The sequence below is a fragment of the Marmota flaviventris genome, unplaced genomic scaffold (assembly GCF_047511675.1).
Source record: "Marmota flaviventris isolate mMarFla1 unplaced genomic scaffold, mMarFla1.hap1 Scaffold_55, whole genome shotgun sequence".
Lineage (NCBI taxonomy): Eukaryota > Metazoa > Chordata > Mammalia > Rodentia > Sciuridae > Marmota > Marmota flaviventris.
In genome coordinates, this window is record NW_027288355.1 from 966,409 (window position 1) to 1,038,497 (window position 72,089).

General features: G+C 37.8%; 1 pseudogene; it reads right to left on the reverse strand.

The window, feature by feature from the left end:
- Positions 1-6,410: 6,410 nt before the first annotated feature.
- On the reverse strand, positions 6,411-56,425 carry LOC139704379 (growth factor receptor-bound protein 14-like; annotated as a pseudogene).
- Between the last annotated feature and the right edge of the window lie 15,664 nt (positions 56,426-72,089).

The following is a 72,089-nucleotide window of genomic DNA, read 5'->3' on the forward strand; positions in this document are numbered from 1 at the left end:
GAATCAATCTAATAAAAGTGGTGAAAGACCTTTACAATGAAAACTACAGAACACTAAAGAAAAAAAAAATTAAAGACCTTAGAAGATGGGAAGATCTCCCATGCTCCTAGAAAAGCAGAATTAGTATCTTCAAAACGTCCATACTACAAAAAGCACTATACAAATTTAATGCAATTCCTGTTAAAATTCCAATGATGTTCTTCATAGTAATAGAAAAAACAATCATGAAATTCATTTGAGAAACTAAGACATCCAAATAGCCAAAGCAATCCTTAGCAAGAAGAGTGAAGCAAGAGGCATCACAATACCAGACCTTAAACTATACTACAGAACAATAGTAACAAGAACAGCATGGTGTTGGCACCAAAAGAGATGTGTAGACCAATCATACAGAATAGAAGACACAGAGACAAACCCACATAATACAGTTATCTCATACTAGACAAAGATGCAAAAAAACAAATGGTGCTGGGAAAACTGGAAATCCACATGTAACAAAATGAAATACAACCCCTATCTCGCACTCTGTACAAAACTTAATTCAAAGTGTATCAAAGACTTAGGCACTAGAACAGAGACCTCTGCCTAACAGAAGAAAAAATAGGCCCAGATCTTCACCATATCCTCTTAAGAACTGACTTCCTTCACAAGACTCCTAAAGCACAAGAAGTAGAATCAAGAATCAATAAACAGGATGGGTTCAAACTAAAAACTTCCTCACAGCAAAGGAAACTATCAATATGAATAGAGCCTACAGACTGGGAAAAAATCTTTACCAAGGAACTTCAGATAGAGCATTAATCTCTAGGAAAAAAATCTTAACACCAAAAATGAAAAATAAAAATAAAATATAACCCAATCAATAAATGGGCTAAGGGATTGAACAGACACTTCACAGAAGAAAAAAATACAACTGATTAACAAATATATGAAAAAATGTCCAACATCTCTAGCAATTAGAGAAATACAAATCAAAACTACACTGAGATTTCATCTCACTCCATTCAGAATGGCAATCATCAAGAATACAAGCAACAATAAATGTTGGTGAGGAAGTAGGGAAAAAATACACTCATACACTGCTGTTGGGACTGTAAATTGGTGCATCCAGTATGGAAATCAGTATGGAGATTCCTCAGAAAACTTGAAATGGAGCCACCATTTGACCCAGCTATCCCACTCCTTGGTTTATATCCAAAGGACTTAAAATCAGCATACTACAGTGATGCAGCCACATCAATGTTTATAGTAGCTCACATTAGCTAAGCTATAAAAACAACCTAGGTGCCCTTCAACAGATGAATGGATAAGGAAAGGTGGCGTATATATGCAATGGAGTATTACTCAGCCTTACAGAAGAATGGAATTACAGCATTTGCAGGTAAATGGATGGAGCTAGAGAATATCATGCTAAGTGAAATAAGTCAATCCCTAAAAAACAAGGTTGAATATTTTTTTTTTCTGATATGAGAATGCTAATTCACAATGAGGGCAGGGAGAGTAGTGGTACGTTGCACTAGGCAGAGAGATGTGAAGGGACAGGAGGGGTAATGGGGGTTGGAAGCATAGTATAATAAATCAGACATTATTACCCTATATGCATACATGACTACACGACCAGTGTAGTCATGTATAACAAGAAGAATCAGAAGTTATAAATTTATGCATGATGTGTAAAAATGCATTATACTGTCATTTATAACTAATAAGAACAAATAAAAAATAAGACTTTAAAAAATCAGAGGAGGTCACATTCACATAAAAGTTTGCTAATTCCTCCAAGATGAACCAATCACTTAGAAAGTGTTCTTTCAGCTTCCCTACACTGTCCAGGCAATTACTCTAAAGAAAGTCTTCAACCTTCTCTACTTCCCATCATATCAACCACTATATTTAGACAGAGGAAGTAAGACAATATATAAGAATACCAAATCATACTTTTATCCTTTTAACCACAGGTAAAAAAACAAAAGCATGGCCATCTGTGGGATCTAGTATAGGTAGGCACACTTTGATTGTCTACTCAGTCCCACAAATGGATGGCAGGACCCTGTTGCAGTGCTCATGGGCACTTTCATCAAAGCAGACTCATCAAAATGACTGAAACAAGGACAGAGGCACAACATGGAAAGTACAGTGTATTGCTCCTGCAGGAAGGGTAGATGAGAGGTAGCATAAAAACTGCACTGCCTGGAAAGAATAATATTGCAAGGTGGAGGACCTAAACATACAATTATTAATGCAATAATAATATACATTAGAATTCTAGACAATGTGCTGAGTGTTTTATTTGAATGATTTCATTTAATTGCCAAGACAACTTCAAAAGTGGTGGTGATGATGGAAATAGTAATGCTTAGTGGTGGGGGTAGTCCCCTCTAGGGGAAAAAAAAACCCAAAACACTCCACGACTAGACTATGAAGCTACTCAGAATGGGCTAGAATTCAAATCTATAAAGTGTGATAGCAGAGCTATCATCTCAACCTGGTTCCTGGTACCTTGTGTATTGTGTGGCTCTGAATTAGAAGGTGGTAAATTATTTATACTTACAAAGGATATTGGCATGGCAAAAAAACTAAACACTTGATACTCCAACTGAGAAACAAATATTTATGACAGTGAGAAATTCATTTGGGGGATTTCTGCTATAAGCTTTTAGGTCATTATTGTGATGTGCTCTGCCAAAAGGTTGGACTTTCTTTAGGCCATCACTAAAATCATTTTTAATAATGTATAATAAAATCCCTCTAATTTGTGACCTGAGGAATATGCAGTTAGAGACATTCTAAGCAGTACCCCAATTATGAGCATTCCTAAAGGTCCCAGAAGGTCTAAGTGTGAGATCCAAGACTGGCACAAGGTGACACACTCTACAAGAGATAAACATGGAGGTTTGGCTGTGGGAATGTTCAGTGAATGTTACAATATCCCTACATTTCAAAAAACTACTCTGTGCCCCATTAGTATTATGAGTAACACTGTGAATCACCCACCTATTCCCAAATTAATATAGGACAGAAAATTGTAAGACGTATATGGACAAGAGTCAATACAACCAGAAGTAGACACAGCAAGGCACAGCACAGCAGGGTTTCCACCACATTGATAGTTATGTCTCTATATAGTTCATGTGCTTTGAAATTCTATCTACTTTACTTTACATATTTAAAAATATTCTAGCAAAGGGGTCCATAGGCTTTACTAGACCACCAAATGGAACAAAGGCACCACAAGCATGATAACTCCTGGCAATGGAATAGCTTTAAATCAGTAAAGCCAGCTTGGAATGCCAAGCTGTAACCTTTGCCAATGACAATCATTCCCCCTTAGGGTAATTAGGATCCAGGGAACAGTCTGATCTGCCGACCAGAATACAACCACCACAAGTAGAGTTATCCTTGTTGGTATTCAAAAGACAGAGACCACATGAATTAATTGATGCTGAACACCCTGAAACAGTAAAATAAAAGTCTACTCATATAAATCAGTACTTTCCTAATATAGGTGTAACAACTAATTATTCCAAATTAAAGCACCCTAATAATTTTAGTCTTGTTGGATTAGTTCTTCCAAATATTTCAAAATAATTGCCTATTCCTTCAATATATGGAAATAAAAAAGAACATCAAGGATTGGATGGCTGCAGCATTCCCTTCTTTCTGAGAGAGTGAGGCATGCTAACACCCACATATGAACAGAAATAGAAGAAAACCAAGCTAATCTGTCATCATTCCCATCCTGACTGGGGCAAAATAATATAATATGGCTAAATCACAATGTAAAGGATTCCAAAGGTAATTTACATGTTCTGGGGAATGCATTTCAACACTGGAGTGCCTGTGAATGTGTCTGGCATTCTCAGATTTAACGTCATAATAAATTTACACACACATACACACACACAGCCACACAGAGGCAAGTAGCCCTTTTTAAAATAAATTAAGAAAACAATACTTTCCCTCTGTGTTATGGTTTAGATATTAGGTGTCTCCCAAAGGCTCATGTGTGAAACAATGCAAGAAATTTAGAGTGAAATGATTGGGTTATGAGAGTCTTCAACTAATCTACTGCATCAATCCACTGACAGGGATTATCCATAGTCAGGTAAGTGTGGTTGGAGGAGGTGGGTACCTGGGGATGAGCCTTTAGGGTTTATATTTTATCCCTGGTGAGGAGAGCTTGCTCTCTCTCTGCTTCCTGGTGGCCATGGCTTTCCTCCACCACCCACTTCTGCCATGGTGTTGTGCCTCATCTCAGATACCAAAGAATGGAGTCAGTTGTCTATGGAATGAGACCTCTGAAACTGTGAGCCCCCAAATCAACTTTTCCTCCTCTAATTGCTCTTGTCAGGTCTGTTGGTTGCAGCAGTAAAAAAGCTGACTAAAACACTCCATGACCATTTCCTCAGTAATTTTGACTTTTGATTTAAAATTAAAGTAAGGAATTTCATATAAAATCTGAGCTCCCCAATAGTAACTTTAGATTAGCAATGAAGTTAGAAACACAAATAACAAATACAAGCACAAATTGATCAAATTATAAGAATTAAGTATTTAAAATATTACATTTTATGATATTTGTTTGAAATGGAGATATCATGAGAAAGTGCATTCAAATTCATAACACAGTGTGTTTCTATAAATTGGAAATAAATCAGAAATACCCAGGCCCATGATGAAAGTTTGAAAGGGGCAAGTGTGATTATCTCCCACTATTCCACCAGCAAGTCCTGTGTCTTTCAGGGTTTGTGGACACCTGACCAGTAATTTATTTATTTACTTTTAATTTTTTATTAGTTATTGGTGGACCTTTTTCATTTATTTTTTTATATGTGGTGATGAGAATCGAACCCAGTGCCTTACACATGCTAGGCAAGCAGTTTACCACTGAACCACAATCCCAGCCCCATGACCAATAATTTATAATAGTAGATTAATGTTCTAAGTTTTATTGCTTTAGGAGTTAGATTTGCACTGAGAAGTAAAGTGAATATTAAAAATCCAATAAGTAATTCTTTTTCAATAATATTGATTTTATTCACATTTCATGAATGCGTTCTATGCTTTGTTAACAAATATGTATAGTTTTTAATCTAAAAGTGAATTATGGAGTTTTGAAATATTGACTAAAAAAAGCTATCTTTCCAACAAGCTTGTTACAAGGCTCAGTTAGAGGGGATGGGCAATATTTTGTATAATATTGAGGTTTACTTGATGTTTTGTTTCTCCTCTTTTTTTAAAGAACAATGATTATTCTTCCCACCAAACTGGGAACAAGAATCATAGAACAACAACAACAAAAACAACAACATCAAAACCCAGCCAAACAAACAAAACTAAAAAGTAAAAACATCCCAGATTGTCTTGGAGTGGTAACAGGCAGATTACTGTCTCAAGTATTCAAAATCTTTGGCTTCCATATTGATGTTGCCATGCTAAAAAAACTAAAAGGGGCACAAAGAGAAGAACAGAGATTTACCTATTAGGATCCTCATAGGTCTTGAATCTTTCTTTCTACCTATTTTAATTGGTTTACTGACTTATTAATGAAAGGATCTAATGAATGTTCTAAAAAGCATGAGTTAAACATGAAATATTAAGGTGACAATGTTATGTTATCATAGTTTATATATCATAAAGTGTGTGCAAACTATCAAATTTTTTAAAAGAATTTGATCATTTTCTTAAAAATAGATAATCTCAGCCAATTATTAAGAAGTGTAAAAAGTGCAATTAACAATGTGCCACTAATATGTTCAATACTAGTATAGATTTTATGGTACAATTGATAATTCAATGACTTTAATGAAAGTTTTCTAGAAAAAAAAAAAAAAACAATTTACTTCAAAAAATTTTAAGCTGCTACCACATAGTATGATTTTATCCTTTGGCTATAATAAAGCCAGAGAACATACAATTCAAAATTGTTTTTAGTTTTATTAACAAGTCATGCATACTTTCTTTTAATTAAAAACTAAAGATTTTTCATGCTTCTTAATATTAAAAAAGTAGTATAACTGGAATTCAGTTTGCAAAATAGTCATTCTGAAACCTGATTTCTTCTTCATATTTGGTGTTTGAGAATTCTAGGGCTGTCATATTTTAAAAAGGAGCAGATAAATGTTTGAAGTATTCATATTTGAAGAAAATACAGTAATATATGAAACCACAAAAGAACGCTCCAAATCATTTTTTCTTAAGGTTTAATTTCAACTTACAAATTTTAAATGACGATTGTAATGCCAATCCAAGTTTTTGCTTGTTTGCAAAGCACGAAATATTTTTTATAACTTTCAGGTGAAATATTCCTTTCACCACAGTATTTTTACCCTTATTTATGCTCTCTTTTTAATATTTTTCCCCCTTGAGTCTTTTCTCTTGAACAGTTTAACATGTAATTTCTGGTTCAGCTATAGCGCAATCCTAGAACAATAATGTTTCAACTTGCAAGGAAGAACACCCTTCTTGAGTTGGTAGAACTCCACCAGCTGGATTAGATCCATAAATCTAGTGTGGCCATCATCTAGCATGCGGAACATTTCACCATCATCTTCCACCTGCAATAGGAAAAGCAACAAGCTGGTAAATAGGGTAAAGAATCCAGAAGGATGATGGTTGTTCCACTGCAAGCTATGTCTTCATGCCAAAATTGACAAGTTTATAAAACTAAGGATTGTGCAGAGAACAGCATGGCATGCCCACTTCTTTAATTTCACTTACATTTAAAAGAAGTATCATCTGATCCTTGGATAAGAAACATGCCTCCACTTTCTCTGCATCTAATTCTCCCAGAGTTCTGTTTAGTTAGGATAGTTTAACAATTTTGAGTCAATGAACAGAAAGAAATCTGTACTATTCAGTGTAAAAGTAGACAGGAGATTTTAATGCCTCTGTGTACAGAAATTAATTTCTGTTTCTAAACATTGTCTACTTAATGCCTCAGTATATTAAAAATGACTATTCATATAATTTTTATCAGCAAATTCATTCTGAAGCAATAATATATTATGCTAATGGAATGTCAGTTGACTTTTTTTGTTTGGTGGTGAAGTCTTCTAGCATTAAACGCTCATAATTGCTGGGGACACTGATCAAATAATCAAAAAAGCAGGGTTGGTACTCTCTATGGCCTTTGAATGATTTCAAAAAGAGGCAATTCAAAGGAAAGCATTAGTAAGTTAAATAAGACCTTCCTGAAAGTAGTTTGAATCTGTTTTACTCTGCCTGATTCCAATATGCATGTCACATATGTACATATGTGCACATGCTGACACACATCAGCAGAAGTGAAAAAAAAACCCAAAGCAAGTTGTGCCAGACAAAAACAGAGTCACAGATATTTTAAAAATGTTCCCAGGATTATTTAAATGTCCTCCAATCTCACAGTTCCTGTGTTTCTATACAAATAATTTAAAACAAATGAACAAAAACTAGCAACAATAATAGCAAAAAATGTCTTTGAGAGAAAAGAAGAGAAAGGGTTTTAAAATAATGTTTTTTTTTTTAAGGAATGGATAGAACTCAGAAAAAAGAATCTTTAGTGGCCTTTTAAAAATAGGTGGCATTGGGTCTATACAATATTGCTAAATCATATTTCATGGAAAAAAGATAAATTTAATTTTTACAATTCCTGTATTTCTTATATTAATTCAGGCTCATAAAACCATTTCTGCCAAACTTAACTCTGGTCAAAGCACAAGCTCCCACATTATATTTAATAAAAGGAACAACAGAAAAACAAAGTTTCCAAAAGCTTATGCATTAAGATCATATCTAATATACAAATGTGAAATCACAAATTACTTAGTGGTATAATTTGAAAGTGCTTTATTTTTTGTCCATGACTCATTGACAGGACAAAATTTTGGGGTTACTCTGACTACCCCTTACCAAGAAAACTCTAAAAAGAGAGAGGAAGAATTTCAATATGTTTCTACATTTACTCACAGATTTCATAGAAACATAGCATGTAACAAAAACAGGATATGTACTCATAAAAGCTGTAGCTGGGATCTCCTTAACTGTGTATTCAGTGGGTATGATTATTCAACTTGGTGAATGATATGTTACAACATAATCTCATACTACAAAACTGTCATCAGTGCTAATGAAGATAAAAGGTTTTTTTTGAAGATAAAAGGTTCTTTCTCCAGTTGTTTAAACTGACAACAGTTTCATTTCTCATCCAATACTCAATAAAATGTTCTCATTGTACTGCATTTGGGAAGGAACCTGGCAGTATTAAAGTATCTGAAACTGAGTAATGTGAGAAGAAAATCCTTCAGATTATAAATCTCTCATAAAATATTTTATGCTTTTCTTGTGTACTCCATGGTATCCCATTAAAAGATAACACAAAAAAATAATCAAAAAGTACTCTTTTAATGGATTCATATTTTTAAGCTGTTAATATTTAGAGAAAAAGCAATAGGGATGTAAACAGAAATAAAAGCAAACATTGAAAACATCAGAAAAAAATTTCTACTTAATATACCCTGCATTATACCTAAAAAGAATTACAATGTATAGGATAATGTCATAATGTAAATCATATTTTAGAATCATATTAATTACTTGTTCAAATTGAAACATTGTTACCCAAAAAGAAGGTTAGTTTTTTTTTCCTCTCATGAATTAATATCTAAAATGCTAGAATTGGCACAGAATGGATAACATTAGTGCTCCTAGTCAAGAACAAAGAATACTATTCTTTTCTCTGTTAATTTATATATAAATACTAAGCACACTCTGTGTACTGGGTATTATACAGATATTGCTAGAATTCAATGATAGCCACTCTTACAGAACAAAGTCATTTCTGTGTTATGATAAGCCAAAATTAAAAACACTTGGTGTGCACTGAATAAATTATTATTATTTACTGTCAAAATCCAATCCAAATCCAAAATCCAAACCCAAATTCTACTCAACACTAAAAGTATCAAATTTACCCATCCACAAGTCCTTGTTGAATAATCAATCGCTGAGCTTCATCTCTGGAAATCTTGTGGTGAAACCATGGCTGGGACCAATGGATGGCTGAAGAAATAAAATGAATGAATACAAAGGTTTGCTTGCAGTGATGCAATTTCACTACATATATGTCCCCCATCACTTAGTAACCACATGTCACCAAAGTCATGTCAAGCTGCCCATCAGCTCAGTGACCATGGCTAGGAGCAGACATACCCATGTTTGTGGCAGAGGTTTGTGAGGAGGCAGTGGGTCTACCGTGACTTCCCAGGTGCAAACATCCTTTTTTCTGAGCAAGGAATGGGGGTGAAACAAACTCAAATTAAAAATTCTTTCAAGAAAGTGAAATCATGAGTATCCTCCAAGCGAGTCCTTCTTCAACTGCAACTGAAAGAGCTTTGGTGGGATTTTCTATAACTCTGCTTTTCTGACCTGAGAAGTCCATTGCTACCAGGGAGTTCTCAGATATACTTCTCTGGAAAAAAAAATTTTTGAAAAACAAAACAAAACCAGAAAACACTTGCAAGTCATGAAAATCTTCAAAAGTAATCGTTTACTGTTTTGCTGGCAATATGCTTCAATTTGAGACTGGGATTCCCAAAGTGGCTATCAGGAAATTAAAAAGTTAAAAGTACATATTCACTATAAAATGATGCTATGGAGAACTTTGCTAAATAAGTTCAATGGCTATTTGTTAGGATAAATGAATTAAGTGCTGAGTAATGTGATGAAAATCTTTGAAAGCATGTCTTTCCCCTAAAACAAACCTCGTTTTCACATTGTCTCCTAATATGGCAAAACTCCAACTGAGGAAGAAATAACCCTTCCTACTGGCTATAAGGAACTACCACTTCTGAACTCATCTCTGTATTAAACTTTATGTCAAATACACAAACATTGAAGCCACAATTTTATGATTCAAAATATGTAAAATCTGTAACTTAGATTGATACATATCTTCTTAGAAATAGTACTCATATTTTATAAAGGAGCAAATTGGAGTATGTGTTTTGAAAGCTTATCATGTCAAGTTTCATTTTATTTGGAAAATGAAATTTAGCAGAATAATAATACATAATATTAGATTTCATATTAAAATTTTTATGATGGGGCTGGGGCTATGGCTCAACAGTAGCGCACTTGCTTGGCTTGTGTGAGGCACTGGGTTTGATTCTCAGCACCACATACAAATAAATAAAGGTCTGTTAACAACTATTTTTTTTTTAAATTATGATGTAATATATAAACACTTTTTCTTTTTTGAAGAGATGGGTGGCCAAGTTAGAGCTGCAAAAACAATTCTGAATGACAGAAGCACAGACATGGAAAGAAGACATATTTAAAAAAATGTAATCAAAACAATGATAAAGTCAGTGTTTTTGCTAATTACTTCTTATATTCATGGTCTCTAATGGGAAAGTAAAACATATAAATCCTGGATCTTATTTTTATTTTCCTTTTTCTGGCGTCCTATTTTGCAATCATCTTTCAAGAAACAGGCATGCTATCCCACAATGAGTCATGAGTACTAAAAAAAGAGAAAATTGCCAAATGCTCTAGTCAAGAGTCTCACATGTCTTATACACTAGGAACATAACTTAAAACTAAGCAAAATAAAAAAAAACTGAATGGAAGTGTGTGTGTGTGTATCACTTATTCTTCAATAATTACTAAAAGAACAAAACCCAAAGTGAAATTACACTGGTAAATTATGAGCCAACCTGCATCTGGAGACTTGTGGCTTTCACACACACACTCTCTTTCTACATTTGGAAAAGATACTATAGTCAAATGTGGGCTTCAAATAAAACCTTATCCTCAAGAAAAAAAAAATTAGGTTCCTTTATTACTGCCTTACCCATCCCATTTTTAAGCATCATTTTCTCTTCAAACCATGTGATAATGGCCGACAATCTTATTATGGTCCATCTATATTTCTAGAGATCTGGCATGCAATCTTCCATTTGTTACAGGAGCCTTTATAACTGACAGCTGCTCTTTCCAGACAGATACTGTCTCAGTAATCTCTATTTGCTGTCACACCTTAGTTTGCCCTTCTCACCCCATGATCTTCCATGCTGGGCCTTGAACCAGTTGGATATACTTTTGCTTTCCCAACATTAATGGAAAGTGTCTGCCTGTCCAAATCAGAGTAACAAACCTGGATCCTAATGATAGATTTATTCTTATAACATCTTTAACTTCACATGCCAAGATGGGTTCTATAATGAGAAGTTCCTGATAACATAAAAATACTGTGAGGAAAAAAAAAATAAACAAGCTGTTGTTCTCTCCCTACCCAATACAGGGGACCAGATGTACAATAAGATCCCATGTTCCATAATTATTTGGCAAACAGAGAATACAAGACAATTAAAGAAATTTTCCATTTGCTACAATAACTACACTAAGAGGAAATAGGAGTGTAGTAAATGTTGTCTATTGAATGGCAGGTGGTGGATGAAAAAATAATAGTTTACCTTTGGTGGACAAAGAAATGGAAGTAAAGCAAAGTCTGACAAACCCAAAAGGTCATTTTCAGCTCAATTTCTTTCACATAGGAAAGCAATGCTGGTAAAATTCAGAATTGGCTGTATTTCTCAAATATTTGTTCCTTTTTCTATCTCTTCTTAGGGGATGAACAGGGTAGGCCGTAGCAAAATGAGCCATGATTTTAATTGCATAGCCTTTCTCTCTAAGAAGGGAAGCCTGCGTGTATCCTGGATTACCCAGGCCAGACTCTGAGACTGCTTGTATCCACTTTTAGTGAGGTTTACATGTAAAATGGTTTTTACACAATATAACTGCATGGCAACTAGCCATGCTTTCTCTGTCACTCTATTTGAAGGATGTTGATAAACCTGCAGCTCAGAATGACTGAACAAGAGGGCAAAGAATTCCTCCAGACACCATTCTCTCATCTGCTTCATACAGTGGACACCCCAGATGAGTCAGGAGATTATGCAACTACCCCCTTCCTTTACACTGCAGGACACCAGAGATCCAACTAAGATCACACACCTTATGGTAAAAATAGCAACCAATATGTCCCATCTAGGGTTATTTCAAGTACCACATAGTGGGAGGTAAAGGAAAGAAACTTCAGCTTAGCAAGTCTAGCCCAGGGTCAAAAGTAAAGACTAAAAAGAACTGAGCAGATATTTTCTCCCGATCTCCTCACTCCAGCCAGGAACATATTAAGAGACACTCCTTTAAATGAATTCCTCCTTTACCCTAAAATGAACCAAATCTATCTGGTTTCCTAAAATATCTGCTGATGATTCTCATTTCAAAAGTTGATATGAGTGGCTGTCACATGGTATTATGGGTAGGTGCTCCCTTTGGTATGAGAACTGTTGTTTTGTTTCTCTTCTCAAAACATGGACAAGTTTAAAAGAGAATACTGTTACTTGAGAAAGGTAACTAAATTATTCTAACTTTTCTATGTAACTCACTGAAAACAGTTCCTGAGTAGAAAGCAGCAGAGACAGGTGAGGGGCACCAGCACTATTCAGGTCACTGATCCCTCTGTAATCATCTAGAAAAGTGGGTCTCTCCATACACACAAAAGTAAACACAAATACCTCCCCAAACATCTAGGTCTCCTTCACAGACATTAAAAATAGCATAGATACAGTTCTCAGGTGCTACCTTCTATGATCACAACTCCTGTGTAAAACAAGCCCTTACTACAAGGCATTGGGACCTCTTGCCCCTATCACACCTGATTCCAGTCAGATTCACTCAAGGAGCAGTTCTTTTTACAGATGGGGTTGAATAAGCAAAGACGGGCTAAACAAACTCAGATATGCCGTGATCAACAACAGAATGACTTTCAGTGGGAAAAAGTAAGAATAATATCACACTTGTATTCTAACAAAAGTAATGAAAATGGAAAGGACTTTATTTATAACAATTTTTTTCCTATGATTAAAAGGACACTAAATAATAATTGCTTCTAAAGGTTTGGCTGCTATTAATACATCCATGCTAATAACTCTAGATTCTAAAAGAAAATTTGGAGGGATTTAGGAAAGGATTAAGATAATAAAATTCATTATTTTTAATATACAGATGGACTGAAAGATAAGAGTAAGCTGACAAACTAGAAAATATTCACCTTAAAGTGATTTCTATTATAAAAATCATTACATTCCTTAGTTTCTTATTTTAGGGCTTAAAAGTAATATGATACAAAGATGAAAAGTTATTCTTCCATAATTTAAAGCAACATAACTACAAAATAGGGGCTCTTTTTCTATATCATCTATTGTGCTTCATAATCAACATAATTTCATGCCACATTCCTGGAACTGAGCATTTCACCTGGCTCATTACATGTGGGTAAATGTACCTTCCTTGGTCACAGTCAGGAAGAACACATTATTAGCCTAAGTGGAAACACAGTTTTCAGAAATCTGCATTAACTTATCTGTAACACAGGCACATACATCTGGATTTCTAGTATACTCAATATTAAGGAGTGCAGCAAGAATTGCAGAACATAAACTTTAAGTTCAGAAATAAATTTCTGTGATAAAGCACAGGAAATTAAAATTAAGTGCTAAAGAAGGTAAAAGATGTTCCTGTGTGTGTCTGCAAATAAATATCCAAGTTACATTTGGTAAAATTCTGAGAAGCACTGCATAGTTCATGTAATGCATAACCTATATTTTGACTTTTAGTTTTTGCATTTCCTGGAAAGCAGTCTGCTTTTTAAGGACCTGGAACTTAAAAAAATTACTGTTAGAAAGCCAGAAAGTAAAAACATACACATGCGTATATTACAGTTTTTAAAATTTGAAATCATTGGCATCTCTATAATAGGCTACAACAACCTCAGAATCAGTATTAAAATAAATAAGCAAACCCACAATCAAAGAAAATTAATTAAAAAACACACAATGCCAAGGAAAATGTTCTACAAATTATCTTATTAAGAATCTAATCCTCAAATGATGTAATGACATAGAATATACATTCCTTCAAATATTTAAAATATTTTACGAACATATAACATTATGTATTATAATTGAATATTTCATATATGTCCTATGATTTTTATCACAGACCATACACATATGCTATCCAAGTATAAAAAGTTCAATATAACATCATACATACAAAGTATAACTTTACTTGACCAAAAGGAAATGGTAAATATATTGTAGTATATATTTGTAATGTAATACCAAATTAACATAATATAAATATAAAATAAAATATAGGTTCAAAAAATCGATCCTTACTATGGGTGATATACTCTGAGAACTGCAGCCACTTCTGCCTTGATATGGAGGCATGAAATTCTGGTACAGCTTCATGCCATACTGTAAAATAAACAAACAAAAACACAATGTTACAACTTTTACTTTACTACACTGGTAATTCAATTAAAATATTATTTCATTAATCATATGTTATCAGTATAAAAAAATAATTTTATGATTTTCCTTCAAACAGACAAGTAAAGCAACCAAAATTTGACAGAAAATCTTTTAATGCCCTTCAACAATACATTTAAAAAAGATATGTTTTTTAATTTGTTTGTTTTACTGAGGCTCCCAAATTAAGGTCTTGCTCACTAGTATTACTTTATACTGGTATTACTTTATACTGAGACTTACGTTTCTACTTACATACTTACATAATTTGCAGCAAAATCCTTTGGATTGGTACCTTGTCTCGTGAAAAGAAAGCTCACTTGGGAAAGGTGTCATGCTGTACATTCCAAAGATTTAAAAAACCTCACATATGTCCTAAGCAACACTGTAAAATTCACTCTCATTCTGATGATTGATGAATTAATTTGTCTCTTTGGTAAAACTATAAATTGGGGCCTATCTGGAAAATTCTTGGCTCTATATCATTCTTGGTTAAATATTCTTATAACCAAGAATAATTATTCTCATAATACTTTTGGGCTTAACATTCAGAAAACCAAAATACTGAGGAGTCCAGCTGATTTCAGAGTTTCAAAATACAATGTAGAAGATTAGAAATGTGGGGTCTTCACTTTTAGGAGGCAGCATCTGACAGACTGAGCCATCTGGCCATAATGGGAAAGTAGGAGGTCTGGATTCTAACGGGATTATTAGTTTGAGAAAAATTAAGACTGCTAACTGCCATGAGCAAACTTGTCCTGAAGGAATCCTCATCTGAATCTGGAAACTACTCCTTTAGATTTAAGCTATTTTGTTGAGGGGGGGGGGGAGCAATTATATTGGCAGCTTTGAATTTTTTATGATTTTAAATTATTTATATTTATACATATTTATTTACATTTTGGCTACACTCCACAATTCTTTCCATTTCATGAAGATATAATGAACTTCATGTTAGGTCTCAGCAGCCCTGTTCCATCTACTGCTTCCAGCTTTGTAATGTTGGCATTTGGCAGGGTGGTCATTGTGTTCTATCTCCTCAAGGCCCCAGAAGCACCTGAGCCAGCAGGTGCTGGGTCTCAAATGGGCCTGACAGTGGAAGTGTATATGGAAGGTGTGGAGGATGACTTTGAAGAAGAATGTGCTGCTGTTGATTCCATGTTGGCCCTGATGAACCATCCTTATCACCTGGAGGAGAATGACCATCTCCATGCCTGCCTCCAGGGGCTGCCAGAGTCCAAATGATAGGTAAGATGGCAATTCAGTGGCAGGTCTAAAAGGCCCCCCCTAAAGGTGCCAGCCCTTAGGTTCTTCAAAACCCCAATCAGGCCACAACACTGCTTCCGGGGTCAAGCTCTAGCCTAAGCACCACCACTTAGCTCAAGGTTTCCCGGTGGGTTTGCCTGCCCATGCCACTCTTCTGGCACCTCCCTTTGACCCACCTGGGCCAGCCTCTATTGACCTGCATCCCCTCTGGCACCAGGTATGGGTCTGTGACCCACATATCTGTCTACACAGCTTCTGAGCAACACCTACTCTGCCCAGTACTTGAGTGTCCACCTTAAATGGGATTCCTTCATGTACCCACACAGGTGCACAGACACACACACTCACAGACATGCATGAGCGCGCGCAAACACACACACACACAAAGAGTACTGTATAGAAAATATTGAATGACACCATGAAATCAAATCTTACCCATACGATAAATTTTATATAAATAGTTCAACAGTGCTATTTCTCTACTAGTTCCATAAAACCAATTCTAGCAAAGTGGATATATTTGGTAATTAGGCAAATAAACAAAAAAAATGGGGGGAGGGGATCAAGAGAATCATTATTTCAAGATTTTGCTTCTAACATGAATACAAACCCACACTCATTTAAAATTCTGTGTGCTGACTTCTTTATCCAATTATTTCCCAACTTTAAAAAATTATTTAATTCAAGGTTTGAAGGACATTAATGGGACCTAACGAAATTCACTTTAAATCAACTCTAACCCTACAATAACTTTAAAAAGAAGACAGAAGAGCTTAATTCCTAGTCAAGTTCATTATGAAGTATAGATAATAACCTCAAACCAACACTTTAACAAGGAACATGAGGATTGGCCACCTTCTTCATTGAAAAACCTGCTACCTACTAATAAGATGGTTATCTTCCTAGATGTATTGTTCCTGACACCTGCAGTGTTAGGTAGGTACCTAGGTGCCATTGAAGACCTTTAGTAGGCATTTAACTCTTGTCAAGGGTAGTCATGGGCCAACTTTAACATTTCTCAATGAAATACCACAACAGAGAAGCCGTCTGAGTTCTAACTGAAGGGAGAGAAAGAGAGAATATGTAACTGGGACATTCTATGTGAGCAATCCACTTTTCTAAGTCTTTGATGTTCTACAATTCTATATGTAACTAGAATTTCTCCAAAGAGAGGCCGGATCTGTTAATATTCAAATGTAAGACAGACTGGTTTCTCATTGGCTACAGGTTAAAGGTACTCCTGGATGTTCGCCTCCTTTTCTGGCATCATCTGGAAAAGTTTTGTCATTGAAATAAACAAGGAACGCTGATATGATAGGTAGAATAACCATCCCAGAAAGATGTCCACATCCTAATCCCTGGAACCTGTGAATATGTTAGGCTACATGGCAAAAGGAAACTGAGGTTGCTAGCCAGCTGAATGTGGGATGAGGATTATCCTGGCTTCTCCACGTGCACCCAATGCAATCACCAGGAACTTATAAGTGGAAGGGAAAGGCAGAAGGGACAGAGCTAGAGAGTTGGTAGCAAGAGAAGGACTTGGTGTGATACTACTGTCTTTGAAAGTGGAGGAATAGCCACCAGCCAAGGTATATGTGTGGCCTCACAAGGCTGGAAAAAACAAGGGAAGTGGTTTCTCCCCTGAAGACTCCAAAGGGCAAGCAGCCCTGCCAAGCCTTGACTGTGACCCATTCTGGACTTGAACTAAAAGAGTACAGGATAGCTGGGAGGAGTGTCACATGCCTACAATCCCAGTAACTAGGAAGGCTGAGACAGGAGGATCACAAGTTTGAGGCCAGCCTGAGCAACTTAGCAAAACACTTGACCAAAATAAAATATAAAAATGTGGGGGTATAGCTTAGTGGTAGATTGCCAAGTTCATTCCCCAATACTGTCAAAAAGAAAAAAAAAAGAATATAGGATAATAAGTTTGTGTTATTTTAAGTCTCTAAATTGGGGGTAATTTACTATACCAGACTTGAAAGGGTCTTTGAGAATAATCAGATGAGGGGAAAAAGCAGGAAGTGAACAATCTTCCAGAAACTAAACATCGCCAAGATGGAAGAATTAAAGGAAATTTTTGGCATATTTCATTGATTCTTGCACTTGCATTTCAAAATACAATATTTGTCTCTTCAAAGATGGCACAAAGCCAGACGTTATGTGGAAAGTAAATGGTATCCATGACTCTGAGATGAAAATGATTCAGGAAAGCCAGACTTGGAACAGGAAGAAGTTTTACAGATATCTTGACTAATTTATTTCATTTATCATTTCATATATACATATACACATACACATATAGCAATGTCTACATATTTAGACATATGTACATGTATATATAAGTAAGTCTGTGCATGCAAAAGTGAAATATGGCAAATTTCTAGCTAAGTCTAAATAAGTCTATAATAACTATTTAAATAAAAGTAAAACAAATGGCAAAAGTGATGTGAAAGTCACCTGTCATAATTATATTGTCATTATTTTTTTTTTATTTTTTTGTAATATCACAAAGTGTATCCTTGTAAAATCAATGGAACCTGAGATTCTCTGAGATACTGCTTAATGGGTACATTTTGTGGTGATGAAAATGTTTTGGAATTAGATAGAAGTGATGGTTGCACACTTTGAATGCACTAAATGTCAATGAAATGTTCACATTAAAAATAGTTTGATTAATTTTTAATATCAGAATTTTACCTCAACTTAAAATTTTTAAAAATAAAAAATAAAAATTCCCTCCAAAGCTAGTCTGATCACTTATCTGATTATGATTGTTCTATCCTTCTTTACCCTGATCTCTCTCTTACACAGGATGCTAGTAATGTTTTGAAGAGCTACCAAGTGGCGAATATGGAAATGGCAGCAGAAAAACTTCTAGGTCCAAAGTGGACCTAGTAAATACATAAGCTGAGAACTCGATTATGAAGTGAAGTGTACACTCTTCAGCCTAATGAAAGGGCAGAACCCAGGGATTCTACAAGACTCCATTTCTCTGATGTTAACTTCTAAATATATCAAAAAGCTAGTTTTAGGACACACTCACTGTTAATAATCTAAATCTTTATGTGATAATAAGTGAATCATATATGTTATGCATAGAATATGAAATCTATAAGTTAATAAATTATATTAGTGATCAGGCATAAATTATAAAAAATATCTGGGTAAATGCTGAAACTTCTAATTTAAACAAAGGATTAAGAAAAATAGTAATTTGTATATTTTGTCAACTTTGGCAGTAAATGATACTAAATAAAGTATACAGACATAATCTTTGTATTTTACTTTTTCAAAAACAAACAAAAAAAATCATGATTTTTACCCAATTGTGATTATCAAAGTAGTGTCTTTATAAGGAAATGAGTGATTACTTTTATAACTGTAAAGTTGTGTAAATTTACTGGCATGTAAGTTTCAAAATAAATTAAATAAACATGTGCTTTCAATACATTCTGAAAGAAATCAGTTCTATATCTCTTTTCTACATGTATCTGCCTTTAGAAGGTTCTTACTCATTTCCAAATGCTCATCAACAAATTATGCTTATGGAAGTTGTAATTTCCATTTAACACCCAAGTGGATGATTTAAAAATATGCTCATAGGAAAATCATACAATTTTTTTGATGTTCTACTAGAAGTAAGTTGTAATTATTAAGCTAGAATGTAATTTATAAAACACCTAAATGGAACATAAAACAATCGCATGAAACATATCCAGGCAGACACATTTTAAACACACTTCACACTGAATTGTAAGCAATGTTGTATAAACGTAGACTAAGTTGTATAATGAGAGACATCCATTCAGTTATACTGGCTATGGATATAATACTCTTGGAAAAATAAAAAATAAAAATCAGAGAATTTCTGGAAATGGAATATTACTTCATAAACAAAAGATAAAATATTAGCCCATTCCACTTTACTCCACAAATGTTTATCTTTTAGATTAAAAAATACATGCATTTGGTGGTGGCTATTTTTCTTCTTTCTCGTGTAGCCACAAAGATTCATATTAGGATTCACTCTTCTTTGCATTTTCAACTACAGATATTTTCAAACTTTTATGATACTCACAGCATTTAATAGAAATTCATGCCTCCAGTGAGATTACCTTAAGCAATCTAATCGTGGTCACCCAGCACATCCTACTCTGCTCTTCTTCTGCACAGAGCATTTTCAGGTCTCGGGGCCCTCCTGCTTTGTTAGGCTAGAAGGGCCACAGCACATTGTTTATCGTTAATGCACATCTTGAAGGTAACACCTATTGAAATAAAAGCCACTAAAATTATCCTATATGTAAGAGAAAGCTGTCTCTTTATTAAAAGAAATTAAAAGAAACTCAAGCTTACCTAAAAGGCTGAGGCTTGCTTTATTGATCTATCAAAATATTAAGCCTGTACCTTAAAGCAGAATCCATAGTTAGTTTGTGCTCCTTGTTTTTTTTTTTCTTTTTTTTTTTTTTTGCCCACCAGTGACACATAAATATCACTAATTCCAAATTCACTGAAAAACTGCAAATGCCATGGTTCCTTAAAAAATACATACGAGTGTTGAAATGGGTACATGTTTTGCAATATTTCTTTTTGTATGTTTATAATGTTAAATAATGTATTCCTTGGGCAAACATTACCTAAATACAATTTCAATATAATATGACAAAAAGAAAAGAAATTAAAAAAAAAAAAAAACCTATGTCACTACACCCTTAAATAATCAGGAACTTGATACAGTTTTATTAAAATTGACAAGCGACAATTTCTTTATAATGTAACACACGCATATGTGTGGGCATACACACACACATTCTATTTTAAACTCTCTATTCTCTTTATTCATCATTTCCAGAATTCAGAGAGAGAATATAGGAAACAATGACTTTTGAACACGTTTTCCTAATCCAGGTTTCAAATTATGGTATCTCCATAAAGGGAAGAAGTTTGGTTTGAGCTTCTGTAGCAGTTAGGAAAAAGGTAAAGGGGACAATGTGTCCTGCTTCATTAGACTACAGCCATGCCTCATAGTTGTGTACTATGTAATACACCACAGGAAACAACCAGAAGGGTTGTGTGACTATCTTACTTTACAAGAAGGAAGCTCGTATGGCTGAGCTCAGGGAAATTATCTGGCAGTGGACTGTGTCTGATTTTCAAGGCAAAGTGGAAACATGAACAGCTATTTCTTCTCTGAGAAATCTCTGAGAGTTAAAGCTGGTCATGGGAAATTACTGGGTCATATTATTCTGTGATAGGTTAATAACTTGGAGAAGTACTTAATTCTGAGGTTCAATGTGCAATCAAAATTGGACAAAATGCATCTGTTCTCTAAAACTTTGCCATTAGCAGTATGGTCTCAGACCAGGAAAATCTTTATCCTCTAGGATTTTTTTGAAAATGCAAATTATCAGGCCCCACCCCAGACCTAGTGAATCAATATCTGCATTTTAACAAGATCTCACTGATACCATATGCACTAAATTTTAGTAGCAGTGTGTGTGTGGGCATGTGCACACACACACACACAGAATAAGAGAGAAAATATTCAGCAATATTAGCAACTCCTATTAACACCCAATCTTTAGTACCAAAAAGAAAGAAAAAAAGGTGGAGGTGCAGGGAGAAAATTAAAGGTATAATCTATGTTGGACCTCAAAACCTTCAGCCTTGGATAAAGAGAAAGGAGTAAACTCGGGGTGGGTAAAAATGAACAACATATGTGGTACAGAAATAAGAGCATCCAGATATCCTCAAAGATATATAGAAACTACTTTGAAATAAAACTGAACAATTTTTAAACATATCATGATAAATCTTTAGAATACAAAAAATGTCACCACCTCCTGATATCAGGTAATAAAATCATAAATATAACAAAGTAAAAAGTCTGTTTTAATTTACAGCTAATAATCTTACATAACATATCACAGATACTTAATTTACCTTTGATGTTTGTTCCTTTAGTAGAAAAATATAAACCAGATCTTCTTAGAAGGATGTAAATTTTTTCCAGGACTTCTTTCCCTGTTTTTCTGCATGTAAGAAGCCATGGATTTCAGGATATGTGCTTGAACTTAGAAACATCTGAAAGAAAAATTAGACTCTCCCCTAATATTATGGAAACAATGATTTTGTAGCCTTTTACCAATCAAATGTAAGTATGAAAAACTAAACAATATCAATATCAAATATCAAAATTATAAACTAGTTGATTGTCTATTTGTAAAGCTGGACATCATTTATAGGGTGAAGTCCTATACTTCTCATCCTTTCCCATGTTTTTTTTTTTGTGTGTGTGAGAGTTGACAGGTTTACCTATTGATTTCCTTGTGTTATAACATAGAAGACCACAATCCTGACTTCAATTATTAAAGACAAGAAGTTGAGCCAACTTCACTTTGCTGATGAGAATATACAACCTCTTATCTTCCATAGTTCTGTCATGGGGCATTATGACAGGCTGGGTTTTCTCCAAAGAGGACTGCAACCATATTTCCCATCCCACATGTCCTTCTGCAATTGCATCTTGGCTTTAAACCATGAAAAGGCAGAGTTTGTTTCTCCATCCACCCTGAATCAGTGTAAGCCTATCACTGCTTGGACCAAAATAAAATTGTAGAAGTAATCCTTTGCCAGTTCTAGATATGTCCTAGCCTGATGGCTTTCAAACCAACTTGACTTCTGCAAGTCAGATGCCACACAGGAAATGTGATTATCTGGACACCCCCATGGGTGAGAAGCCCAGTGAAACTGGAAAAGCTCTGGAGGACGAAACGCCACACAGAAGGAGAAAGAGAGGACAGGAGTTGAGTGTCACAGCATGTGTGGTAAAAGGGACAACTTAGAAGGGGACCTTGAATTTTCTCTAACCACTGAGTCAAAGTGCTTCAGAGATGAAGCAAACTCTTCTTAAATCCCTGCTCCTCAAAATGGTTGCCAAAATGCAGGTGGGTCCTTTAAACCATTAAGGTTTGGAAGACTATGTTATACAGTTGTAATTAACTGAGATGGGGACACACATTGTCAGCGAAAGGAGAATGGAAGGGAGTCACTCTGTGTGCATGGCCATGCTCAGTGTCCTTAATAAGACACTGGAAGTGCATTAGTGTCTCATTAAAAGAAGAAAATAGAAATCCCTATGAATAAACAAATGGAAGAACTGAAAGTAAGAGAAATTATTAACTACAACAATGTACTTTATTTTTAAAGACTATTCATGGAAATGCCAATAGTACATACCTACATTTTTTAAAGTAATTTACTAAAGTTTTTTAAATTTAATGAGCGACAGATATTAATTAATTGACATGTAAAACAGGTAAGTAGGTTTTTTATTTTGAGTGCTTTCCAAGTTATTAAACCAAACCAATTAAATTTTAAAAAGAGAGTCATGGAAGTCAAACTAGAAAAAGAAGAAACATTTTAAAAAGTGGAAACATTGCCTCAGTGGAGAGAAGAGGTCAGGGGCACATGCAGGACTATCTAATTCCAAAGTCTACAATTTTTCTTGTTTTTATAATTTAGCATTAAAGCAATATAATTATGTTAGAGGAGGGTTTGGGAAAGGAGATAGAAGAAAACCTCCACCAACCACTGAGTCACAATACAATGGTGAAGCCTACAGGGAGCTGAGAGTTGGGAGTCCTGAAGTTGTCATTTACCCTAACATTCAGATGGCGGGGGGGGGGGGGGTGGCTGTGAAACCCAGCGGCATAGAAGCAGCCTTCAGAAAAACATCTGGGGATTAATCATATTTCTAAAATATTCTGAAGTATGAAAATAAAGCATGCCCATATTGAAAAGCCCACAGGAAACAAATCTATGGTAGATATGCCTGATTCATATATTAAAATCATATTGTATTGGAAATATTAAAAGTTATCTTTATGAAATACCAGAGAATACTGAGTGAGTTCAGGAATGCCTAGAGCTTAGCTTCAATCCTCATGAAGACATAGCTCAACATTAACCTGTGAAAAACAACTGCAGAGCTTCTGATACCAAATCTACTAATCTATCAAAATGAAAATAAACTGTTCATTTATTGTAATGACAATATCTTAGGAAAATGCCCCCCCAAAATAACTGCTAGTTTGGAAGAAATGAATCTAACAGACACAAAAGTAAGGAGATTTTTAATTAGATAACCAGCATTCATGATTCAGCTAAGAATATCTTACAATTCTATGCCAGTATTTCTGTCACAGCTATTAGAGATGTTGGTATATGAAACAAATATATCTGTATATCCCTCCATTAATTTAATTGCTAAGTATTTTATCACAAATAGAATTGAAGGTGTTTATTATGAATGCTAATACTATGTATCTATTGATAAAATGTCTTCAATTTACTGAGAATTTTGATTTTTTAAAAGAATAACATAACCTATACACACATCACAAAGCAAAACTCTAAAGTTTCCTTTCATAGTGCACATTTTTGAATGTTTAAAATCCTTTGACAACTGGCCAGAACTGGGAAGAAAAATATTTTTAGGGGGATGAATTGATTTAGGGCATTCTTTACCCAGCTTTATGTTTGGTTGGTTCTTTGTTTGTTTGTTTGGTTGGTTGGTTAACTTTTTGCCCCCCACCCCCCCAAAAAAAATTAAACATTCAAGTCAACATGTCAAAATATGAGCATGCCTAAAATTTTCCCATTGTTATGTGATTTCTTACGTATTTTAATGGAAATATAAATTTACCTGTAAAATTTGTGTTGGGGATATTTCACCAGTGGTTTCAGTTGCAAAAGACACCATATGCTCTGGAAAAAAATACTGACAAAAAATAAAGGATAAATTATCGCTAAACCTATGCTAGAAAAGTTTGAATTATGACCAGTATAGAAATCTAAAGCAGAAGATCCTTAAGCCAATGTATCTAAAATCCACATTAAGTGCTTCTGAAAATGCTGGTCCTTGGACTGTACCCTCAGGCATCTTCCGAGGTAGAGTTGGGCCCAGATGACAATGATGCAGAGAGATGCTCTGACCTGGAGTCATAGGACACTGCCCTCAAGTTGACAATGAGCTTGTTCCCACATCTCTTCCCCAAATCCTCCAACTACTCTACCAGGTACAAAAAGACTACTGACCCATTTTACAAAATCAAGGCTCACAGAAGTCAAGGGCAAAGGCTGTACCCAGGTTCACAGTCAAGAACATAGAGAAACCAGGACTCGGTGTGGAAACTAGAAGTCCAATTCTTTCCACCTACTGTTTTTCCAAACTTGTTTAATAATAAAATTCACCCATGGCAGTTGTTTAAAATAGAAATTCCCAGACCTTATTCCTGGAGTTTCTGATTCTGTAGGTCTGGCCAGGTCTTGGAGTCTGTGTTTTTAATAAGTACTGGGACTCCCTTAGGTAAATTTTATGATCATACAAGTTAGGAAAAATATATTCTACTATATTTCCTCTATGACAGGGTTTTTCAACAGCAGATCAACTAACATTTTGTCTAATAATCCTGTGTTGTGGGGCTGTCCTGAGCCTTAGAGGATGTTCAGCAGAATTCGAACTTTGCCCACTTTGGCACTGCTCCTGCTGATCCCCACCCCACTCCTAGTCCTACAACCAAAACTGTATCCAGATATTGTCAGATCACCCAGTTGAACCATTGGCTCCAACTATACAAAGTGAATGTCTCGTCTTATTTAAATTACAAAGAACAATAATGATAATAATAATAATAATAATAATAATAATAATAATAATAATAATAATAAAAAAACAGAAATGAGCACTAAACCATATTTCTTTAAATACAACTTTTAAATTTTAGCTTTTAATAAAGATTTGCAACAAGAAAATGCTTTCCCTTCAAATCTATTTAATTTTTGTTAGAACTCTTATTTTCTTTGTCAAAGATCATCCCATTATGTTTCTATTAATAGGTTAAAATAAAAGAGAATGTAAGAGGTCTTTCAGGGTTTGAAAATATTTATTATGGTTTGTATCATATATTTTTCATAAAGGATCATTTCAATCCAATTATCCAAAACTTCGTGTAAAAATATGCTACTGCTGCAGAGACAAAAACAATTTAAACTAATGAGCCCAGAGGCTATTCTGACTTCTCTATATCCCTAGTCTTCATTAGAATGTGCCATACATTTATTTTCTTTTAAAGAGAATTATAATGAAAGTAGTATTTGCTATATAATATGCTACCCTTTATCTCATTTCTATTTAGCTCAAAAATTATGTCACTAAAAACAAAATAATTTGAAGCATCAAGATTCATGTCAATCTTAAATTTCTGGCTAAGCTACACATTCCCAATGATTACCAATCTATTTTTGTTTTAGAGAGTTTCTTACTTAAGTTTCCAAAATATTGTGAAAAAAAAACTTAAACTACATTTTGGAATAGATTTGAGGATCTATAATAATTTATCTCAAAGTCAAATGTACAGTTGCTTTGTCTAGTTTTCCTCTAAGGCAAGAAAAAAAAAAAAGCAATAATGCCTCCAAAGTAGGTTTACCTATATTTTTAAGTTAAATGACTAAATGCATCTCAATTGAGATTCTGCAAGTAAGGCTAAAGAAATGTTTTATATGTGTCTGAACTTCTTGTATCATGGTGACTAATCATTGTTAGAATAAGAAATGTGAGTATAATTTTAAAGGGCCAGAATCACTAAATGGAACTATATTTTATTGATAGTGACCATATTCTTCATGTAAAATTTAACTGACTCATTTAATTTTCATTGACTGTTAATGGAGATTTCACTTACCATTGGGTTTTTAGAGAATTCATATTTGGCATATTTTTTTTTCTAAAGTACAGCTTATTTTCTTCTTCCATTCCCCAATTAGACAGCACTTCAATCACCAGCTCATGGTCTTCTAATGTTCTTTCTGTGAAGAATGCTTCAGTGAATATGTTAACAGAAAAACAGACACACACACAAATAACTGTACAATCGTTTATAATAGATTTTGTATACATGTCTCATATGCATAGAAAATTTCAACTCAATTCCTAAATATCCAGATTGATAAAAATTTCTCATCAATTTTGAATTAGTAATTCAATTTTTATACCAAAGCAGTCATCTGAAAAGAAAAATTACATATCACAATGTACATTTTGCTAATTCTCAATTTCCTTTTATTGCTATGCAAATTATGATATAAATTTAATAACAAATCTGCATTAAGATACAAGAGCTATTCTTCCTCCAACTCATCATGGTGCCAAAATTAAAATATTTGTTTCAGGGTTGAACAATTCACCTCATTAAGGGATGAAGATTTCTTTAAAATTTTTATTGTTGGTTGTTCAAAACATTACATAGTTCTTGATATATCATATTTCACACTTTGATTCAAGTGGGTTATGAACTCCCATTATTACCCCGTATACAGATTGCAGACTCACATCAGTTACACATCCATTGATTTACATATTGCCATACTAGTGTCTGTTGTAGTCTACTGCCTTTCCTATCCTCTACTATCCCCCTTCCCCTCCCCTCCCCTTCCCTCCCCTCCCCTCTTCTCTCTCTACCCCCTCTACTGTCATTCATTTCTCCCCCTTGTATTATTTTTCCCTTTCCCCTCACTTCCTCTTGTATGTTATTTTGTATAACCCTGAGGGTATCCTTCCATTTCCATGCATTTTCCCTTCTCTCTCCCTTTCCCTCCCACCTCTCATCCCTGTTTAATGTTAATCTTCTTCTCATGCTCTTCCTCCCTACTCTGTTCTTAGTTACTCTCCTTATATCAAAGAAGACATTTGGCATTTGATTTTTAGGGATTGGCTAGCTTCACTTAGCATAATCTGGTCTAATGCCACCCATTTCCCTGCAAATTCTATGATTTTGTCATTTTTTAATGCAGAGTAATACTCCATTGTGTATAAATGCCACATTTTTTTATCCATTCATCTATTGAAGGGCATCTAGGTTGGTTCCACAGTTTTGCTATTGTGAATTGTGCTGCTATGAACATCGATGTAGCAGTGTCCCTGTAGCATGCTCTTTTTAGGTCTTTAGGGAATAGACCGAGAAGGGGAATAGCTGGGTCAAATGGTGGTTCCATTCCCAGCTTTCCAAGAAATCTCCATACTGCTTTCCATATTGGCTGCACCAATTTGCAGTCCCAACAGCAATGTACAAGTGTACCCTTTTCGTTTTTTTTTTTTAATATATGTGAACATGTAAATGTCTTTATTCATTATTATTTATGCATGTAAAAATATATGTTTATGAAGTACACATATATGGATGTCTTTACACTTGTATATATTTCTTAATTTGGTCCACCAAAATACCTAAACAAGATATCACAGCAGCAATAAAAAAAAAAAAAAAAAATCTCAACTGAAGTGTACCCTTTTCCCCACATCCTCGCCAGCACTTGTTGTTGTTTGACTTCATAAAGGCTGCCAATCTTACTGGAGTGAGATGGTATCTTAGGGTGGTTTTGATTTGCATTTCTCTGACTGCTAGAGATGGTGAGCATTTTTTCATGTACTTGTTGATTGATTGTATGTCCTCCTCTGAGAAGTGTCTGTTCAGGTCCTTATCCCATTTGTTGATTGGGTTATTTGTTTTCTTATTGTTTAATTTTTTGAGTTCTTTGTATACTCTGGATATTAGGGCTCTATCTGAAGTGTGAGGAGTAAAGATTTGTTCCCAGGATGTGGGCTCCCTATTTACCTCTCTTATTGTATCTTTTGCTGAGAAAAAACTTTTTAGTTTGAGTAAGTCCCATTTGTTGATTCTAGTTATTAACTCTTGTGCTATGGGTGTCCTATAGAGGAATTTGGAACCCGACCCCACAATATGTAGATCGTAGAAAACTTTTTCTTTTATCAGACGGCGTGTCTCTGATTTGATATCAAGCTCCTTGATCCATTTTGATTTAACTTTTGTGCATGGCGAGAGAAAGGGATTCAGTTTCATTTTGTTGCATATGGATTTCCAGTTTTCCCAGCACCATTTGTTGAAGATGCTATCCTTCCTCCATTTCATGCTTTTAGCCTCTTTATCAAATATAAGATAGTTGTAGTTTTGTGGATTGGTTTCTGTGTCCTCTATTCTGTACCATTGGTCCACCTGCCTGTTTTGGTACCAGTAACATGCTGTTTTTGTTACTATTGCTCTGTAGTATAGTTTGAGGTGTGGTATCGCTATACCGCCTGATTCACAATTCCTGCTTAGAGTTGTTTTTGCTATTCTGGGTCTTTTATTTTTCCATATGAATTTCATGATTGCTTTCTCTATTTCTACAAGAAATGCCGTTGGGATTTTGATTGGCATTGCATTAAACCTATAGAGAACTTTTGGTAATATCGCCATTTTGATGATGTTAGTTCTGCCTATCCATGAGCAGGGTATATTTTTCCATCTTCTAAGATCTTCTTCTATTTCTCTCTTTAGGGTTCTGTAGTTTTCATTGTATAAGTCTTTCACCTCTTTTGTTAGGTTGATTCCCAAGTATTTTATTTTTGGGGGGGATATTGTGAATGGAGTGGCTGTCCTCATTTCCATTTCAGAGGATTTGTCACTGATATACAGGAATGCCTTTGATTTATGCGTGTTGATTTTATATCCTGCCACTTTGCTGAATTCATTTATTAGCTCTAATAGTTTCTTTGTAGACCCTTTTGGGTCTGCTAGGTATATAATCATGTTATCTGCAATAGTGATAATTTAAGTTCTTCTTTTCCTATTTTTATGCCTTTGATTTCTTTCATTTGTCTAATTGCTCTGGCCAGTGTTTCGAGAACTACGTTGAACAGAAGTGGTGAGAGAGGGCATCCCTGTCTTGTTCCAGATTTTAGAGGGAATGCCTTCAATTTTTCTCCATTCAGAATGATGCTGGCCTGAGGCTTAGCATAGATTGCTTTTGCAATATTGAGGTATGTTCCTGTTATCCCTAGTTTTTCTAGAGTTTTGAACATAAAGGGATGCTGTACTTTGTCGAATGCTTTTTCTTCATCTATCGAGATGATCATATGGTTCTTATTTTTAAGTCTATTGATGTGGTAAATAACATTTATTGATTTCCATATATTGAACAAGCCTTGCATCCCAGGGATGAATCCTACTTGATCATGGTGCACAATTTTTTTGATATGTTTTTGTATATTATTTGCCAGAATTTTATTGAAGATTTTTGCATCTAGGTTCATTAGAGAAATTGGTCTGTAGTTTTCTTTCTTTGAAGTGTCTTTGTCTGGTTTAGGAATCAGGGTGATGTTGGCCTCGTAGAATGAATTTGGAAGTTCTCCCTCTTTTTCTATTTCCTGAAATGGCTTGAAAAGTATTGGTATTAGTTCCTCTTTAAAGGTTTTGTAAAACTCTGCTGTATACCCATCCGGTCCTGGGCTTTTCTTAGTTCGTAGTCTTTTGATGGTTTCTTATATTTCTTCCATTGATATTGGTCTGTTTAGGTTGTCTATATCCTCCTGACTCAATCTGGGCAGATCATATGACTTAAGAAATTTATCGATGCCTTCACTATCTTCTATTTTATTGGAGTATGAGGATTCAAAATAATTTCTGATTATCTTCTGTATTTCTGAAGTGTCCGTTGTGATATTGCCTTTTTCATCCCATATGCTAGTAATTTGAGTTCTCTCTCTTCTTCTCTTCGTTAACATGGCTAAGGGTCTGTTGATCTTATTTATTTTTTCAAAGAACCAACTTTTAGTTTTATCAACTTTCTCAATTGTTTCTTTTGTTTCAATTTCATTAATTTCAACTCTGATTTTAATTATTTCTTGCTTTCTACTTCTTTTGCTGTTGTTTTGTTCTTCTTTTTCTAGGATTTTGAGATGAAGTATGAGATCATTTATTTGTTGTTTTTTTCTTTTTTTAAGGAATGGACTCCAAGCAATGAATTTTCTTCTTAGAACTGCTTTCAATGTGTCCCATAGATTCCGATATGTTGTGTCTGTGTTTTCATTTATCTCTAAGAATTTTTTAATTTCCTCCTTGATGTCTTCTATAACCCATTGATCATTCAGTAACCTATTGTTCATTCTCCAAGTGATGCATGATTTTTCCTTCCTTCTTTTATCATTGATTTTCAGTTTCATTCCATTATGATCAGATAAGATGCATGGTATTATCTCTACTCCTTTATATTGTCTAAGAGTTGACCTGTGACATAATATATGATCTATTTTTGAGAAGGATCCATGTGCTGCTGAGAAAAACGTGAAACTGCTTGATGTTGGGTGGTATATTCTATATATGTCGATTAAGTCTAGGTTATTAATTGTGTTATTGAGTTCTATAGTTTCCTTATTCAACTTTTGTTTGGAAGATCTGTCCAGTGGTGAGAGAGGTGTGTTGAAGTCTCCCATGATTATTGTATGGTAGTCTATTAGACCCTTGAACTTGAGAAGAGTTTGTTTGCTGAACATAGCTGCACCATTGTTTGGGGCATATATATTTATGATTGTTATGTCTTGTTGGTCTATTGTTCCCTTGAGCAGTATGTAGTGTCCCTCTTTATCCCTTTTGATTAACTTTGGCTTGAAATCTATTTTATTTTATATGAGTATGGACACTTCTGCTTGTTTCCAAAGTCCATATGAGTGATATGATTTTCCCCAACCTTTCACCTTCAGTCCATGTGTGTCTTTTCCTATCAAATGCGTCTCCTGTAGGCAGCATATTGTTGGGTCATGTTTTGTGATCCATTCTACTAGCCTGTGTCTCTTAATTGGTGAGTTTAAGCCATTAACATTTAGGGTTATTATTGAGATATGGGTTGTTCTTCCAGCCATATTTGTTTATTTATGTTACTAAACATGGTTTGTTTTCCTCTTTGATTATTTCCCCCCCTTTACTGTCCTACCTCCCACTGTTGGTTTTCATTATTATTTTCCATTTCCTCTTCCTGTAATGTTTTGCCAAGGATTTTTTTGAGAGATGGTTTTCTAGCTGCAAATTCTTTTAACTTTTGTTTATCATGGAAGGTTTTAATTTCATCTTCCATCCTGAAGCTTAATTTTGCTGGATACACAATTCTTGGTTGGAACCCATTTTCTTTCAGTGTTTGAAATATGTTATTCCAGGATCTTCTAGCTTTCAGAGTCTGGGCTGAGAGATCAGCTGTTATCCTGATTGGTTTACCCCTAAATGTAATCTGCTTCCTTTCTCTTGTAGCTTTTAAAATTCTCTCCTTATTCTGTATGTTGGGCATCTTCATTATAATGTGTCTAGGTGTGGATCTCTTATGATTTTGCACATTCGGCGTCCTGTAGGCTTCTAGGATTTGGGATTCTGTCTCATTCTTCAAGTCTGGGAAGTTTTCTCGTATTATTTCATTGAATAGATTGCTCATTCCTTTGGTTTGGACCTCTATACCTTCCTGTATCCCAATGACTCTGAAGTTTGGTCTCTTTATGTTATCCCATATTTCTTGGATGTTCTTCTCATGGTTTCTTAACAGTCTTGCTGAGCTGTCTATGTTCTTTTCAAGTTGAAATACTTTGTCTTCATTGTCTGATGTTCTATCTTCTCAGTGTTCTACTCTGCTGGTTGTATTCTCAATTGAGTTTTTAAGTTGGTTTATTGCTTCCTGCATTTCTAGGATTTCTGTTTGTTTGTTTTTTATAACCTCTATCTCCCTGTATAGTTGATCCTTTGCTTCCTGGATTTGTTTATTTAATTCATTGTCGAAGTGATCTTTCATTGTCTCATTTTGCTGTCTCATGTCTTCCTTGATACTCCAGATCATCTGAAGCATGTATATCCTGAATTCTTTATCTGACATTCCATCTGTTGCAGATATTACCTCTTCTAACGTTGAGTTGACCTGCATTGCTTTTGGTCCTTTCTTTCCTTGTCTCTTCATACTGTTCGTGTTTCTTTCTGCTTGGTGAAACTGTTGTGTTATTGAATTTTCCCCCTATATATTTATATTGCACTTGTATAGTTGCAAAGTCTCCCTCGCAGGCGCGGGCGGCGGCTCTGCCCCTCCTCCAATTGGGGCAATGTGCCTACCACGCCGGCAGGCCGCTGGGCCAGTTCTGCTGGTTGGTAGCAGGTCCGCCTACCTTGCAGGTGCGGGCGGCGGCTCTGCCCCTCTGTGGGCTGCTGGGCCTGTTCTGTCGGCGGTCGCAGTTCTGCCTACTTTGCAGGTGCGGGCAGTGGCTCTGCCCCTCTGAAGGCTGCTGGGCCTGTTCTGTCGGTGGTCACAATTCTGCCTACCTTGTAGGTGTGGGGGTGAGGGGGCGGCTCTGCCCCTCAGCAGGCTGCTGGGCCTGTTCTGCTGGTGGTCACAGTTCCGCCTATCTTTCAGGAGCGGGGGGAGGGGGCGGCTCTGCCCCTCAGCAGGCCTCTGGGCCTGTTCTGCCTGTGGGTCACAGGTCCACCTACCTTGCAGGTGTGGTTGGCAGCTCTGCCCCTCCGTGGGCCACTGGGCCTGTTCTGGCGGTGGTCACAGTTCTGCCTAACTTGCAGGCCTGGGGCCAATGTCATTTTTTCAAAAAAAATGTCCTTTCCTTTTGAAATTAGTGGAAATGGGGGTTAAGAAAATTTCCTATGGTGTATAATCTCCTGTTATCAAGTATTCCTAAAAGTGTGGAGTATTCCAGGTATGGTGGCACACACCTGTGATCCCAGCAGCTCAGAAGGCTGAGACAGGAGAATCATGAGTTCAAAGCCAGGCTCAGGAAAAATGAGGCTCTAAGCAACTCAGTGAGACCCTGTCTCTAAACAAAATATAAAATCAGCCTGAGGATTTGGTCGAGTGCCCCTGAGTTCATTCCCCAGTACCCCCTCACCAAAAATATTAAATAAATTAAAAATGAAAACTATAAAGAAGTTTAATCATGAGGACAGTATGAAACAGTAATATAGAGTGAAAACTGTTATAAACAATTCTGTAAAATCATCCATTAACATGCATGAAAATATACCAGGAAATGCACCCAAATTTCAGTAGTGACGATTCTGAATGATGAGCTTATTAGTGACTTCTTTTTCTTTATGTTTTTCTCCAGTAAAAAGTCCCATTCTTTCCTACAATGAATAGTTGCTTCTATTTAATAATCAGAAAATGCAGAATTTTTATGAAAATACAAATTCTGACAAAGCTTCCCATCTCCTACCTGTTTAATTACAAAAGCGAGTTCATAGGTTGTAAGTAAACAGTGAAAAAAAGAAAGGTTATTCCCATCAAAGAACCCCTGGGGCAGAGCTGGGGCAGGCAGTGGCCATGCCTGTGATCCCAGCTGCATGAGGCTGAGGCAGGAGGGTGGCAAGTTCAAGGCCAGCCTGGGAGACTCAGGGAGATCCTGTCTCAAAGTAAAATAAAAAGGGCTGGGGGTGTAGCTCTGAGGTAGACCACTTGCCCAGCACATACAAAGCCCAGGGGCCAACCCCCAAGACCCCCAAAAAGAGTTGAGAGGGTCTGTATAAGTCTATAACCAGCAATCAATGAACAATGAATGGAACCTTTCTGTACCTAGAGTTTACCATCAGTTTCATGAATTTCCTGTAAAATCACAACATAAAAGTACCCCCCGAAATCTAAATTGGCCACAAATGTTCAATTCAGAGAATTAAGCCTTCTCAGATGGTTGGAGCATGTGCCAAGCAGCTCGCCCACCCCCCATACACTGCAAGCACTCAGGTATCAGTACATTATCCATAATGATAAAGAAAGCCCAAATCCTTTCTTAAAGGCAATGTTATCTCAAGTATAAATTCCTTGATGTACAAATACTGGTCTGCCTCACATAGAGTGGACGAGAATGGACCACTCAGCCAGTCACCAACAACCAAGTTGCTCTTTCCTGGTAGGTTTAGGTTCAGCCCCAGTCCCTCAAAGTGAGGCTCTGGGATCAGCAGCATCAGGGTCACAAGGGAGCTCAGAGACAGGCAGGATCCACGCCCCAGCCTAGGCCTCCTGAATCCAGATCTTTTAACATGGCCTGGGAGCTATAGGACCTGATGGGCAAGGTCCCAGGCTGGTGCACTTGGGGGGCTGTCAGGTGGACGGACGGTGACGTGCCAATGCTGCACCTGGGCACCAGGCACACACTTCTTGGTCACTCCCTCAGGGATGCCAGATACAGCTCAATGCACCTCATTAATTCTTAGCCTGACCACTGCTTCTTTGGACAGGGAGAAGCATCCACTTTCTGTCATGCCTGGTCTCTCTCATACATGATCCAAACAAATCCTCGCCTAGTCCTGGCCTAGATGCCTCGGGCCATGCCTCAAACACCTCCTAGCTGGTCTTGACAGCCACCTGGCCACATCCAACTCTGGGGCTCCCTGCTCCCATGGGGACAAAGGTCAGCCCCATGTCACAGGCTGGGGTGCAGTGGACACAGGGAGAAGGTCAGGATGCAAGGTCCAGGGGCCTGTATTTTGTGTCATAGATTTAGGAATACACAGGTGTGGCCACACACTCGGGGGGTGTGACTAAATAAACCACAGAAAGCACGCTCTCAGGGAGGAAGGCCCAGATCCTTCATAACATGTGCCCAACAACCCATGGGCATCTGTCCCCACCCAACAAGCAGCAGTGCAGCCTGCTGGGGCCTGGCCGGGCTGAGAACATGAAGATGAATGCTGACAGGACAGGCCCCCCAGGGATGCTGCCTGGGAGGGAGAGGAGGAAGTAAACAATGACAAGGTGGTGCTGGCCCAGGGGACTGAGGGACACAGACTACAGAAACTGGTCCAGGCAGGGGAGGAGTTGGCATGGCACGGGTGCAGACTGAGCATCCTCAGCCAAGCCAAGAGTCGCCCTGTGGGAGCAGGGAGGAGGGGCTGTGTTGCAAGTGCAGAGAAGGCTGTGAATAGCCAGAGATTAGTGGACAGGTATCCCAGGTCAGCATGAGGCAGGAGGGCCAAGGGGCTGGAATGTGCTCAGAGCTGGAGGAGGAACATCACGGTGCTATCAGCATGTGTCAGGACCAGAATTTTCCCTCTAGAAAGCTAGTACTCAGTGGGGGGCAAAATGGGAGGAGAGAGCCTGGCCATTTTCTGCTATTTTCCAAATATTCTTTAAATACATGCCTCCCCTCACTTTTTATTTTTTAACTGAGTTGCCAACTCATTTGTGATTGAAGATGTATCTGAAACTGACATCTGTCAATCAGAATGGACGTCCTGAGCTCCCAGGGCTGTTCTGCAGGTGTTCATTAGGATCTTCTCGCTTAAATTTTTAATGTGAAAAATGTAAATCACAACCTTTTCCAAATGCGAAGGTGCTGATATCATTAGTCATCAGGGAGATGCAAATTTAACCCATAATGAGATACCACCACACACCCACCAGAGTGGCTAAAATTAAAGACTGACAATACCAAATGCTGACAACAGTGTGGGATGGGATGCGTGTTCCCAGGGGTTGGGGATATAAAATGGGACAACACACTGGAAAACTGACAGTTTCTATTAAAGTTCAGCATGTGCCTCACTTATGACCCAGCAGCTCCACTCAGGAGAAGAGACTATCTCCACATAAAGACATTTACAAAAATGTTTAGGGTGGCTTTATTCAGAAAAGCCAAAAACAGCAAAAAGCTCAAATATTCATCATCAAGAGACTGAATGAGTAAACTCGGCTGTACCCAAACTCAGGAAAACTGCTCAGCAACAAAGAAAACGTCCTGGTTGATACACAAGAACACTGACAGACCTCAAACACTACACTGAACACCACAGCCAAATACACACACACACACACACACACACACACACACTTACACACACACACTTGTTTTTTTATTCATCTAATGAAATCCAAGAATAAGCAAGATTAAAAATTAATACACAGTGATGGGAAGAAGGTGGGGATTAATGGAAAGTGGCATAGAAAACTTCTGTGTGACAGAATCATCCTGTCTCAATATGGGTGATATTTACATGTGCATATATAAATTTGTCAATGCATTAAGTTTTACTTTTATGAAGTATGTATTTCCCAATATGCAAATATGTCAATAAAGTAATGATAGCATGAAAAAGCAACACAGGCAAGGAGAAGACACAAGTGGCCAAAGGCACCTGAAAAGATGCTCGACAACATTAGTCATCAGGGAAGTGCCAACCAAACCAAATGAGATGCCACTCACACTTCCTAAGATGGCTGTAACTTGACACAGAGACAAACCAACAAGTGTTGTCCAGGATCTGGAGAAATCTGAAACTTTCTGCATTGCTGGTCATAATCTCAGATGTGCAGCCACTGTGGTCCTCAAACAGCTGGACACCAGAGTTAACATAGGATCCTTTTCCATTTCACTCCTATGTTAAAAGGAGGGTACAAACGGACATTTATACACCCATGTTCCCAGCAGAATTGCTCACAATAGCTAAAACATGAAGGCACCCAAGTGCCCGTCAATACATGAATGGATAAGCAAACTGGTATATCCATATAATAGAATATTATCCAGTCTTAAAAAGGAATGAAATTTACACTATGACATAAAGGAAGCTTGAAAACATGTTAAGTGATATAAGCCAGACACAAAAGGACAAATACACAATTCTGTTTATGTGAAATAAGTCGAATAGGGAAGAATGTAGATTAGAGGTTACAGGGGCTGGAGGAAAAGTTATTGGTTAATTGGTTACAGGGTTCTGTTTGGGGTGATGGGAAAAAAATGAAAATAGTGGTGATATTGCACAACATTGCAAACAGAATCAATGCCAGTAAATAACACACTTACTATAATGATTAAAATGACCAATTTTATATTATCTATATTTTAGCGCAATTTTAAAAATTCAACATGAATTATGCAAAAAAATACATTGAGTTGTAGACTTTAAATGGGCAAACTGTATGCTATGTAAATCATATCTCAATGAAGCTATTTAAAATGAGAAGTTTAAAGAAGCAACTCAGTGGTACACACAAGATAGGTACATCTCAAACCCAGTGTGTTGAGCGACAGAAACAAGGCACCACAGCCTGTCACATGCAAGTCCTCTGAATTTCAACCCAGCTTCACTGTGTGAATGGCGGTTGGCTTTCATGGGTACAGACTAACTAAAAGGAGCAGGAGGAAACTAACTGGGGACAACAGAGCTTGTATTTTAGGAGGGAGGACGATCACCAGGCACAAGTACAGCAATGTGCCACATAAGACATTTCAGTCAGTGACATCCCACGTACAGCCGTGGTCCTGTAAGATCCCAATATATCACTTGGGAGGCTGAGGCAGGAGGATCACAGGTGCAGATCAGCCTGGACAACGCAGCTCATGGTAAAGCACCTGCTTCTCATGGCCAAGGCTCAGGGTTCAATCCTTGGTACAATGTTTACATGAAGCTGAAAGACTTCTGTCACCAACGGCTTCAAGGCCATCATAAATTCATGTCTAGAGTGAGCTGACGTAAATTAATTTACTGCACAAAGTCATACAAAGTGTAGCGCATACTGTCATGTGTAGTACATGACATTTGAGGACAATAAGTGACCATATTAAAGGGTGATATGTTTACTGTTAACTGAAGTTTTTATCATTATTTCAGAGTGGACTCCTACTTACACTGTGCTTCCATTAGACTCGTGTCTCCAGTTTATTACTTTTCTGAGGGGGGGGGGGCGGGGCATACCCAGGATTGAACCAGAGCAAGCACTTGACCATGAGCTACCTCCCCAGCCCTTTTTGTTTTACCTTGAGACAGGATCTGGCTAAGTTGCCAAGGCTGGCCTCAAACTCCCAATCCTCTGCTGGCCTCAGCCTCCGTAGGAGCTAGGATTATAAGTGTGCGCCTCTACACAGGGCACTGTGTTGCTTGACAGTACAAGAGGCCACCCAGTGATGGGCCTGCACCACCTGGGCGGTGCGTCATCACACTGCGTGATGTCCCCACAATAAAGTCACCTGACAACTCGTTTCTCCAAACACTTTCCTGTTGCTAAGTGATACCTGGCCATATCTGTTGAAAACCACCTGCTGGCCATTCAGAAGGTGTGCATGTCACCAGTATAAATTACACCTCCATCAAGTGCCACGAACGTAAAGCAGGGCTTGAAGATGACAAGGCACTGCCAGCACTGGGACAGGTGGGGACAGAATTAGGAGGCACACCAGAAGTCACCTGCATAAAATGACACAGTGAGTGAAGTGGCATCTCCCGGTGCCCCAGGACAGGCTCAGAAGTGACTGAGGTGGGGGATTAGACACCTGATGGGCATGGGGAAAGTAGGGGCCTGGCTTCTGACCTGGGCCCCATGAAAAATAAAAGAGCCAGAAAACCCAGGCCTCTGGGTAAATGTAGCAAGGTCCAGAAACTCAAAAAGAATTTTTTAAAAATCCCACACGCATCTGAGATATATCCAACTTGCATTAGAGGTTCATATTAGAAAGAATAATTAATTTCCAAGGGTGCTGGCAAATAATTAAGTCATTTTGTTGTTTTGGTTTGATTTTTTTCTAGCCTAGAACAATCTGTTCTACTCATGCCAAGAATAATAGACTCCCCCGCGCCCCCAGGCACAGGCAAGACGGGATCTTGTCAGTTAGTTGATCCCCCATACAGGGTCTGTGGCCAGGAGTCTCACCAGATCCCACCACCCACCACACCCTGTACCTATGTCCAATGCCCAGCCACAGAGAACACACGATCCACTTGGTGATGGTGAGGAGACTCCCCACAGCCCATCCAGTCTCCTTCCCAAGCAAGCTCAGGACCAGACACCTTCCATCAGCAGATGCTCCAGGCCAGGCTGCTTAGCTCAGGAGCTCTGGTTAATGCAGGCAGACCTTCTGCTGGCCTGGGAACCTCCATGCCATGCCCTCCCTCCCTGTCTGCAGCCTTACATCCAGAACAACTCCTTCACCACCACTGCACAGCCCTTCCCATCCTCCACCACCAAGAAAACCCCAGTTCTGCTCCTGGACCTTGCAACCATCCACCTCCCTGTCCCCACCCATCTGTGGTCAGGTCCTGCCTGTTCCACATCCTCCCTGTGGGTAACTCAAGCCCAACCCCACCCAAGCCCCCAGGCCTGGCAGTTTGGGCTCCAGGCAACATAATGTCAGAGAATCCCTCTCCTGTTACCTCCTGCTCTCCCAGTAACCCTTCCTCCAGGTCTCTGTCTTAGCCACCTCAAACCCTCTATGGCCCTGAAGGTCTTCCAGATCATACAGGGATGAGCACAGCTGCACAGAGGAAGAGGAAGGCAAAAAGGATCATGGGAATAACATGTGTTCTGAAGATCCCCATATGTCACAAGCCATCCCCTCTCAACCTCTTCTTAACCAGGAAATGAGAAACTACACTGAATAGGGAATATCCTCACCACAAGGAAGACAATGGCGGCCCCTGGTCAGCCAGAAGAAACCCTCGCCCGTTTCTCACTACCGCCACAGGTGGCCCCTCGACATTTGGTCTCTCCAGCTTTGCTCACTATAGAGACATTGACTGGATCTGATTCTGACTCCTCACCACCCCAGCACATGATATGACACCACAGGTAGGTCCAGAGACAGCCCAAAAACCAGCCTGATGGATACAGCAGTCTTGTGGCAGAGAGGAGCTGTTCTCGGTGGGAGGAGGCAGGGGAGAGTGTGTGAACAGGGGCACAGGCAAGGCCACCTGGAATAGGGTCCAGGGTCAGGGGTGTTGAACTCTGAGCTGGGGTGGGGGAATCTCAAAGGTGGGTGAGGGAGATGGGGTTTGAGTAAGGGTCAGGCCTGAGCCAGGTGCCTGGGGGAGGGAGCTGGGGATGGAATCAGGGGTCTGGAGGGGAGTAGGGTTGGGGGAGCTGAGCTAGAGCACAAGGTGAATGAGAGGCCGGGCCCAGGAGGAGCCACAGTGAGCCGGGGCTGGTATGGGCTGGATAAGCTACAGTTCACAGGAAGTTTAGGCCTAAAATGCAACCAAATATTAGCAAGGTTTTAGCTTGTCTCCAGCAGGCCAGTGGCTTGTCCCTCCAAATGCTCCTCTGTTATCTTCTCCAGTGCTTTTCCAGTGCAGCCCCATCTCCGTGGCCTTGCATGCACACAATCCTGGCCAATGCACTGATTTATCTCCAGGAACACTGATGTCCAGGCTGGGAAACCCACAAAGGAGGGCAGGTACTGGGTACCTGGGGTGAAAACACCAGATGCCACAAGCCAGGGCCCCACAACTCTGGGGCAGGATGATGCTGAGGGTCCTTGCAAGGAAAATGGCGCCTGCTGGGCTGAGGGCCAGGAAGAGCTGCACCAGCTCTCTCAGGAACCTGAGACACAAAGAAGGTGGGAACCCGGTTCTGGAGGAAGAGCTGTGGGATGGTCAGTGACCCCTGAACATGCCTGCAGCAGTAAGGGGGCCCCCTCAGCAAAAGACACAATGAAACAGGACTGCAGCAAGTGTCCTCACTGGGCCCTGGGATTGCAACCCCCACACACACACCCAGGTGACTGATGGGTGCTAGGTGGTCCATCTGCATGGTTATAGCTGGTCCTCTGGGAACCCAGGCAGATCAGAAGGAGGGACTAGAGGAAGGGAAGCCATCCTGCTGGCCAGCTGCACTCCTCAATGTTGTCCACAGCTTGTCCTTCCTGACTCTGCTCTGGGCCAGATGCCACTCTCCTTGTCTCCTGGGACATGGGGGGTCTTCTGGTCCTTGCAGTGACTCACCTCAAGCATAGGATGGCCCTCATGACCTCCCACTGCCCTTCCCACACTTCTGCAAAGAGATCCTCACTAAAGTCCCCTGCACCTGCCCACCAGAGCAGACCATCTCTTCCCTGCTAGGAGCAGAGAACTGCAGGTCTCCCTCTCACCATGTCAGGCCTCCTGCTCCCTGGTGCTCTCAGTGCTCAGCTAAGGCTGGCGACCCCTACTGCTGAGGCACCTGCCCCACCTTTAGACAGACAGGTGGGACCCTCAGAGAAGAAGCAAGAGGTCCTGTGCCATCCTCCATGCAAGATTCAGGCTGGTGGGAGGCCCTGGCCTCTTGTGGCCTGGTCTCGTTAGCAGGTCACAGATTGCTAGGGACAGGGCTGGCAGTGCTCTCCTCCTGACCCCAGACTGGAAACCTCAACACAGCTGTCAACATAGGAATCTGTGCTGGCAAGTACAGTGCACTGCTGGGCTACAGCCCCATCCAGGGTCCCGTGTCGTTCCCAAGAAAGTCCAAATGAGAACACAGCACAATGGACAGAGAGGTGAGCCCTTCATACAGCTCCACGTGTTCAACTTCCAGAACAGTCTTTTTCCCTCAGAAGCTGCTCTTCCTCCTTTTTTTGATGTTCAATTTCCCTTTTTATTCTTGGTCCCTATCAAGTACCATGGAGGGGCCAGTTATACGTGCCCCTCCATCATTCTGAACTCAGAAGCATGTCAGCTGATCCAATGTGGATCTAATGTCTTCAGTAGAAAGACCAGCATCCCTTTGTTAGTTCAAGAGTTAACTATTTCAGTGTACCTGGCACCATGCTCAGAAAGGCCCTTTCAGGACCAACTCTGTTCCTGGCCTCAGTGGCATCCTGTCAGTGGCAGCTGCTTTGAGAGCAGGTATTCGCTTTGCACATTTGCAAAAATAAAAACTGACTGTGCTGTGCAATCAAGTATTCAAAATACCTAGCAATTTGCTTAGTTTACACTCATTCAGTCACCAGGAACCTCGACTTTTACTGTGAGGGAAATCATGGCTGGCAAGGGATATGAATGGAACACACATTTGCAAATCAAGCCCAGTAACATACATGCTGTTCCTTCAAATGACTAAATGCAAACATAAAAGAAACAAATCACTCAGCAACCAACATCATCAAAGAGATCCCACGTCAGTGCCAGGGAGAAGCCAGAGTTCACCTGCTCACAGTTTTCTGAAACACGCTCCAAGCAGGGCCCATTGACTTCTGGCCCACGTCTCACTCCCCAGTTCCCAAATCCCTCTTTAAGAGAGCTGTACATTCACTAGGATCACTCCCTCCCAAGCCGATGGCACCATGGGACTCATTATGCCTATGTTACTGACAGTTAGCTGTCACAAGCCATTGCTGCCACTGATTTACCCTGGCTTCAGCTCTATTATTTGAAGTTACACCTGCCCCTCCATCTTTTTGAAATCAGAAGCATGCCAGCTGATCAAATTCTCCCAATATCCACCTGCAAATTTTCTAATACCTGAACCAATGTCCTAAGTGAAATAAAGCCTATGCTGTATCCAAATTGCAAAAGTGAGGCTATGAAAGTCAGACCAATTCTGTTTTCTTTTCCTTAAAGAGGCACAATGAATTAACAGCTATAGCTTTATGAAAAAAAAAAAAAAGAAAATTAAAAAAAAGAAAAGAAAAAAAAACACCAAGTAAAATGTATGCTATAGCAATTTAAAATGCATTATTGGTCAGAAAAGGAGAGGCAATCCTAGACTGACTCACCAGCTGACTCTTCAACCAAGGATAGAGTCGTTTGTTTTTTGAACTTGAATGTTAATTCCAGCTTTATTCATAAAGGCCTCAAGCTGGACACAACAAAATGTCCGTTAAAAGATTGATAGAGCCAGGTGCACTAGTGAATGCCTGTAATCCCAGCAAATGGGGAGACTAAGGCAGGAGGATGACAAGTTCAAGGTCAGGTTTTGCAACTTAGCTAGGCCCTTAGCAACTTGGTCAAAATAAAAAACAGAAAGGGCTGGGGATGCAGCTCAGTGGTAAAACCTGGGTTCAATCCCAGATCCCCAGTAGCAAACCAACCAACCAATAAATAAATAAATAAACAAGGTGAGATATCTCCACACAATGGATTTTGTTAAACGATAAAAAGCAATGAACTACTTGCTGAAATGACAGGGATGGGATTTCACAAATATTAGGCTCAGTGAAGAAACCAGACTTGATGTACAACCTACCAAACAATTCCATTTACATAAAAATAACAACATAAAAATAACCACATAAACGTTATTTGTTTTCAACCTGTAAGATCAAATTCTAAAACTGAGATAATAAACACCATGACAAAGTTAAGGAAATGTCGTTAAGCTCATCACTGGAAAAGGAGTAAAGACAAGGACAGTGGATGTGGAGAGGAGAAGGGAACAGGTTAGGAAGGTCCTTACCAGTCAAAAAATGCTGGCTACAATTGATGGATTGATGGAAAGGAGTTGATGTTGAAATAAAATATATTATACAAGGAACTAAAACATACACAGGCAGAATTATGGGTGGATGTGTCTGACTGGAGCCAGGGAAAAGTAAGGTAGTAGCAAAAAACTCCATCTGTCACAGCAAGGAACCCTAAGTATTGTCCTGAAGGGATAAACCAAGACAGGTCACTAGAGCAGGCTGCATACCGGCAGCCAGGGACCACAGACAGGGAAAGGAGAAGTGGTCACAAGCGATGGCCCTAAACAGCAGACAGGTGGGCTGAGGTCAGAAAGAGTAACGGCCGCTTTCACTCCCAGCCCCTATGGACTCTCTGTTCTATCACATGCACATACCATCTTAACAAAAATGAGGAAGAGAAAAAGTAGAATACTAAAAAGAATAAAAACACAAACAAATTGGGGGGGGGGAAAGAGAGCAGGTGGTCCAGAATAAGACCCTTCCTTTAAAGGCACATATGTGTTCTAGGAATAATCTGGACAACAGATGAAATATTTCATCAACATTGCTGGAAAAGTGAATGATTGAGCAAGACACATACCATGAATCAAAATATAAAAAAAAGGACTAAAACGTTAAAGGCAAAAATTAATGTTAGCACACATCAATATCCTAAGGCATCTGCTGATCATGAGATGAGGAAGGATCTCAAAAGCATAAAAACAATGAATGAAATGCCAATAAATACACAAATGTATTTAACTGCATAAAGCACAATATTCACTTATATCAAAAAAATCATAAGCAGCTGGGTGCAGTGACACATGCCTGTAATTCCAGCAATTTGGGAGGCTGAGGCAGGAAGATTCCAAGTTCAAAGCCAGTCTCAGCAACTTAGCAAGGCCCTAAGTAACTTTGCGAGACTCTGTTTCAAAGTAAAAAATAAAAAGGGCTGGGGATGTGGCTCAGTGGTTAAGCACCTCTGGGTTCAATCCCTGGTAGAAAAAAAAAATCATGAGCAAAACCAGGTATGGTAGGTACACCTGTAATCCCAGCTACTCGGGCAGCCAAGACAGGAGGATTCCAAGACTGAGGACACCCTGAAAAACTTAGCTAGACCCTGCCCCAAAATAAAAAGTCAAAAAGGCTGGACACTTGCTTAGCACACATGAGGTGCTTAGTTCAATCCCTAATACTGTGAAAAAATCATAAGCCAAACTAAAAGGCAATCAAAAATCAGCAATCAAAATTAATAACATAAAGTTTATTTAAATATCAACAAAATATATTGAATATTAACATGAAAACACCAAGAATACAGTTTTTCAAATGAGTAAAGAACAGAAAACCCCCAAATTAGCTAAGAGCTAATAAATATGTGAACTATGTAGAACCTCACTAATAAGCAAAGTCATGTAAATAACACTATTAACAGGAAACCAGATACTAAACAGTAAGAATCATACTTTAGAACTTCACAGAAAACTGATCACTCAATCAGCAGTGCTGGACTAACACCTGGCCATATGGGCAAGGGTGAGGTTGGATCTCCACCTCATCTCTTATGCCAAAATGAATCATTGAATACACAACAACACTGGAAGAAAATGTAGATGATGACTTGGATAAACTTGGCTTAGCAAAAGCAACTGAAGCATGATAACACAGCCAGAGACCACAAAGAATAAGACAGATAAATCTGACTCTACAAAAATTCAAACCTTCTCAGCAAAACACTGGAAAACAGACCAGGGACTTTCTCTTTCAGCCATAAGACACTAGCTTCAATCAGACCCTCTGCCACTGAGATCAAGTAACAGCACTGACTCCACTTGTTAAATATCCATTCAGAGGCATCGCATTTCCAACACAACCAGGTCTCACAGCCCCCTGCCCAGGAATAAGGTCACATCCTGAAGATGGGCTGCCATTCTGGTCACTATCCTCAGGTGGCATTTGTGAATTCACATGGCTGTGAGGCTCAGAAACCACACAGAGAGCAGCAGGGAAGCATCAGAGCTCGGCTGAGCCTCCAGAGAGACAGTCTGAAGATCAGGGAGTTCACGGCTGCATGTGCAATACATGGCATACATTATTTTGTGCTAGGTTTTTATCCTATTATTTTAAAACCCATTTCAATTTCAAATAATAATTATAGCAACTATTTTAAAACTGGACAATATGTTATAGAAGAAATGTGTTTATTATAGATGCAATGTTTTTAAATAACTCCATATAAGCATATAAACTATATAAATTAAAAATGAAAATTTATTTTCTCTTGTTCCCTAGTCTCACAGTTTTACACATTCTTAACTTTATTTGTTTTGAATACTAAAATTTAAGAGATAATTTCATCTGTCTTTTGATTCATTACCATTAGAAATCATTGATGCTCCATTAAAAATGATAATTTACATAGTTCATTTGAGCTCCATTTTTCTTTCTCCTGCTCCTTCAATTTTCCCTGGCTACACAATTTTTAATAATATTGTTTTAAAATCTTTTAATAGACACCAATTTTTTAGGTGATCTAATTAATATCTGGTTCTTGACATGTCTTATTTAGGTGGTATCTAGTGATCCTTGATCATGAAAGCTTTATACACAAGTGCCAATTTTTATTTATGAACATTTACTTTATATGATGGGGCTACATTGCTATACAATTACAGTAAGTTTTGTATTTTCTTTCTATAAATTGATTACTTATAAAATGGATAAAATGTGATAATTTTGGTATGTATGTATTATTTAAGTAATAAAGCATGTAGTGCAGGGCTGGGGATGTGGCTCAAGTGGTAGTGTGCTCGCCTTGCATGCCTGCGGCCCGGGTTCGATCCTCAGCACCACATGCAAACAAAGATGTTGTGTCCGCCAATAACTAAAAAATAAATATTAAAAATAATTCTCTCTCTCTCTCTCTTAAAAAAAGCATGTAGTGCAATTGGTCTCAAGAAGGAAATGCAATTCAATTAATAAATAATTTCTGAATAAAAAGAAAATCTTAATATTCGAGGTTTAGTAGACATTCTTTTTAATTTCATTTTCCATTCCCTTGCATGTGAATTTTCAATGCAGTTTTCTGATATAACGTTATTTAAATCTTGAGGATATCAGGTGAACTTTTAAATCACATTGAAAATTTTCATACATATCTCCATTTCTTATTTTGAAATCCTCCTTAGGACAAATTGAGGGAGTAGAATGAATCAAATACTGTTTGCAAATACCTTTCATACTCAGTCTACATATTACTGAATCATATTAAAAACAGTTTAAGCAAAGATGCTTCTAGAAATAAATACATGTAACAGTTTATCACCTTGCTCCCAGCATTTGATTTCTGTTGAAAAATATTGGCTATATTAGAGAATATGTTATTTCAAGTTTATATTGTATTTACATACCAAGTATGAGTGACTATTGGAGATGACAAGGGGAGTGACTTTTGGTAAATGTATTTACTGTAACTTTCCCTTTGGTATTTCCCTTCACAATTGTAATATTCATTTTGAGAATATTATATAAATCCTAGTGATGTCAGAGGATTAAAAGCAGAAGCTAACTTCTGTTGAAATTGTAATAATTTAAAAGATAATTTCATCTATTTTTGATTCACTACCTTTAGACGCCATTGATGCCCCATTAAAAATTGTAATTAACATTCTTCATTTGAGCTCCATTTTAACATTCTCCATTGCAATTAACATACTTCATTTGAGCTCCAACTATAATAAAATAGAAAGCTAATACTCACCAAGGAAAAATCATGAGTGATAATATTATGCCTACTCTTTACATTTATTTCATTACTAAAACCTATGTCACTTCTTTTAATAATGTTTATATTATACGTCAAATTGCTGAGCAGCCATGCCTACTTCGATATCCATCATGCATCACAATCTCAGTATTCTAAACAAAACTTGTCATCTTCTAGTAGGTTTTTTCTTCTTTTAGATTCTCTGTCCCAATGACATAGTTATCAAAATAATTTTCTATAAAGCCCCTATGTGTCCTTGACACTTAACCTCAGACAATCATCTATCTCAAGTTCAAGAAATTCTACTACTAAATAATTTCCAAATCTATCTCTTCTATTTTAGTTGCTAGTGTTTTACTCCAGGACCTAATAAATGTTTTTTCAGAATCAGTGCAATAACATTTTAAAAGTAGTCTCTCCTCTTATTTTGTTTCACTTAATAAATATTCCATATTGCAGCAAAACTAATCTTTCCAAACTAGAATGAGATTGTGCTTTACTGCTTCTTTACAAATTCAAGGTAATTTAAAATGCATTACCATCATTCATTTGGTTCTTCATGATCTGTAGACTGGCTATGTTTACTGTGTACCAATTTCCAGGACACTATAATCCACCCCACCCCAAAATATTACTTTCTGCCTAATGAATCTGATAAACTCTCACAGGTAAGTTTGTGTTTTATTATACTTCAACCAAGTTTAAACAAAAATCTACTCTACAATCTTCTTCATCTTGTTTAGGATCATTATTCTTGTGATTTAAAAGGAAAATGATTTTATACATTTCACTTTTTGCATCTGGTGCAAAAAAATTGGTTTGATGCCTGCAGTTACAATGTAAATTGGCTTTCCATATTTTCATTCTTTCTAAATGAGCTGAGAAAAGCAAACATGGTGAACTTCTTAGAGAAAAAAACACCTAGTTTTCATTTATCTAATGCAACCAATTTATTGTAAAATAATTTCAGGACAGAATTTCTTGATAAGGAATTTTACCCTCGAAAGTCAATCACAAAAATACATCAGTGAAGGAAGCACCTGCCTATCAAGAAGCTGTTCTATATTTTCTTTCTATTATAACACATTTCTCTGAAAGAAACTTTTTAGCAACCCTAAATATTATTATTGCATACAATACCATCTCCATTAAGTTTATTATGAAGTACCATATGTTTTAGTTTGGTCTTTTAAAGCAAAGAGAAGAGTACTTTTTTTTTAAAGTAATGTTTTTATAAAGTAAACTTATGAGCAATTAAATTTAATTTTGTATTTTATTTTCAAATATTGACAATTCTTGTTTCTCAAGAATTATATATATTTTTTTTTCATTTTTAAAATAACCCAGGGAAAAAGTGTATGTAGTGGGGCTAAATACTTTACTCGGAGTATGTAAACACAACTCTAGAGTTCTTTTTTTTTTTTTTTTTTAGAAGTAACATTTTTATTTGTATGTTTAGATTATTATACGTGGTCCCAGAAAATAATATTTAGAAGAAATCTTGAGTAACATCATAAGTAAGCTTGAACTAATATATGAACAACTCAATAAAGAGACAGTGGCTATTTTCTGGGGCTCATGGGACATTTTCAAATGTCAACCATGTGTTAAAGCACACATATGCCAAGCCAACTCAGAATCATTTCATACATGGCATCCTCTTAGTGTAATGTAATAATGTCATAAATCAATAGTAATATAGATTGTCAAATGATTTTGTCTATCTAAAAAAAACATTCCAAGTAACCCATAGGTTAAGGTGAAATCATGAGGAAGATTATGAGATATTTAGAGATGGACAGCAGAGGAGGCACCACAGGGCAGTAGTCATGCCACAGCCCCAGACAGTATGGATGGGATACTTAGAACCCCCAAGACAGCCATCAGGTAAGGAGGAAAAATCAAAAGAAAGAGGATTAACTTTTCAAGAGGAAAACCTAGAAATAGAGCAAGATAGTAAATGTGTGGTGGGGGCAGAAAGAATGACATTTAGAGGAAAATATCCATGAAAGAGAGCAACATTAACAATCAAAAACTCAGTGGGGTGTGGGAGGAAGCAATATTTTCAAAGTTTTTCTTTAAGAGAGGTCTTTATAGTATTGATCAAAGTATATATATATATATATATATATATATATATATATATATATATATATATATACACACACACACACACACACACACACACACACATAAGTACATAAACACAGAGAGAAATAATTCATAAGTTTATGAAGTTGGAGCCCTACCTCACACCATATATAAAACAACTCAAAATAGGTTGCACCTAAAATGTAAGATCTAAACACATAAAACTCTTAGAAAAACATAGGCATGAATTTTCCTGTGTTTGGAATAGAGAATGATTTCTTAGATCTGACATCAAAAACACAAGTGACAACAACAAAAAAGTAAATTGGACTTTATCCAAATGGAAAACTTGTGTACCATGAAGGACATCATCACAAAAGTGTACGGGGCTGGGACGTAGCTCAGTGGTACAGTGCTCACCTAGAAAGTGTGAGGCTCTGTGTTCAAAACCCAGTACTGAAAATAAGAGAAAGAAAGAAAGAGAAAAATAACTGATAGCCATTGAATGGGGGGATATTTGTAAATTTTATATGATGGATTTATATCTTTAATGTATTAATGTATTAATATATAAAGAATTCTTGCAATGCAAAAATAAACAGGCAACCCAATTAAATATTGGGCAAAAAATCTGACAGATAATTCTCAAAAGAATTTATACAAATGATTATTAAATATAAAGAGAAGATCAGCATCATGAGTCATCTGGGAATTGCAAATCAAAGCTGCAATGAGATACTACTTCACATCTATTAAGGTGGCTGTCACCAAAACCAGATAATAAGTACAAGTGAGGATGTAAAGAAAGTTGACCCCATGCACTGCAGATGGGATTGTACAATTTTGCAACCTCTTTGGAAAAGAGTTTGGCAATTCCTCAAAGGATTAAAAATAGAGTTAAAATAGATACCATAGGGATTTACCCCAGAGAAATGAAAGCCCACTAAATTAAAACTGTTGCACCAACTTTCACAGCAGCATTATCCATAGTAGCAAAAATGTGGCAACAACTTGAATGTCCATCAACCTATGAATGGATACATAAATGCGGTCTATCCATATAATGGAACATTCTTTTTTTTTTTCCTTCAATTTTTATTGTTGGTTGTTCAAAACATTACATAGTTCTTGATATATCATATTTCACACTTTGATTCAAGTGGGTTATGAACTCCCATTTTTACCCCGTATACAGATTGCAGCATCACATCGGTTACACATCCACTGTTTTACATATTGCTATACTAGTGTCTGTTGTATTCTGCTGCCTTTCCTATCCTCTACTATCCCCCATCCCCTCCCCTCCCCTCCCATCTTCTCTTTCTACCCCATCTACTACAATTCATTTCTACCCCTTGTTTTTTTTCCCCTTTCCCCTCACTTCCTCTTGTATGTAATTTTGTATAACCATGAGGGTCTCCTTCCATTTCCATGCAATTTCCCTTCTCTCTCCTTTTCCCTACCACCTCTCATCCCTGTTTAATGTTAATCTTCTTCTAATGCTCTTCCTCCCAACTCTGTTCTTAGTTACTCTCCTTATACCAAAGAAAACATTTGTCATTTGTTTTTTTTAGGGATTGGCTAGCTTCACTTAGCATAATCTGCTCTAATGCCATCCATTTCCCTGCAAATTCTATGATTTTGTCATTTTTTAATGCAGAGTAATACTCCATTGTGAATAAATGCCACATTTTTTTTATCCATTCATCTATTGAAGGGCATCTAGGTTGGTTCCACAGTCTTGCTATTGTGAATTGTGCTGCTATGAACATCGATGTAGCAGTGTCCCTGTAGCATGCTCTTTTTAGGTCTTTAGGGAATAGACCGAGAAGGGGAATAGCTGGGTCAAATGGTGGTTCCATTCCCAGCTTTCCAAGAAATCTCCATACTGCTTTCCAAATTAGCTGCACCAATTTGCAGTCCCACCAGCAATGTACAAGTGTACCCTTTTCCCCACATCCTCACCAGCACTTGTTGTTTGACTTCATAATGGCTGCCAATCTTACTGGAGTGAGATGGTATCTTAGGGTGGTTTTGATTTGCATTTCTCTGACTGCTAGAGATGGTGAGCATTTTTTCATGTACTTATTGATTGATTGTATGTCCTCCTCTGAGAAATGTCTGTTCAGGTCCTTGGCCCATTTGTTGACTGGGTTATTTGTTTTCTTATTGTTTAATTTTTTGAGTTCTTTGTATACTCTAGATATTAGGGCTCTATCTGAAGTGTGAGGAGTTAAGATTTGTTCCCAGGATGTAGGCTCCCTATTTACCTCTCTTATTGTTTCTTTAGCTGAGAAAAAACTTTTCAGTTTGAGTAAGTCCCATTTGTTGATTCTACTTATTAACTCTTGTGCTATGGGTGTCCTATTGAGGAATTTGGAGCCCGACCCCACAATATGTAGATCGTAGCCAACTTTTTCTTGTATCAGACGCCATGTCTCTGATTTGATATCAAGCTCCTTGATCCATTTTGAGTTAACTTTTGTGCATGGCGAGGGAAAGGGATTCAGTTTCATTTTTTGCATATGGATTTCCAGTTTTCCTAGCCCCATTTGTTGAAGATGCTATCCTTCCTCCATTTCATGCTTTTAGCCTCTTTATCAAATATAAGATAGTTGTAGTTTTGTGGATTGGTTTCTGTGTCCTCTATTCTGTACCATTGGTCCACCCACCTGTTTTGGTACCAGTACTATGCTGTTTTTGTTACTATTGCTCTGTAGTATAGTTTGATGTCTGGTATTGCTATACCGCCTGATTCACACTTCCTGCTTAGAGTTGTTTTTGCTATTCTGGGTCTTTTATTTTTCCATATGAATTTCATGATTGCTTTCTCTATTTCTACAAGAAATGCCATTGGGATTTTGATTGGCATTGCATTGAACCTATAGAGAACTTTTGGTAATATCACCATTTTGATGATGTTAGTTCTGCCTATCCATGAACAGGGTATATTTTTCCATCTTCTAAGATCTTCTATTTCTCTCTTTAGGGTTCTGTAGTTTTCATTGTATAAGTCTTTCACCTCTTTTGTTAGGTTGATTCCCAAGTATTTTATTTTCTTTGAGGATATTGTGAATGGAGTGGTTGTCCTCATTTCCATTTCAGAGGATTTGTCGCTGATATACAGGAATGCCTTTGATTTATGCATGTTGATTTTATATCCTGCTACTTTGCTGAATTCATTTAGTAGCTCTAATAGTTTCTTTGTAGACCCTTTTGGGTCTGCTAGGTATATAATGATGTTATCTGCAAACAGTGATTATTTAAGTTCTTCTTTTCCTATTTTTATGCCTTTAATTTCTTCGTCTGTCTAATTGCTCTGGCCAGTGTTTTGAGAACTTTGTTGAACAGAAGTGGTGAGAGAGGGCATCCCTGTCTTGTTCCAGATTTTAGAGGGAATTCCTTCAATTTTTCGCCGTCAGAATGATGCTAGCCTCAGGCTTAGCGTAGATTGCTTTTACAATATTGAGGTATGTTCCTGTTATCCCTAGTTTTTCTAGAGTTTTGAACATAAAGGGATGCTGTACTTTGTCAAATGCTTTTTCTGCATCTATCGAGATGATCATATGGTTCTTATCTTTAAGTCTATTGATGTGGTGAATAACATTTATTGATTTCCGTATATTGAACCAGCCTTGCATCCCAGGGATGAATCCTACTTGATCATGGTGCACAATTTTTTTGATATGTTTTTGTATCCGATTCGCCAGAATTTTATTGAAGATTTTTGCATCTAGGTTCATTAGAAATATTGGTCTGTAGTTTTCTTTCTTTGAAGTGTCTTTGTCTGGTTTAGGAATCAGGGTGATGTTGGCCTCGTAGAATGAATTTGGAAGTTCTCCCTCTTTTTCTATTTCCTGAAATGGCTTGAAAAGTATTGGTATTAGTTCCTCTTTAAAGGTTTTGTAAAACTCTGCTGTATACCCATCCGGTCCTGGGCTTTTCTTAGTTCGTAGTCTTTTGATGGTTTCTTATATTTCTTCCATTGATATTGGTCTGTTTAGGTTGTCTATATCCTCCTGACTCAATCTGGGCAGATCATATGACTTAAGAAATTTATTGATGTCTTCACTGTCTTCTATTTTATAGGAGTATGAGGATTCAAAATAATTTCTGATTATCTTCTGTATTTCTGAAGTGTCTGTTGTGATATTGCCTTTTTCATCCCGTATGCTAGTAATTTGAGTTCTCTCTCTTCTTCTCTTCATTAGTATGGCTAAGGGTCTGTCGATCTTATTTATTTTTTCAAAGAACCAACTTTTAGTTTTGTCAATTTTTTCAATTGTTTCTTTTGTTTCGATTTCATTAATTTCAGCTCTGATTTTAATTATTTCATGACTTCTACTTCTTTTGCTGTTGTTTTGCTCTTCTTTTTCTAGGATTTTGAGATGAAGTATGAGGTCATTTATTTGTTGTTTTTTTCTCTTTTTAAGGAATGAACTCCAAGCAATGAATTTTACTCTTAGAACTGCTTTCAATGTGTCCCATAGATTCTGATATGTTGTATCTGTGTTTTCATTTATCTCTAAGAATTTTTTAATTTCCTCCTTGATGTCTTCTATAACCCATTGATCATTCAGTAACCTATTGTTCATTCTCCAAGTGATGCATGATTTTTCCTTCCTTCTTTTATCGTTATTTTCAGATTCATTCCATTATGATCAGATAAGATGCATGGTATTATCTCTACTCCTTTATACTGTCTAAGAGTTGCCCTGTGACATAATATATGATCTTTTTTTGAGAAAGATCCATGTGCTGCTGAGAAAAATGTGTAACTGCTTGATGTTGGGTGGCATATTCTATATATGTCAATTAAGTCTAGGTTATTAATTGTGTTATTGAGTTCTATAGTTTCTTTATTCAACTTTTGTTTGGAAGATCTGTCCAGTCATGAGAGAGGTGTGTTGAAGTCTCCCATAATTATTGTATGGTGGTCTATTAGACTCTTTAACTTGAGAAAGGTTTGTTTGCTGAACATAGCTGCACCATTGTTTGGGGCATATATATTTATGATTGTTATGTCTTGTTGGTGTATGGTTCCCTTGAGCAGTATGTTCCCTCTTTATCCCTTTTGATTAGCTTTGGCTTGAAATCTATTTTATTTGATATGAGTATGGACACTCCTGCTTGTTTCCGAAGTTAATATGAGTGATATGATTTTTCCCAACCTTTCACCTTCAGCCTATGTATGTCTTTTCCTATCAAGTGCGTCTCCTGTAGGCAGCATATTGTTGGGTCTTTTTTTGTGATCCATTCTACTAGCCTGTGTCTCTTAATTGGTGAGTTTAAGCCTTTAACATTTAGGGTTATCATTGAGATATGGATTGTTCTTCCATCCATATTTGTTTATTTATGTTACTTAACATGGTTTGTTTTTCCTCTTTGATTATTTTTCCCCCTTTACTGTACTACCTCCCACTGTTGGTTTTCATTGTTATTTTCCATTTCCTCTTCCTGTAGTGTTTTGCTGAGGATGTTTTGAAGAGATGGTTTTCTATCTGCAAATTCTTTTAACTTTTGTTTATCGTGGAAGGTTTTAATTTCATCTTCCATCCTGAAGCTTAATTTCACTGTATACACAATTCTTGGTTGGAACCCATTTTCTTTCAGCGTTTGAAATATGTTATTCCAGGATCTTCTAGCTTTCAGAGTCTGTGTTGAAAGATAAGCTGTTATCCTGATTGGTTTACCCCTAAATGTAATCTTTTTCCTTTCTCTTGTAGCTTTTAAAATTCTCTCCTTATTCTGTATGTTGGGCATCTTCATTATAATGTGTCTAGGTGTGGATCTCTTATGATTTTGCTGATTCAGCGTCCTGTAGGCTTCTAGGATTTGGGATTCTGTCTCATTCTTCAAGTCTGGGAAGTTTTCTCATATTATTTCATTGAACAGATTGCTCATTCCTTTGGTTTGGACCTCTATACCTTCCTGTATCCCAATGACTCTTAAGTTTGGTCTCTTTATGTTATCCCATATTTCTTGGATGTTCTTCTCATGGTTTCTTAACAGTCTTGCTGAGCTGTCTATGTTCTTTTCAAGTTGAAATACTTTGTCTTCATTGTTTGATGTTCTATCTTCTCAGTGTTCTACTCTGCTGGTAGTATTCTCAATTGAGTTTTTAAGTTGGTTTATTGCTTCCTGCATTTCTAGGATTTCTGTTTGTTTGTTTTTTATAACCTCTATCTCCCTGTATAGTTGATCTTTTGCTTCTTGGATTTGTTTATTTAATTCATTGTTGAAGTGATCTTTCATTGTCTTATTTTGCTGTCTAATGTCTTCCTTGAGACTCCAGATCATCTGAAGCTTGTATATCCTGAATTCTTTACTGACATTCCATCTGCTGCAGATATTACCTCTTCTAACGTTGAGTTGACCTGCATTCCTTGTGGTCCTTTCTTTCCTTGTCTTTTCACACTGCTTGCATTTCTTTCTGCTTGGTGAACCTGTTGTGTTATTGAATTTTCCCCCTATATATTTATATTGCTCTTGTATAGTTGCAAAGTCTCCCTCGCAGGTGTGGGCGGCTCTCTGCCCCTCCTCCAATTGGGGCAATGTGCCTACCATGCCGGCAGGCCACTGGGCCTGTTCTGCCAGTCGGTAGCAGGTCCGCCTACCTTGCAGGCGCAGGCGGTGGCTGTGCCCCTCCGCGGGCCACTGGGCCTGTTCTGCTGGTCGGTCGTAGGTCTGCCTACCTTGCAGGCATGGTCGGCGGCTCTGCCCCTCCCCCAACCAGGGAGATGTGTCTACCACGCTGGTGGGCTGCTGGGCCTGTGCTGCTGGTGGGTCACATGTCCGCCTAACTTGCAGGCGTGGGCAGCGGTTCAGCGGTTCTGCCCCTCCGCGGTCCACTGGGCCTGTTTTGTTGGTGGTCGCAGGTCCGCCTTCCTTGCAGGCACAGGCGGTGGCTCTGCCCCTCCTCGGTCCACTGGGCCTGTTCTGCCAGTCCATCGCAGGTCCGCCTACCTTATAGGCATGGGCAGCAGCTCTGTCCCTCCCCCAACCAGGGCAATGTGTCTACCACGCTGGCGGACCGCTGGGCCTGTCCTTCTTGTGTGTCGCAGGTCTGCCTATCTTGCAGGCACGGGCAGCGGCTCTGCCCCTCCGCGGATTGCTGGGCCTGCTCTGCAGGTGAGTCACAGGTACGCCTATCTTGCATGTGCGGGCAGAGGCTCTGCCCCTCCTTGGGTTGCTGGGCCTGTTCTGCAGGTGGGTCGCATGTCTGCCTACTTTGCAGGCGCGGGCGGTGGCTCTGCCCCCTGTGGGCCGCTGGGCCTGTTTTGTCGGTGGTCGCAGGTCTGTCTCTCTACAGTTCTTTTAAAGTCTATCTTCTTTAATATAAATTCATTAGTCTTTTAATTCAATCAAATTTCAAAGATGTCAGAGCATAATTTTAATCAAACTGCATGCAAATTGAACTGAACTTCCGATTGAATCCCAAGAACTACCAACTAAAATTACTCATCTGGTTAAAAGCTGAGCTCAATGTCCAGCACGTGGAAAGCATTTACTGAATGATGAATACAACCATTATTAGTATGTGCAACTTGGCAACCACTACCACTGCTACTTGATGACCAAGGAAGAAGATAAGAAAAAGGAGAGAAAATATGAAGAAAAGGGAGGAAACAGTGATGGCAGAAAATAAAAGAAAGAAAAAAATGTAAGAAGCAGGGTGAGGAACAAGAAGGAAAAGGGAATCAGGGATAGTAAAAGGGGACAAGAAGAGAGGAGACAAGAAGTAGTACAGTCAGTGTTTCTTGAGACAAGTTGTTTTGGGGATGAGGAGAATTTACAAAATTTAAAGTGGAATTTGAGTAAGTATTAATTTTTCTCCAGTATTTGCTTTTTTGGCAGTACCAACACAAGATAATGTGCTCACGTTAATGTACTTCATCAAACATATATTTTCCATTAATTGCTGTATTTGTTTTAGCCAAATCAATATGGGGTTTTGGGTGACTCAGTGGTAGAGCATGTGCCTAAGCATGCACAGGCTCTGGGTTCAAGCTCAAGCACCATAAAAATAAAAGATGCTTTGGTAAACTAAAATGATGTTTGGAGGTTACTTAGGCTATAAACTAAGTAACAATTACCAGTATTCAATTTTGTACATGAAAGAACAAAAATTTTGATGAGACTTCAAAACTCTTTCCAAATACTGCCTATTAACTGCATGTTTGAAATTTGTGACTTATTTAAAAATTGCATTTAAAAAATTTTGCTTGGTATTTTCACACTATATGAAGTGTCCTTTCAAAGCAATTTTATAAGGTCATCTTTCAGAACGTATATTTTCATTGTACATGGAAATTTTTTCATTGTAAAATAAGCAGATTTTAAACTGTACAATATTATCTAGGTATAAAAAAACTATATATACCATCACAGAATACAGAAAATGAAAAACAAAAACAAAAACAAAAAAAAAAAAAACAAATGACTTAAATGAAGAACGTGAAGTATAGTAAAGGTATCAAACTTTATATATATATATATATATATATATATATATATATATATATATATATATATATATATATAAATTCCTTATATAATTAATACATTCTGAATATAGATACAAGTTCAACATGCACACACATCTGTATATATTCCCCCAAGATAGCAGGTGTTCAACAAGATGTCCAACTTGTATAGGTTACTGCCTCAAAAAATGATGCCAAGAATCCACAGGATTAGAAAAATGGACTACAGGATCTAAAACAACAACAACACTAACAAGTATATTTTAAACTGCTCTGTTGAGGGAGTGAGTGGCCAGCTTAGGGCAGAGAAGAGCTAGAGGCAACACAGGAAGATCAGTTCCAATTCTTCTTTAGCTCTCCCCAACCCATTTCCCACCTCTTTGCCTTTGGACTCTTATTGCCTATCCTTTTGCCCTCACACCATTGCTGTGGGGATCTTCTTGGGCAAGAGTTCTTCTGTGTAAAGTTAAAGTAGGTGGAGGCTGACATGCTTTGTGCATTCAGTCGTTTACTTCTCTAATCTAACTCCCAGTGTTTGTAGATTGCAACCTGGCAAAACTGTCTTCTATCTACATTCCAACATAAAAAAAGAACTTGGGGTGCCATCTTGACCACAGTTATTTTCTGCTGGGCTATTTCAAAATCAAGTGATAGCTGTCTTATGATGCACTGCATGGGTCTTTCTGTCAAAAAGTCCATGTCCCATGCCCTGTCCCACACACAAGATTCTTCAGCTTTCTTACAGAGATAAACACTATGTTCTGGCCTTTGGTTCTTCTCCAAAACCAAAGAACCAATAAAGGTAGTGGAATAATTTTAAATAAATATAATAAACTATGATTCACGAATATATAAATGTAAGAAAAGAGAAAGATTACTCATGTCACCAGAAGTAAGTAATATTCTGGGCATCATAGAGATGGTAAAGACATGAGGTTTACTAATGCTCTTCTTTTCTAAGAGGGAAGATACAGCCACTGATATATTAGGGAAACAGAAGTATTGTTTGTGTCTCTAAAGAGAAACAGAAATAAAATTATTGTATAAAACTTTAAACACCAGAAGAAAATATTATAGAAGTTAATTAAAAGAGCACAGCAAGTACAAGAAATAGAAAGAACATTAAATAATATGGCAGAATAAAAATCTAGTTAGAAATTAAAACAAATGAAGATGGATTAAAGTAACCAAATAAAAGACAAGGATCCATAAATTCCACAAAGGAAAATAAAATCCAACAATGTGTTTTCTGCAATAAATTGAAGACTTGGAAATGCTGAAAAGGACTAAAAACATATGCCTGATAGATATAAATCAAGGGAAAGCTTGAACAAAAGTCTTATGTTCTCACAAGCAAGCAAAAGAATCTTGCTTTGGATGTTTCAGAGCTTTATGTGAGTTTACAGGTGATTTGTATAAATGGTCCTGATCCAATCTAAGTGAAAAAGCAATAATCCAAGAAGAGGGTGGCTAGTGGGGGTGGGGAGAGGAAAAAATAAAAGAGGAAAAAAAAACATGTGAAATAAAGAATTTATAATCAACATTCTGCCATCAGTACAGATGTAATAGTAGGCCAATCCTGCTTTCTAAGAGTAATTCTAATTATAAAGAACCATCTGCCTTGTGGATCTCTCATCTTCAGATTTTATGACGTCAATAATGAAATATGTTTTAAATAATTGTATTTAAATCTATCCAGTGTATTTAAGAGAAAATAGAAAGGGGAGTTTTTCCTTTCAGCTTGCTAAGTGATGTTCATTAATAAAACATGTTATATGGAATGTAATGAAAGAGATCGGATAGAGAGAGTGCCATTGGGGAAGAAAGAAGTTGATGTGACATTGTGGACTACTCTCCTTACAGATCCTGTTGATATTACCTTTCCAGGCAGGAATTATACTGTTCAATGATTTATCATAATGATATAAGTTGAAAAGGGAGATTTTAGAACAAAAATCAAAATTGTTGATCAGTAAAAGAAAAATGCCTTGAAAAATGAGAGTGGACATACGGTTAATCTTTATACTTGTTTTTTTAACTACAGAGAAATGAAATACTTCCTCTTAGCATGAATTCAAAAGAAATCACTGATGAAAATAAATGTCATGTTTAGCCATTGTGCTTATTTTTTCTTCTGATTAATCATGCCACTTGAGAGTAAAAATAGTATTTTGAATATACTAGCATGCATTAAGGAGGTCCTTTCCCTGAGAAATATTTTAGTGTTAGGGGGAATTTGTAGCATGCAGCTGATGTGTTTAAATCCATGACCTGTCTTTATCAAAGTGACTTTATTTTAAGAATGTATTTCTATTCACTAATATTTTAAAACTTTGTAAAAAACCTTCAAAGATTATATATGTGTATAATACATAACACCAGAATTATATAATGGTAGTATTTTGTTCTGAAAATAAAATTTTAAATAAACAATGAAGCAAGAATCAGAGAGGAAGATAGGCAAGGGTTAGATCAAGAGAATGGTGGGATTGAAATGTTAATGCCTTCAGAGCCCTTTCTCCACCCATATCAAGAATAACCCTGCACCTGTTCCAACCTGTTGCTAAGATAACCTGTCCCAGAGATTGTCCCTTCCTATAGGGAGTTGTTAATTGCCTTCCGGCCCTGATGGCTCCAACTTGGCCAATCCATCCCATCTACTGCTCACATTTTGGCCATCACACTGAGCAGCTCCTGGGCCTAGTCACATAAGCAGGAAGGAGAGAGATAAGGGGAAGAGAGCAGGAGAACAAAGGAAGCCTAAGTCTAATTTAAAAAAGGCAGAATGGCCCCACTTCTAGAAACACCATCTATGCCCCCCTTCTCCCTCCTCAGAGAAGTCTATGCTATCCCTTGTTAAGTAAAACCTGCTTTATATGCTTGCCTTAGTGTGCATTTTCTAATGTTCTACTTCAACATATGAGGGAGCAGAACCAGCAGTATCAACAACATAAAATAGAATTATTTTTTAGAAGACTTGAAACTCTAATTAACTGTTTAATTAATCATTTACAAATATCCTTTATCTAAAAATAAACTTTAATCTGAGTATGTTACATCTATATTTTTAAATATATTTTTAAGTTTCCTCAACTTAGCATATTTCCTCACTTTAGCATATTTATATCCTCCCCCTTTTTTTCTTTTTCTGTTTCAATTTCAAAATAGATTATATTATGTGGTAAAATGGTTTGTACATGGTAAGGGTTTCCCCCAGATATCCATCAGGATATTATTATTAATTTATTATATAAAGCAATTATGTTAATTTAAGTGCCTGATTTATGATGATGATACATGTATACCAAGAAGATATAAATAACCACATTTTTTTCAGTTTTTTAACAACTTTCTTATAATCTCTGTCAACATTACCCTAGCTAGTACACCTCAACATTGATTTACATTACTTTTCTAAGGTTCAGTTTTCCTCATAAAATTGGGTTTGTGGCATATTATTTCCCCAATAAGAAGCTTTCAAGTACATGTAAGGAGAAAAATCCTACTAGATTGTACACAGACTGTCTAAAGAGGCCCTCAGCATTGTCCTGCCCATCTCCAGAGTCTGTCAATATATCAAGATATCACTCTGAAGCTTATCTTATGTTTTATGGTACAGATCACCCTTAAGTAGGAAAGTGATCTAGAAGACCTAACCAGTCACATAAGCCCTTCAAAGCAGAGTCCCTTCTCTGGCTGGGACATAAATAAGAGATACTTGAAGCATAGGAACTGATCACCGAGGGCACTCTGAGAACTGAAGAAGCCAAACAAGAAGGAAAGGAGGAGGACTTCAATCCATGAAACAGGTCTCCAGTTGACAACCATCAAGAGCATTGGAACCACAAATATGCAACCCCAAAGAAGTGAATTTTACAGTAGTGAGAAAAGTTACAAGGGGTTCTTGGGTGTTAACTTCAGACTTGTGAGAATGATTGTTTTAAAAGATTTTTTTCTTTATTAAGTCATCAAGTTCATAGTGATTTGGGTCACAGGGATAGAGAACAAATACATACACAAAGGCAGCAGAGTCAGAGAAAGACTTCTTGAGAAAGAAATAACTAACCATAATCCCAAAGTTCAGAAGAAATGTATACATGGTAAAAGAAAGGGAAGTGAGAAGGGCAGAATGAAGATTCCCAGAGGCATGAGTTTGGGGTTTAAGTAGTATTTTGATACAGGAGTGTAGAGATGCGTGCAAAGAGAAAAAAAAAATAATGGAGTCACAAAAGTCAGTTATTCTGTAGTAATAAATTCATTGTTATTCAGAAAGCTATGGTACATTAATTGTGAACTCTAATCCATTAGAAAGTATGCTGGGATTTAAATACATGCACCTTAGTCCTGATATAGTACTAAGAACAGCCCAATGGAATAGAGAGTAGAGACAGGTCAAAGGCTATTTTAACAATCCACATAAGAAAGAATTAGAATTTCAACTAATGAATTTGAATTTGAAAGCTACCCAGAAGATAAATAGAGTATGGAGAGGAAAACTAGGGAGGAAAGAGTGAAGGATTATTCCACTTCTGGCGGGTTTACTAAGGAACTGGAAGTACTCCTCACTGCTGTTCAGAGTTACAAATTTCAGGTAGAACTTCAGGATGAGAAATCTATGCATTACATTTTAATGACATTTATGGAATTCAGCTGAGCTATGTATCAGTTAATTATTTTTAAATGAGAAAAAAATCCAGCTAAAGAAATTTAATAGGCATTGACTACATGGGTATAACATTGGAAGAAAAGGAGGTTTGGTCATCAAATGGATATTTGAGAATTACCAGCATGTTGATATAGTAGAAAACCAAAAAGATTTAAGAACCCTGAGAATATGGGTATAGTAAAAATTAAATAACTATGAAGTAAAATAAAATGAACAGATGAAGAATAAGGAAAAGACACTGTCACAATGGCTTAGAGAGGAAGTAACTTAAATGATTTTAGATGTAATAGAAGTAAAATAAAAATAATATTTTTCATTGGATTTACCAAAAAAAGTAAGTCTTTGTGGATTATAACAAAACAGTCTCAGATGGTATGTGGGGGTCAAAATCTCAATTAGAGAGAGCTAACAAATTAACTGTAAAGTGAAGTAGTAAATTCCCAGCTACACAATTATCAGAATGCAAACTTCTTTCAAGAAACTTGTGAATAGTACAATGAAGATGAGTAACTGACTTAGTCTATTTTTGTGTTGCTATAACAACATACCCGATAGTAGATACTTCATAGAAAAAGAGGATTATATATCTCAGCTCTGGAGGTGGAGGATCATATTGTCAGCATCTATTCTCTTCTGGTAATGGGCTCATTGTGGATGTCATCACAATGGTGTGGAACAGAGAAATCACATGGCAAGATAGCCAGTGGAAGATGGTAGGACCTAGGCTTTCTTTCTATATAACTATCAGCTCTCATGGGAACTAATTCACTTCTATGAGATTTGTCCCACTTCCAGAGATAGCATTATTCCATTCATGAGGACTCAGTCCCTATGATTTAGTTACCTTCCATGGTCCCACTTCTCAAAGATTCTTAATATTGCCATACCAGGAGCCAAAATTTTAGCCCATTAATCTTTACGGGAACATAATATTCATACAAATACAACAGATGATAGAATTGAGATGGTGATAATGATGAAGATGAACATGTGTGTGTAATTTGTTATATATATATATATATATATATATATATATATATATATATATATATATATACACACACACACACATATATATATATATATAATTACATGAAAATTATATAATTATATATAAATCACATATGTATGTGTGTGTGTATATATATATATATATATATATATATATATATATATATATATATATATATATATATATAATTTAGACATGTGATTTTTTAAGTAATTGGTAAATGGGCTAAGAGAGATAAAGGGTGGGAAGAAGAGAGTAGATAAAGATGACCATAAGTTTGTCATTTTTAAAGCTCTCCCAAGAATTTATTGTTATTTTTTAACATGGGGTGGCACTAGTAATGAAGAGATTTACTAGCAAGTACAATTAAACAGTTTTTAAAAGTCCTTTACATTATAAAATACCCCTCTCTACATATTTTGTTGTTACTTGTGACTTGATTCCTGAACAGCTGACTACTTAATTCCATATCTGCTGTGATATTTTCATCTTCACATCACACATACCTAATCATTCAAATGAACTATAGAAGTTACAGTTTAAACCTTGATTAATGCAGTTATGAGAGCAGCCACCACACAGGAAGTATCACTTCATTCAACCATCTTGAGTGCTCATCAAAATTTAGAGATAAGTCAATATCATCAATGTCAAGGTCACTTTTTTTCTCTAATCAGTACATGATGTAGTTCATGGAGACATGCAATTCTCTAAATTCATTTTCACACATGATTAGCTTGCAGTGAGAGAAATATCACCCCCAGACCCTGCTACCCATACTTATTCTCCATTCTATCTGAGCTCTGCAAGTAAAACAACCTTAAAGACTGAAAATTAAGGGACTATATATACCACAGATACCCAGCATTTTATTGTCTAAATATTGAAAGCAAGCTTTAAGTATATAATAATTAAATTATTATTGTTTAGTGATAATAAATCTATTTAATGAAATACTATGTATTTTTAAATGAATGTAAAGTTAACATGTAAGTGGAGAATACACTCTTGTTAATGGAATTTTTTAAAAAAATGTGCTATTACAAAAAAAAAATTCTGCAGAATTATAATTTTGTTAGAAGTGTAGTTTTATATGTGAATTACTTTTCTTTTAAATTTTAAAGTTCACTTACATGCATATAAAATTAAAGGCTCTATGTTCTAGAAAAAAAAATCTATAGGAAATAAAATATTTATCCAAAGGCATTTAGTAATCATGTAACAAATTGAATCTATGGTAGGCATGACTGAGTTTCAGAGTAATATCATATTTGAAAGAAAATATTCCAGGTCCTCCCCCCATAATTTCACAACAATCAGAGATTTTCATAATTATATCTTGAACATCATCAATAGAACATATTCAAAAACGTAATTTTTACTAAAATCTACCGCTTTTTCTTTATAATTTTCCCAGATTCATTCAGAAGTTCTTTCAAGTGCCCTGCAGACTTAAGAACCACTGGTCTTTCTATATGCCCAGCTTGCCTTCTGAATCTGCATCAGATAAGCTCTCAGAATATATCTGACAGAGAAGAACCCTCCAATTAAAGAGCAGGGATGAAAAGGACAAACATCGATCTTTGTTTATGTTTTTTTTAAATGAATAGGGAAGAGGTATAGTTTAAAAACAATTTCACATAAACATTCCTACCTCCATAAAACTATGACTTTTTATTACATAACAAACACGGATTGAAAGGGCTAAATTGGAAGCACCTGCAGTTGATGCTTTGACATTTGGGGTCTTCCTGAAACCCTAGGGACTTTCTTCCACTTCCAAACTTTGCTAATCACTAGAGATGGCAATGTGGGCCTGAGTAGACTTTTGAAACATGAGCCAGCTCATGCCCCAACAGCCTGCTTTACAGAGATCTCACTCCCTGTGTCATCATCCACCTGTGCTAATGCCCTCAGGAGCAGATATCAGATAATAAGGAACAGCCCTTTGCCTCAAGTCCCACTGAATTAATTAAGCCAGACAATCCTAAACCTCACTACCCCACCCCACTTCTTCCTAATCATAGAAACCACACCAAGAGCTCTTGCCCACATTTCCTCTCCCTTCTGTGTTTTTTTTCTTCTGTGCTTTTGACTGATGCCAGTGCTCCCAGCCCCTATGTGGCACTCATGTCATGGTGTGGAAACAGAACTGGAAACAGAACATAAGAAGCTACCTCTTCAATGGCAGCTTCCACTGAGCTGTTGGCCCTGCCATACCTAAATAATAATGAAGACTATGTTTTAAAACACACACACATTTTATTTCTTGGAGATTTGAAATTGGACTTTGCAGATGCTCTAGTGTTTGAGATCACCTGATTGATAGGCTGCCTCTTCCTCTCCCCTTCAAACCGAGTGGTGTGCATATTATCTCATTTCTATAGTAGAATTTTGGTACCAGAGATCGAAAATATTGGGCCCAGCAGCCCACCACTGGAGGGCATGTCAAAATAGCATCCAAGGCAGTGTCCTCCACAGAGGGCATAATGGCGTGGAAGCCGCAGGAACTGGCTCAAAATTGCAGGAGGGCAGCACGGTGAGTTTGAAAATTGATTAGCAGAGGGGGCAGTCTGAGCGCAGATTTCCCCTCTCTCAGCCATTTGGCAGTGAGTGGCGAGCTGCAGAGGCCCATGCCTAAGCTGGCAAGTGGTTTGATGCTCATTCTTTTCAGCATAGGGTATGGGTGGCTGTGAGTGGTTAGGGCAGCAGCTGAGCGTTTGTCCTTATCAATTTTTCAGCCCCCTGAACTGGCAGTCTGGAGAGGCAGCGGGGAAAACTGTCCAGACCCCATCTCCATGGTCCCCGTGTGGCACCTGAAACCCTGTGGCACCTGAGACATCAGTCAAAAGCATAGCAAGAGGCAGTGGGCTGCAAAGTTCAGTCCCAGTTGCCAGGGATGCTGGGCGCTCCAGCTGCACCTGTTCCCAGCACCAGAACAAGGTAGGTGGGTCTGGAGAAGCGCACTGCCACAGGCTCCTGAGCCTTTCCATGGGCCCAGGCCAGGCAGGCTGGGGTGGGCACAGGCCTGAGGTGTCTCCTTGGTGGGCTCGGGTGGGCACAGGCCTAGAGTGGCTTCTCAGTGGGCTAGGGTGGGGGCAAGCCTTTTGCATCTCCTCGGTGGGCTTTGGCGGGCACAGGCTGGGGTTATCTTTTAGGTGGGTGCAGGTCTGGGGCACTTTCTCCATGGCTTCAGGAGGGCACAGGCCTGGGGTGCCTCCTTGGTGGCTTCAGGAGGACACAGGCCTGGGGCGCTTCCTCAGTGGGCTCAGGCCTGGGGCATCTCCTTGGCGGCTTTAGCAGGGCACAGACCTGGGGCATCTCCTTGGCGGCTTTAGCAGGGCACAGACCTGGGGCACCTCATCGGTGGCTTCAGGAGGGCACAGTCCTGGGGCACTTCCTCAGTGGGCTTAGGCCTGGGGCACCTCCTTGGCAGCTTCAGCAGGACACAGGCCTGGGGCACCTCCTTGGTGGCTTCAGCAGGACACAGGCCTGAGCCGCCTCCTCAGTGGCTTCACAAGGGCACAGACCTGGGGCGCCTCCTTGGTGGGCTTGGGAGGAAGCAGGCCTGGAGCACCTCCTTGGTGGCTTCAGGAGGGTTCAGGCCTGGGGCAACTCCTTGATGACTTCAGGAGGGTGCAGTCCTGGAGTGTCTCCTTGGTGTCTTCAGGAGGGCGCAGGCCTGGGGCACCTCCACAGTGGGCTCAGGCAGAAGCAGGCTTTGGGCACCTCCTTGGTGGGCTTGGGCAGAGGCAGGACTGGGGAACCTCCTTGGTGGCTTCAGGATGTCACAGACCTGGGGCGCCTCCTTGGTGGCTTTAGGAGGGTGCAGGCCTGGGGTGCCTCCTTGGTGGGCTTGGTTGGAGGCAGGCCTGGGGAAGCCTCCTCAGTGGGCTCAGCTGGGCACAGGCCTGGGGCGCCTCCTTGGTGGTTTCAGGAGGGTGCAGGGCTGGGGCACGTAATCAGGTGGAGGCAGGCCTGGGGTGCCTCCGCCATGGAATCTGGTGGGTGCAGGCTGGGGTCTCCTCCTCAGGGGCTCTGGCAAGTGCAGTCTGGGTTCACTTCCTCGGTGGGCTCTGCAACTGAGATATCTAGAAACTGCACTGTGTTTGCAGCTTCCCGAGAGGAAAAAAAAAAAAAAAAAAAAAAAAAAAAACACATGCAATGTTTAAGGAGCAAAATGGAGTGCAATGTGGCCAGAAGGATAAGGGCAAGTTTGAGGAAGAGAATAGTAAGACAAGAATTCCAACAGTCAGTAACCAAATCATATATGGCAGTTGCCATGGAAAATATTATTTTGAATTTTTTAAATTGCAATTTTTTGACACTTAAAAAACTTTTATTTTCACTAAATTAAATCCACATTAAAACATTCTGAAAAGGTACAATTTTTTTTCATTTTTAGCAAAGTATTATAAAACATAAAGACCCCAAAGACAGAATACTTGACCTTTCTAATTGAAAATCAAATTAACAGTATATTAAATATTTACAAAACTCTCTTTTAAAAATACTTATACAGTTACATGCAATTTTGTAGAAATTACAAAAGAATGGCTAAAAAATGGAAGAATATTCCTTCATTCCTAAAAAGAAAGCATGTCCAATAGAAGCTGCAAAGGTTTCATTCTTAGCACCAATGCCTTATCTCTGCACATGGGAGAAGTGATACACGTGGCCACCATTCCTTCCTCTATGTGAGAAGGGATTTGTCCTGGCCCTTTGGCCTCCAACAGCACAGTAAATGGTTTTATAGAGTACTGCAAGAGTGGACCACATGCCTCATATAAATTCAGCCCTGGGACTGTTCAGCAATAGCCTCATTAGACTCCATTGCTTTCAGTTTCACCTGACTTGTTACTTGCAAATCATCTGTGCTTTGGAAAGGATGGCCATTGCTTCTCAGCCTTTTGGCTAAGATCAAGTGTGGAAAGGATGGCCAGCCCTGCTCAGGATCCACAGGACCATCCTTAGAGAGGAGGCTGAACAGGGAGATCATTTCCCTCACAACCTTTAGGAAAGGCCAGCAGTTACCAGGATAGGAGACTAGCATCAGACAACACCATGGAGGTTGGCTGCAAACACACTACCCTGAATGAAGAAAGGCCGCAGTGGTGTGAACAAGCTAACTCCCTTAGAGTTAGCAGATGGTGCTGGCTTTTTAATACCCTGTCACATATGTATGTTCAAGAAAAATCTTTTGTCTTTATTTTTATTTTAACTGATAGCTCCCATTTCCTCAGTGCTCATTAGCAATTAGAAGTTTTAATGTTAAACACTTTCCAATTTTTGATATTACCATGGAATAAAAGTTAGAAAATAAGCTGAAAATTGAGTATTTTGCTTAAAAAATCAGAAAGATACACTTATTTAACATAAGTCCATCCCAACGCTGTTCTACCTGGGATTGTACATTCCTCTGTCCCCTTCAACACATGGCAGGCTATGAAGGCAGGTTCTGAAGAACACAGCACCATGCAAACCCATCTGGTTCTGGGTAGCAGGACAGGATGGCTCCCGCAGGCCAGGATGCTGTATCTTCAACTGATTATGAAGTATTCTAGTGAAGTGAAAGATGCTTTGGGTGCTTACTGACTGGCTACATTTGGAGAAAGACTCATTAGCAGTAACTCTGCTAGTCAAGGTCTGCTCATCCAATCCGAGACTGAACATGGGTATAGGCTTGTGGGTGGGCAAGATTCCCTTTGCATCTACTTCTCATGTTGAGTCACTCAGTTCCTGACTGCACAGCCTCGCACCACACATTTACATTCAGAGAGGACCAGAGATTTTCTGTGGCTGAGACATAGCCACTGCTAGGTCAGGACTGATACACTGCACTCTGAATATCACACTTTAGATGGAAGTTTTATTTTAATTTTTGTTACATTAGGGTTAACCCCTAATATTTATCAAAACAGTATTAAGTGTAACAACATTTTAATTTCACTATAATGACACTAATACTTAATAAGATTTTATTCTTTTGCTATGAGACAATTTGAATTAGGCTTTATTTAAAATATTTCTTTGTTTAAAAAAAACAACAAATTGAAACTTTAGCTTTAAGCACATATCCAGCCATTGTGATAGCCTTCAGTAGTATCAAAACCATAAACATTTATGAGCATTCTACTATTCTTGAACACAACAGGACAAACTCCAATCTGGTGCTCTCTAAGGCAAAGTTGTGTCAGCTCTTGATATTTGATTTTTTTTGTAGTGTTGGATTAAGCGATCCACATCACTGTTACTTCCAGAACTATATGTAATACTGTGTACCATGAATAAAGATGAATACAGAGGTCAATTCCGAATAGCAAAGAAGTAAAATTCTACTAAAACAATACTACAAAAATTTACATAAAAGTCTTTCATAAAAAAATGTAAAAAAAAAATCTGCTTTATGTTCCTTGAAGTCAGGAAAAGGATCTAAAATTTGAAGCCTCATAGGAGTATTGCAAGTTCAAACCCAGCCTCATCAATTTAGTGAGGCCCTAAATAACTTAGAAAGATCCTGTCTCTAATAAATAAATATGTATACTTAACACTGAGCCACTCAGTGTTTAAGTGTTCCTGAGTTCAGTCCCTGGTACCATAAATAAATAAATATTTTTTTTCTAGGTAATGGTTATAACTTTCAAGTTTGTGCTTAGATATAGATGGAACACCAAGTAGGGAGAAGAAAAACAAATACATTTTTTAAGGAAGTATTATGTGTGCGTTTAGAAGAATGCTATTTCTGTATAATACCCTTAGTGTACGGAGCATGTGTTTATCTACCCAAAGGAACACTTTTATTTCTCTATGGTCCTTTCCCAGTATTGATTTCTAGATGTTTTAGTCAGCTTTTTCTCTGGTGTGACTAAGAGACCTGACAAAAACAGTTCTAGAAGAGGAAAATTGTATTTGGGCCTCACAGAGATCTCAGTCCATAGACAACTGGCTCCAATCCTCAGGGCTTGAGGGGAGGAAAAACATCACACCAGGAGACTGAGGTGGAGCCAAGTGGCTCAAGACACAACACTAGGAATCTATGATGTGGAGGGGAGGAGAGGAGAGGGGAGGGGAGAGGGGAGGGAGAGTGTGCATGCCAGAGAGCGAGCACACACTTAACACAATAAAGACAAAATATGTGCCTCAAATTCATGTCTCCTGGGAACACTCTTTCTCCAGCCACACCCTAACTGCTTTCAGTTACCACTCAGAGATTAATTTACTACGTGGCTTAAGACTTTTATAACCCAATTGTCTCACATTTAAACCTTCTTCTATTGTCTCACACATGAGGTTTGGGGGGACACATTGGTAAATCATACCACCGGATTTGAAGAAAAAGAGTCTGCTTGTATCAATGTCAAGGATAATTCTATTATAATATTTTTATATTCTCCCTTTAAAAACTGAACTCACACAAGAAAGATTATGAAACTAATATTGATTCAATTATTCTCCACATTTCTAATTAATAATTATTTCTACTAGTTCAGAGCAGCCCTTAGAGTTCACTAAATCAAGGAATTTTATATAATATTGGATAAGGAAAGCTATTTATAACCATTATACTAGGGCTGATAAGTCTTAATCCAGGAAATATGCAAAGGTTAAAATGCAGAATGAGTATGTTTTGACAATAGCCAAATTCTGTGACAACAAAATAAATGAAGCTCCACTGGAAAGACAGAAATGAGGCTTGGGCCCTGTGCAGGGTGGAAAGAACCCAGGTGTCCTATACTCTCCCATCAGCTAAGTTTTCTTACCCACAAAGGGAGAAATGTTCTGTCAACCAACTGTCCTCTCTACATGAAGAACCACTTGTGAGGCTATCTCTTATTCATATATGTATTCCTTGTGCTGGTTAATATTGGGGCTTCAATGAATGTTCACTGGATCTGCTTGAGAGGAGGTGCTCTCTTCTATGAGCAGGGATGTTTCCTTAGGACTCACTGTAACTTGGAGGACATCACCTTCTATTTACCTATGGTCTGATTCTGAGATTAACAACTCAACTTCTGGCTACCAATTTGACATTTCACCTTCTATGTATTAAGAATGGAATGCATTGGATAAATGATGTGAGTGTTCTGGTTGTGATGTATTGTTTTCATATATCAGCCACCTGTGAAATGAGTAATTGAATATTTTAAAATGCTGAGGTTGGGCAAAGGCTCAGCACCTGCAGTGCCCCTCTGGACAGCGTGGACTCTGAAGCCAGATGGCCCAACTTGGGATCCTGACCTTGCAGCTTCCTAATTGTGACCTTGAGCAATATATTTTTTTTTACTTCTCTGCACCTCATCAGGAAAATGACTGGTCCTAGTACTTACCTTATAGGGTTGTAATGAGGATGAAATGAGCTGACCTATAAAAGCACCTACAGTAGTATCTGATGATCGAGCAGAAGGCATGAAAGATGCCCAAGAAGGCATGAAAGATGCCAGTGTTGATTAT